The following is a 72089-nucleotide window of genomic DNA, read 5'->3' on the forward strand; positions in this document are numbered from 1 at the left end:
GTTTGATTTTCCGGGATAAAAAGTTGCTTATGTCAATTACAAGGACGCAAGCTACCTCAGTACCAAATTTTATACAAATCGGTTAAGCGGATGGGTATTTGGGAATCCCGTGGAAGCTCTTTGATTTTCCGGGATAAAAAATTGTCCGTCCGCCGTGCGTATATAAGCTAACCCTGTAGCAATTTTCGTCAGAATCGGTTAAACTGTTGGGCCGTGAAAAGGTAGCAGACAGACAGACAGACACACTTTCGCATTTATAACATTAGTATGGATTTCTACATTTCTCACTGACGGACTTATCAACGCCCAGCACTGAGTGATTCGTTTTGAATTGAACGCAGAGGTTCTCTTTAAAAAATAAGGCCAGATTTTTGAAATACGGAGGTATTCTCTTTCAATTAATTTTTACTTCCGTTACAAAACAAACCTAGTTACTGTCAAAATTTCGAGCTTCTAACAATCAGGACAATTCTTTTTATTTGTATATAGAGAATTTTCACCCGCGTTACTTTTTGTGTGTAAGATTTGTTCGTAAGATGGATGTTTGCGGCGAGCAGCGCTGCACCAGTATAGGCTTAGTGTAAGAATTTACGTTGATAGAATTCGAGCGTCGAATCACTTCAGCGCAAACTTGACTTTAAATACCTTGTATTAGTGCTCAAGTTTGCCATACGTAGGTATTATAAGGGCCACTCAGAAAAGCAGGTATTATTTGAGTAATTTTAACGAATTATTGGAATGTCCTCCCAAAACCTACGCGAAGAACACAGCTCCAATCATCAGATAATATTTTGTATTATTTTTGACAATTTAAATCAATTTTTAACCCCCGACCCAAAAAGAGGGGTGTTATAAGTTTGACGTGTGTATCTGTGTATCTGTGTATCTGTGTGTCTGTGTATCTGTGTATCTGTGTATCTGTGTATCTGTGTATCTGTCTGTGGCATCGTAGCGCCTAAACGAATGAACCGATTTTAATTTACTTTTTTTTGTTTGAAAGGTGGCTTGATCGAGAGTGTTCTTAGCTATAATCCAAAAAAATTTGTGCAGCCGTTTAAGAGTTATCAGCTCTTTTCTAGTTTTCTTGTAGAAAAGAAGGTTACATAACCGTTAGGTTCATAAAATTTGTCAAGCTGTCAAGATGGACGTTGCCTTGATACATAATTATTTATTTGAAAATGATGTTTTGGAAAACTCAGATACTTTGTCGGGGGTGTTATAAATTTTTAATTTACACTTGTTAAAAATAACCTTACAGTATCTACAGCCAGCGCGCAGCGCTCCGCGGAAATGTTGTACACTTTTGGTTTTAAATCGAGCATCCTTAGGACTATTTTACTTTGATGTTATTTTTTTCGAGTCTCGAACTGTATGAGCGTTGGCGATGTAATCTCATGCTAAGCGCTCGGGGCGCATCCCGGGCAGCGTTATAAATGGAGCAGCTCCCGCGGCGACGGGGATGGATCGCAGCAGCGCCGCGGAGCCCCGCCCGGTGCGGTGCGGTGCGGTGCGGCGGTGCGGTGGTGCGGTGCGGCGGTTTGCGGGAAATACTACTTTTTGCTTTACATATTTATATGCTGTGGATTCCGGTACTTTCAAATGTTTTGGTCAGCGATGTAAATGTAAATCCATGTCTTTGGTTTTGGTTATTTCGTCAAGAAAATGTGAAAAAAAAATATCTAAGTACAGCCTTGTACTTAATCTAAAAGTAAAGTGTGTGTATAATTGTACTCGTACACCTGGTTCTTTTTAACCCCCGACCCAAAAAGAGGGGTGTTATAAGTTTGATGTGTGTGTCTGTGTATCTGTGTATCTGTCTGTGGCATCGTAGCTCCTAAACTAATGAACCGATTTTAATTTAGGTTTTTTTGTTTGAAAGGTGGCTTGATCGAGAGTGTTCTTAGCTATAATCCAAGAAAATCGGTTCAGCCGTTTGAAAGTTATCAGCTCTTTTCTAGTGACTGTAACCTTCACTTGTCAGGGGTGTTATAAATTTTTAATTTACACTTGTTTACAATATCATCAATGTACCAGAGCCCAGAATACAATTTTACGAGTACCTGTACATGTACGTCGGTGGGCGGCGAGCCGGGCGGGCGGCGAGCCGGGCGGGCGATATTTTAAATTTACAATATCCTACCTTGTACTGTACATGTGTATGTTGCACACGTAGCTAGTATAAAATTCTCTCTCCTCTAAAACCAAAGAAACTCTAGTTTCACAATGTCGTTCTAGTAGCTACATGCTCGCTACACACACAGTTGCACACAGTACGTTGAGAGCGTGCTTGAGATAATTCTTTCTTTATAGCATTCATAGTACCTATTTATAGTCCACTCGGTCAGATTCGGTAGCGGTGGTTATGGTATTTAATTTATTATTTTGAAAATGTAAGTAGTTCAGTGGTTTGCCCGGAAAAGCTCCAAGGTCGAGTACGGTACCAGTTTTGTGCGTCTTCAATGGTCCACAAGCTATGTAATTCAGTGACAGCATCTGACAAGACAATTGTAACGTTTTTAAACCCCGACCCAAAAAGAGGGGTGTTACAAGTTTGACGTGTGTATCTGTGTATCTGTCTGTGGCATCGTAGCTCCTAAACTAATGAACCGATTTTAATTTAGTTTTTTTTGTTTGAAAGGTGGCTTGATCGAGAGTGTTCTTAGCTATAATCCAAGAAAATCGGTTCAGCCGTTTGAAAGTTATCAGCTCTTTTCTAGTTATTACTGTAACCTTCACTTGTCGGGGGTGTTATAAATTTTTAATTTACACTTGTATTTACTTAAAACGCACATAATTCCGACAGAAATGACCGGAATTGAGTCCGCGACCTCCTGAATATGCCAACATCTCCACTACAACGTCATCCCTGCCTGTATTCATACTTTGTAACATTTTACAGTTCGAAGCTACGTTAGTCGTTATGGCTCCACTGACACAGATTACGCACCGGATATCGTTACATTATGCAGCGCGTATCCGCTAATCCCGTTACTCGTCTAAGCCGGCTCCAAATGCCGACAATCAATACAGCCTGCGTACCGCGCTGTGCGTTGCTAAGCCACAGTGTACGCAGAGACGCAGTAGTCCCACGCCTTTGATCTCGTGGCAAATGACGCCCACGACGCCTCTGTCATATAATAATATGTACACGTACAGGGTGTAAACAGAACGCTAGCAAAAACTTACACAATCCATTGCCAATAACCATTTGCCTTTTCTTGTAGTTTTAGTGATTTTATATTTCTCAAACCCGCATCGTATATGTCGGCGGTACCGACTTTTAGCTGTCAATACTTTGCTCACTGAGCATTACGTCATCTCCCCACTGTCGTCGTTGGACTATAAAATCAGACACGCTGTGCGTAGCGGGGCATTATTCGTCCGGTTGTTGCCGAGGACACTTCTCAGTAGGAATGGTCAGTCGCACTGTAGGTTTTAGAGTAGTGTTTACCTAAATTGGTACTGTTGGTTAGACGAGTTGTTATTGTGGTGGTTAGGTTAGATGGTTGGTTTGGGACCGGTGTAAGGGGTGGAGGAGCCGGTCTAGGTAGGTTAGGTTAGGTTTACCTAGTTACGCTGGTAGTTGTGACATGCAGTAAACGGAAGTATTGTTCTTAACACGTCTGAAGATCGCCTAGTGATCGAAGCAGACCCTAAGGATCTTCGCCCGCCTTCATCTATTCTTAAACGATCCTCGGCTCGATCCGACATCAGAAGCGGGATGAACCGTGGAGCCTCTTCAGCTCCACCTAACCACATCGAAGAAAATAGCTGGCTTGTTGCAAGGTCGAGCCAAAACTCTTGGAGATACGTGAATCAATTACCAAAGCTTGGAATATCTGGAAACGAGTGGTTAATGGTGACAAAGACAAGGACATCTGATTCAAGTCCAGGAGGTGAAAGCTACAGGTAATCTGCACTTTTTCAAAATCTTAATATTGCCGCTTTGTGTGTGTGACGTAAGTTGAGGACAGGGGCCTCCTTACTTCTGTGTTTTGTAAGTTGAGGACAGGGGCCTCCTTACTTCTGTGTTTTGTAAGTTGAGGACAGGGGCCTCCTTACTTCTGTGTTTTGTGACGTTTGTGTGTGTGACGTAAGTTGAGGACAGGGGCCTCCTTACTTCTGTGTTTTGTGACGTTTGTGTGTGTGACGTAAGTTGAGGACAGGGGCCTCCTTACTTCTGTGTTTTGTAAGTTGAGGACAGGGGCCTCCTTACTTCTGTGTTTTGTGTCGTAAGTTGAGGACAGGGGCCTCCTTACTTCTGTGTTTTGTGTCGTAAGTTGAGGACAGGGGCCTCCTTACTTTTGTGTTTTGTGACGTAAGTTGAGGACAGGGGCCTCCTTACTTTTGTGTTTTGTGACGTAAGTTGAGGACAGGGGCCTCCTTACTTTCACTATTAGTCGTGTCCAACGAGGATGAGGGCTTCCGTGCGTAATCTGTTTCGTACAACGGTACTGTGTTCTTTTTTTTTCTTTGGCAGGTCGAGGGCGACCTGTGGTCAGAATGGCCATGTCGGCGCTGATTAACGAAGGCGAGCACGAACAATATCGGACAATCCATGAATCAGGGACGGTAGGGATGGTCCGGTCGCCAGCATTATAAAACAGTGCGTTGCGAAGCCACGCGCACTATTGTCGAGGCGCTCGTTCCGACAACACCTCTTGATTGTGACACGGTTCACGCCTGACTGGTGGAAAAGGTCAAAATCTGAGTAAGTTTTATTGTAAGTTCGCGCCAGGCGTAGAAGTACGGAGTTTTGGGCTTAGTTTGTATTGGATTTCGGTACGCAAAGTAGCTGAGGTTTACGAGGCCTAAAGGAGCGAGCGTTGAGTGAGAAAGCTGACAGCAGGCTAGGACAGTCAATTTGTCCAGTCAAAATAGCTTGTAGCAACATCATGTCACTTTGGTTTCTTCTAAGTTCCAGTGAGTCAATTTTGTAATGCGAACAGGCTTCTTTATAACTGCTAAATTTTTGAATTCTTTAAACGTATTGATTCTAATCTTTGAGTAGGTATAATGTAATACGGTGACCAAATGTTGCACCCATATTCGAGAATACTACGAGCATATGCAAAATACAGGGTTTTTATACATTCAATATTACTGAAAGTACGTGTAACGCGTTTAATGAAACCTAGTTGTTTGTAAGCTCTATCCGCTACGACTTCGACATGCTCATTCATCGATAGTTTAGCGTCAATTTCAATACCCAGGTCTCGGACGGTTTTGACTTTAGCTATGTTTACATCGTTTATATGATAGTCGAAGGATATAGAGCTAGTTTTACGAGAAAGAGTTATGTGGTGACATTTTTTAACGTTAACGATAATTCTATTCCTGACATAATAATCACTCAGGGCGTTTAAGTCTTCTTGTAGCCGATAACAATCCTCAAGGGAACGTATTTTAAGGAAAATTTTCTTATCGTCAGCAAACATTAAATATTGTCCATGGCTAAAACAGCTACCAATATCATGTAGATAGGCATTATATAGGAGGGGACCTAGGATAGACCCCTGATGGAATGGTTATAAAGTTACTTCTAGCGCCTGCCTACAGCCTGCATACGGGTTTTTATATATGAAGTTAGCCATCGGAGTAAGTTGCCATTTATTCCTAGAATGCTTAGCTTGTGAAGCAGAATCACGTGATCCACACGGTCGAAAGCTTTTTCGAAATCCGTATAGATCACATCCACCTGGTGTCTCTCATCCATACTCCGCAAGACATAGTCCGTGAAGACCGCTAAGTTGGTGACAGTGGAACGGTTTTTCATAAAATCCATGCTGCTCGTAGGGGATAGATCTCGAAATGATTGGAGATATGTAAGAGTAAATAACTGACTCGAACAACTTGCTCATTACGTTGAGGATAGAGATAGGTCGGTAATTCTCTATTTGAGTTTTAGATCCGCTTTTGTGGATGGGGTCTATCAGCGCTTCTTTCCAGATGTCTGGGAAACTACCGTAGACGTTTATGGAGTGGTTAAAGAGTATCGTGAGAGGTTTCGCCAGATTTGAAGCACACTTGCTCAGGAAAATAAGTGGAAGACCATCACTACCGGCTCCCTTGTTAGTTTTCAGAGTTTTGAGAAGCTTGGGTACATTATTCTCGTCAATGGTGATTTTGCAGATTGACTCGTTATAGCTCAAGTTAGAGTCACTCATCGCGTCGTAAGAGTTTGCTGGTTTGGCAAAGACACTCTTAAAGTATTTACTGAAACCGTTACAATCACACTATATCACTTGATAGTCCAAGAATATCGTTAGTACGCCCACGAAGGCTCGGTTAATCTAAAGGTTGCTATCCTGACGTATCCGCTTAGTTATTATCCAGGTTTACTAGTGGTTAGATCATGCTTCAATCTTAATAATCATTAGAAGCGGCGAAATCAGAAGTGGATTACCCACATTAGATTATTTTTACGATTATTTGGTTACGTGTGTCGTGACGCTGCACATTAAGTCAGGGCAACTCTCTGATAATGTGTTGTGGTTTAGATTATGTGTAATAGTGCGTATTGTACGTACGTGGCTAGGGCTACTCTCTGGCAGTGCTGTGGCACGCATTGTTACACATACTGGCGGGACATATCGTGTGCTTGGATGGGGTTATCCTTCGATAGCACTGGATAAATGGAACCAATAATCGGATTTTCTGGTACCTACCCACATTAAACCCATGTGCGAATACCTTGTTTCTTTTTGTCTTCGACTGCGGTGTACAGCATTGGTTAGGGATTGTTTGTGCTTGATCCGTACTAGCTCCCGAGGACGGTCGCGCGTCAGAATGGCCGTGACGCGACGATGTTAAACGAGTTTTACTGTCATAGACACCGCACAGTTACAGTTAACCACATATCCTTAACAACAACAAAAAAAAAAAAAAAAAAATTGTTTTTAAGTTCAGTTAGATGCCAAGTCTTGTGATTAGTTCTTTTGTTTTCTGGTTCTCTTTTGTGATAATCGTCATGACGTTATAAACCAGTTTTGGAATCAAGTAATCCGTTTAGTAAAGAATCATTGATGACTCTTGTGCAGAGTTAAAATAAATTGGGACAATGAGTTTCCCCATGAAATCGAATAGCTTGCATTCGGAAACCGGGCAGTTACTGGCGATTCCTTGATTGGGATACGCGGTGGTGTGGCGATTGCATACTTTTATGGATAGTGTTCAAGGCGCCGTAGCGCACGATACTATGGCTTTTAGTATTGTAATTCGCAAAGAGTGGAGAAGGTGAGCTATTGCGACATTTGAAGTAAAGAGAAGTCAATAATGTGAGAAGTCAATTAGATGTGAGTATCAATGCAATGATTCTTTAAGGAGATCTTTTCTCGTGAAGATGAAATTAACGACTCAGTTAGACGCCACCGAGTTTCTTGCTGGTTCTTCTCGCTAGGTTGTGGCATTCCGAACCAGTGGTAAATTAGTTTTGAATAATGTTTAAATCATGATTGATTAAGAGTTGCAATAGCAATTGCGCTCTAATCATATGAACTGTAGTTTAGAATCGTTTCAACTAAATTTCGCGTCGCGACATGTCAGTAGATAGGTTCTTGTAATTAGGTTTTGGTTCTTCTCGCAGTGTTAGCCTATTTTTTAGACAGATGATCAGTTGAAAGTGATTTCTTAACCTAGGTTGGTTGTGTCAACTTCCACGTCAAGTGTTGAGATGTGATGAATTAGTCAAGCCAAAGAGCCCTAGAAAAAGCCGTGATGGTCAGAATCATAACCAATAGCATTGTACGTTAATTATTGTAATGTTTCTGGTTTACAGAGGTTTACTGACTGAGGGGACGCTGATGTCCGGTCCACTAGTGTTGAGTGGTTGAGGGGACATTGATGTCCAGGTTTAGAGTGAGAAAGATGTTCATTGACTGTTAACTGCTAGTCAGGATAGACGAGCGGTATAGTGATTTTGTGGTTATGGTTTTGTCCTCACATGCTTTGTGACATTTAGCGTACGAGGACGTACGCAGGTCAGAATGGCCGTGTCGGCGGTACCGACTTTTAGCTGTCAATACTTTGCTCACTGAGCATTACGTCATCTCCCCACTGTCGTCGTTGGACTATAAAATCAGACACGCTGTGCGTAGCGGGGCATTATTCGTCCGGTTGTTGCCGAGGACACTTCTCAGTAGGAATGGTCAGTCGCACTGTAGGTTTTAGAGTAGTGTTTACCTAAATTGGTACTGTTGGTTAGACGAGTTGTTATTGTGGTGGTTAGGTTAGATGGTTGGTTTGGGACCGGTGTAAGGGGTGGAGGAGCCGGTCTAGGTAGGTTAGGTTAGGTTTACCTAATTACGCTGGTAGTTGTGACATGCAGTAAACGGAAGTATTGTTCTTAACACGTCTGAAGATCGCCTAGTGATCGAAGCAGACCCTAAGGATCTTCGCCCGCCTTCATCTATTCTTAAACGATCCTCGGCTCGATCCGACATATAGCGTAAACTCGGGTCAATGCCCTCCCTACGACGACGCTGCATTGACTTCGAGTGACCTATTTACAGAAAGTTGACCTCTAGCGTCAGTCAGATGTTTTATTTGCAATGTATTGTAAACTTTTAAAAATACAGAATTTTTAAATTGTTTTTTCGTAGTTTTTTCATGGCACCTTGTCAGTAATTATCTACCTGTCTTCGTTTTTGCTAGCTTTCTGTATCTTGTAGGTCCCGGAATGACTGGGGCCGTCTCACGTCGCTCCCTTACCGCACGATTACTTGACTAGATGGCTTCTTCGAACCTCTGGTAGGCAGTAGCTAATGACATACTAGGATTCTTACTCTGTTGCTATGCTGTGACGCGGCCGGTCTGAGAGAGCAGGTCTGTGCGCTTTGATTTGGTGGAGGTTGGACGCGGGCCTCATTTGGGCGGCAAATTCACTTTACACTTTGTATTCTGTTAGGCGTTTGAAACTGGATTGTTGTTGGTCTTTGCAATTACTCGCGTTACTGTTTTACCCGATTGTATCAGAAGGAGGATTATACATTTAGAGAGTATGTAAGTATGAGAAACAGAGGTGATAGCTACTAGGCAATTAGGCTAAGAAGTCGGGGGCCACGGGTTCGATTCCGGCACGCATCTCTTACTTTTCGGATTCAATATGTGCGTTTTAAGCAACTAAATATCACTTTCTTTAACGGTGAAGACAAACATTATGAAGAAACCTGCACGCCTGAGTGTTCTCCAAAGGTGTGTGAAGTCTGGCGATCCGCACTGAGCCAGCGTGGTGGACTGTGGTCAAACTCTTCTCATTTTGAGAGGAAACTCATTCTCAGTAGTGAGCCGGCGATGGGTCCACCATGATGAGGTTGTGAAAATATTACACAGCATTTCACATGCCTTGAGTTAGAATTTGCGCCTTTAAAGACAAATAGTTAACCTTTTAGCACTACTTCTTGCGAGAAAATGGAGCCTTGTACAATATTCACGAGACAAGAGCTACTGTCCCGACTCCTGAGCTGCGGCCTTCACCTTCAGCGCGTCAATAATGCAGCGAGCGTAGGCTCCCCGGCCGGTCACTTACCTTCCTGAGCCGCGTACATACTGCATGATACAGCCTCGTCCACACTGGAGGCAGCGACGAGCGTTACAAGTGAGTTCGATACCCGGTAGGGGCAATTTGGAGTTTATAATTTCTATATTGCCGCTGGTTTATATAACTACTAGCTGATGCCCGCAGCTTCGCCCGCGTGGATTGGTCAGATCCCCTGCAGCATCAGGATTGAGGAGTTGGAATCCAAATTTTTTATGAAACAATGTCGCAAAGTTCCTCTATCGATTAAAAAAAAAATTACGCAAATCGGTTCAGAAATCTCAGAGATTTCGGTGTACATAGGTAGAAAAACACAACTCCCTTTTTGAAAGTCGGTTAAAAAAGTAGCCTATGTTACACCCTGGTCAATCCTCTACTTGTCTGTGAAAATCCCGTCAAAATCGGTTCAGCCGTTCCAAAGATTAGCCTTTTCAAACAGACAGACAGACAGACAGACAGACAGACAGACAGACAAACAAAAATTTGTTTTTGGGGGGGGGGGGACCAAGGATTATTATTAAGTATATTTAACACAGAAAATGAAAGAGTTCCCACGGGAATTTTGAGTACTTACCTAAATCCACGCGGACGAAGTCGCGGACGTCAACTAGTCGTGATATTTGTATTTATTATCCCCCGACCCAAAAAGAGGGATGTTATAAATTTGACGTGTGCATCTCTATATCGGTGGCATCGTAGCTCCCAAACTAATGAACCGATTTTAATTTAGTTTTTCTTGTTTGAAAGGTGGCTTGATCGAAAGTGTTCTTAACTATAATCCAAGAAAATCGGTTCAGCCGTTTGAAAGTTATCAGCTCTTTTATAGTTACTGTAACCTTCACTTGTCGGGGGTGTAATGTTATTGTGTGACAAGTCGTACGAACGGATCCATGAGACTTGCGAGGGTTTCCATTTCCTTTGTGACAACTTTTATGACAATTGAGAGCAAACGGAATAATAACACAATTTCCTCTTATCAAATATTCCATTTATATTTTTTTGAGGGGCACGTGGCCTAGTTGTGAAAACGTGTATTAGTTACGCTGGTTAAGCAACGTTGACCAAAGTCGAATTGGATGGGTGACCGACTTTGATGATATTCTTGCCCTTTTGCCGCTCCGTGCCTCGGGGAGCACCCGGGTGTCATACCTAGCTTCTGATACACTGTCACAGCCGAGTCGTATCTCATGCTGCAGGATTTGGGAATTATAATCTCAACACTTTTACTATTATGTGATTTATGAAAGGGGTTACGACCCTCAGCTAATTAGGAAAAAGGACCGCTTCAAGAAGAGAAATCGCAACGGTGTACCTACGAGCTATGATAAGCTGCACTAAACGCAACAATACGACATTGGCAATGGTTTGTGCCGGGGGAAGAGAGGGAGGGGAAAACACGGGATAAATCTGTTATTGCAAGCTGGAGATAAGAACATATTATATTCTTATTGCGTTCCAAGTTCTTACAACGCGGTGGTGTGGGACGTGGCGCGAACGTAGCCCGAACAACGTGATTGATGGAGCTACAAAATTTTATTGAATTTGATTGGTGAACTAAACTACGTTTGTTTGGAGCGCACTACGAATAAACGCATAAAGTGCGCAAACACAGGTGCACTCTCTGTTCCCTCACTTTCTTAGTCCGGTGGGACAGCAATCCGACACGACTCGAAAGAGATCAGACACAGACTAATTCTGTCCCTCTTCACCTCGCCTCGTGGTAGCCGCGTGTCGTGGCATGGATACAGTAGAACAACGATATTCATAGCAACGGAGCAGGAATATCAATGCGGCGGAGTTGTTTGCTCTGCATTGAGAGGGTACACTCGCTGATTGCAGCTCGCACGTGAACCACGCGTTACATAATATTATGTATATTTACTCTACTCCTACATATATTGATGAGTTGTAGATTCATAGCTAAATATAAAATTATTAATACTCTCATTTCATATTTTAGCTTTTAGAATGTCAATTCTTTTGTATTTACACCTAAATATAAACAAGTGTAAATTAAAAATTTATAACACCCCCGACAAGTGAAGGTTACAGTAACTAGAAAAGACCTGATAACTTTCAAACGGCTGAACCGATTTTCTTGAATTATAGTTAAGAACACCTTCGATCAAGCCACCTTTCAAACTAAAAAAACTAAATTAAAATCGGTTCATTAGTTTAGGAGCTACGATGCCACAGACAGATACACAGATACACCGTCAAACTTTTAACACCCCTCTTTTTGGGTCGAGGGTTAAAAATAACAAAAGCAAAAGTGGTAATATACGACTACAAACAATAGCCCGTTAATAAATACTAAATAGCTTTTCTTACCTACTTACGCAAAACTATTTGAGAGACAAATCAATTTCAAGGGTCTGATTCTAAGTAGACTCCTGACGTAAGCTGACATTATAAATTATTATACATGGTGTTCGCACATCACCACACGCCGCGAGCGCCGCGCGCGCCACCGCAGCGCATGATTCAATCATGAAAATGCGAATGACATAAATAGCATCGACTGTACCTCGGGTTTTGAACAAGTGTGGGTAAAAGTGTGGCATTGGACGATTTTTATTGTTTGTTAATTAATGTTAGCCATCTGACTAATGTTCCCTTTATCCGATAACTAAGCTTTTGCTATAGTCCCATCTCTAAAGACACTTTTACACGGCGTTTCGTGAACAAGATATTTCCTTTGTTATGATTGGTCCTTAGGAGTTAGTAAGACAACAGTCCAACCTAGTTTCAAATTTGGGTCTACGATGTTTTAGATTACGGTCTACCCTCTGTTTGGAAGAACCTGGATGCGGGATTATGTACGTATCTCATGCTCTCGTTGTACCTCGCTTGCGGCGCGTGCGGCGTATGTAATGTGTATCGGTGAGGGTCGGTGTGGGCGGGTGTGAGGAGGGCACACACGGGGCACGCCAGTCCCGGGAAGTCCCCGGGGAGCTCTCGGGACGCGGCGACTCGAACGTAAAGGACCATGTATTTACTCTATCTCGGCGCATTTACCATATTTTTATTGGGGACCGTATTCTAGAGAGGAAATAACTGTACTATTGTGCGACGTTTCAGGTAAAAAAATATTCGAAAAGTTTGTTGGTTGCTATCACAGACCACCTTTTCTATGGTTGCTATTCATAGCGCTGTTCATACAATCGGAATATTGACTAACCAATCAAACTTAGTGAAACGTAGACACTTCAGATATTAAATTCTGCGTGTGATTTGTCAGATTTCTGGCAAACTGTAATACTTATCGGTCTGTAGGTATTTTTCGAGTAAACACGGGTCTAAAGATTTTCAACGTTCAATCTTTGAGCCCATGAGCGTAGCCAGACGTTCCAAATAAGTAGTGCAAATTGAGCACGAGGCTACGCATTGGGCGAACAGATCTCAGCTAGTCTATGACCTGCGCAACTTTGGACTAGGTAGACTTGTTTTGCGATCACTTTAACTTTAGTAGCTCCTAAACTAATGAACCGATTTTAATTTAGTTTTTTTTGTTTGAAAGGTGGCTTGATCGAGAATGTTCTTAACTATAATCCAAGAAAATCGGTTCAGCCGTTTGAAAGTTATCAGCTCTTTTCTAGTTACTGTAATCTTCACTAGTCGGGGGTGTTATAAATTTTCAATTTACACTTGTTATACGAATAGGTATAAAGAGAACATTATAATAGTTATTCGTAGAAGTGTTAGATGGCTGAAATGGCAATGATTTGGTCTCTAGCCGTCGTAGGTAGGTATATCCGCACAACCGCCGGATATTTAATGAAAAGGCAGTATAAAAGTAATAAAATCGCTCACGCCGGCGATAAAGGCGGCTTTTATTTGATCTTCCGCGCGAGTGGACAAGACAACGACGTCCATCAGCGGCTAGTTTTAGGGTTCCGTATCTGAAGGATGCCTTCGCTAACCCTCCGTGCGTTCATCTGGATGTCTATCAGTGGGCTATATCTTGTGAACCGTAATAGCTAGAGAGTTGAAATTTTCACAGAATGTATATCTATTGCCACCCAAAAATGTTTTTTTTTTTGTAAGATGAACCCTTCGTACGCGACTCTGACTCGCACTTGACCGATTTTGGATGAGAGAGGTGCCTACATTATATTGTGTTCAAGGCATTGTAGCTCGTATTGTCAAAGCCTTATGAATAAAACCGTGTGCGTGCGCGCCTGATGTTATTTATGACGAAGAAGTATTATAAGTAGTCATTTATACATTTGAACCTAATTTCTTTGGCCATTGTGTACCTACAAAATAGGCCAATGCGTTGGGCCAACTAAATAGGAGTAGAAATGGATACAGACCGATTTTTGGTGATTTATTTATTACTGGTTGATGGACCACACACTGTTTTATACCCCTTCAGGGATTGAATTTTCAAGAGTCAGTTTTTCTTTTTTTATGTATATATGTACACAGATGTAAGATATACGATATGTGTCGTGTTTAGTGGCGGGCATTGTTTGCTGGAGCACGCGAGTAGATCCCGCGAGAGGCGCACAGCCTCTCCACTCCTCTCGCTGTCACTCACGCAGCTCGTGACGTCACCCAATTAACGCGAACTCTGCAGTCTCAAACATTGCGTTTTTGTTTTGTGGCGGCGGCGCTGTTGTCGGACCAGATTCTACGTGTCATAACTTCTTTACCTACTGACTCACGCGTAACAAGTGTAAATTAAAAATTTATAACACCCCCGACAAGTGAAGGTTACAGTAACTAGAAAAGACCGAAAAGATCTGATAACTTTCAAACGGCTGAACTGATTTTATTGGACTATTCCGCGCCTACGATCTAAAGTATCTGATTTTTCCAAAACATCATTTTCAAATAAATAATTATGTATTTAGGCAACGTCCATCTTGACAGCTTGACATTTGTCAATTGACATAATATTATGAACCTAACGGTTATCTAACCTTCTTTTCTACAAGAACACTAGAAAGGAGCTGATAACTCTTAAACGGCTGAACCAATTTTTTGGATTATAGCTAAGAACACTCTCGATCAAGCCACCTTTCAAACAAAAAAAAAAAAAATTAAAATCGGCTCATTCGTTTAGGAGCTACGATGCTACAGACAAATACACAGATACACACGTCAAACTTATAACACCCCTCTTTTTGGGTCGAGGGTTAATGAAAGAAAAGTGTTGACTGAAGTTTCACCGACTTCTCAAACCGCTAAGTATAGAAACTTGACATTTAGAAATGTAGGTTTACACCCCAACTTGAAATTGGTACAATATTACAATGTATTATGAAAGAAACTCTCTGGCCGTCTGTCTGTGTGTGTCCCGGAGGAAATTACCGCGATCTCGCGATCCCCAACTAGGAGTAATTAGTCAGTTAGTGATTGTTGCCGGGACTAATCCGGTTTACTTTGAAACAGTTACATAACTGTCGGAGATTTGTCTCGTTCCTAAACCTTTTTTTGTTCGGCTCATGAAATCACGTGAGTTAGGCATAGCAGCAGCGTGCGACAAAAAACCGGTCAAGTGCGAGTCGCACTCGCACACGAAGGGTTCCGTACCAGCGTACAAGAAATAACACTGTTTTTTTTTTAATTTTCATGGCGGCCATTTTGAAATTTTTATTACTTGTTGTTATAGCGACCGGCAATAGAAATAAATACACATTCTGTGAAAATTTCAACTCTTTACGGAACCCTAAAACTGTCCTCTATGCTTCTATGGGCGCTCCTCACATATACAGTTTTTTATAACTTTTTAGGTAGGTTTTGTTTGGGTTCACCGAGTAGACTCAGAGGCTCAGCAAATCACAACCGCAGCGCGAAGGTAGCTGTGGCACGTACAGACGTAGACATTCGTTAAGGAGGGATTTCTGGAAATTCAACCCCTAAAGGGGTAAAATAGGGGTTTGAAATACAAAAAATTTTCAAAAGAAAAATAAAACCGACTTCAAAAACCAAAAACACTAAAAAGTAGAAAATAATTTTTGTTTAGCTACACATGTAATGTACCTAGGTATGAAGTCGAGCGAGCATATTAAAACAAAATTAGAAATCCAAGAGTGAAGCTCGCCCGACTTCATACCTAGGTACATTACATGTGTAGCTAAACAAAAATTATTTTCTACTTTTTAGTGTTTTTGGTTTTTGAAGTCGGTTTTATTTTTCTTTTGAAATTTTTTTATTTCACAATTTTTAGTGGCCCCACTGTACTATAATATGCTGTGCCCAGTTAAAACCCTACTGTTTACTAAGCTATTACAGTGATCGCGAGCAATTTGCTCTTATCCATTGAGGAGTTCTGTTCTCCATCTCCGAAGATATTCATCAGATCTTCACCAAATTTATATGGGACCACCTGCACAGTATACCCTTTCAAACAAAAAAAAAAATTCCAAATCAGTCCAGAGGTCTTTGAGTAATCGGGGAACATACATAAAAAATAAAAAAAAAAATAAAAAAAAAAGATCCCGACGAATTGAGAACCTCCTCCTTTTTTGGAAGTCGGTTAAAAAATAGAAATGAATTCTGTTACTGTTCTCAAAATTAGAGCAGCAGAGATCGTATTTAGTGTAACGTGCTTACATGTGTAAGGTTATTTTTAAAAATTGATTTGAGTTGTCAAAAATAAAATAAAATTATTAATTTATCTGATGTAGGTAGATTGATAAAATCGATATTTGGCTCATTCGATGTCATACAATCTGTTGCTAGGAGGCCAACAAGATTGAACTTGCATAAATACGGGTGTTTTGAAGGTTTTAGTTCAGTCTCCTTCCGAGATTCGGGGCGATATCGCATATTTTCGGTATTTGGATGGTGAACTGAATAATTAGATGTTGTGATAGCAATCACGCTCTAATTAAATTATTTATTTTGGCATTAGTTTGTTTAGATTAAAACTCTCGGATAACCTTACACATTAAACTTGTGTTTCTTTGTGTTGGTTTTGGAGAGGACATTCCAATAATTCGATAAAAATATTTAAATAATACCTGTTTTTCTGAGTGACGCCAATAATTCAGAAGCGGGACGTGTCTCACGTTGTCTTAATTTCACTTTGGTATCTTTTTGTAAACAACCCACATTTGATTAAAAATTTTATTGAGTTTGATTTGGTGATTAAAATTTTTAGTTTTTTTTTTAAGAATTTAGTCTTTTGTGAAGTGGAAAGTAATTTGCAATAAGTGGTTCAGATTTTGTATACATCGAATGAGAAGTTAGTCGTTTGGATTTATTGTTGACTTGATATTAAAACTGAGAGTTCGGCAGTTCAAGGGTAGGTTTTAATGATTTGACGGAGGGCAGGATAGCCCATGATTTGGATTTGACTTAGGGCAAGGAAGCCCGCGACTGACATGACAAGATTATTTAGAAACACGAGGGCGTGTTAAATTCAGGACGGCCGAACTGTAAGGTTATTTTTAAAAATTGATTTGAGTTGTCAAAAATAAAATAAAATTATTAATTTATCTGATGTAGGTAGATTGATAAAATCGATATTTGGCTCATTCGATGTCATACAATCTGTTGCTAGGAGGCCAACAAGATTGAACTTGCATAAATACGGGTGTTTTGAAGGTTTTAGTTCAGTCTCCTTCCGAGATTCGGGGCGATATCGCATATTTTCGGTATTTGGATGGTGAACTGAATAATTAGATGTTGTGATAGCAATCACGCTCTAATTAAATTATTTATTTTGGCATTAGTTTGTTTAGATTAAAACTCTCGGATAACCTTACACATTAAACTTGTGTTTCTTTGTGTTGGTTTTGGAGAGGACATTCCAATAATTCGATAAAAATATTTAAATAATACCTGTTTTTCTGAGTGACGCCAATACATGTAAGAAGGTAGGTACCTGCCTGTTGTGTGCGCTCGATGCTTCCAACGAAGCACATTAAAATATTAAGACCCGAAAACGGGGCGAAAATATCAGCATCATAATATTCGATGTAAGAACGTTGAATTAATTCTTGGAATCGCTTTAAATATCATTATCATTATCAATGAGCACAAGAAAAGTCAATATCAATGAGCCATAAGAACCATAGAATAGAACCATAAACAAGTGTAAATTAAAAATTTATAACACCCCCGACGATCCAAAGTATCCGAGTTTTCCAAAACATCATTTTCAAATAAATAATTATGTATTTAGGCAACGTCCATCTTGACAGCTTGACATTTGTCTATTGACATAATATTATGAACCTAACGGTTATCTAACCTTCTTTTCTACAAGAAAACTAGAAAAGAGCTGATAACTCTTAAACGGCTGAACCAATTTTTTTAGATTATAGCTAAGAACACTCTCGATCAAGCCACCTTTCAAACAAAAAAAACTAAATTAAAATCGGTTCATTCGTTTAGGCGCTACGATGCCACAGACAGATACACAGATACACAGATACACAGATACACAGACACACAGATACACAGATACACAGACACACAGATACACAGATACACAGATACACACGTCAAACTTATAACACCCCTCTTTTTGGGTCGGGGGTTAAAAAGGCCTATGTCCAGTTGTGGACGTCCGCTCCGCAGTAATGATAACGTTCAAATAGACCCCAGCAGGAATCAAACCCTGCACCTATCATTTGCACCAGGGAGCTCGACTAAAGTCCGTTGTAAAATCTAAACTTTTAATCACTTCCTTTTAGAGAGGTGTACCTGTTCCGTTCGGCTCCCATTTGCATGAGAGGCACGGATACCATCCACAGTGTCATTCCCCGCTGCCGGAGTGAGCGGGGTGTAATGATGATCGCATACTACACCACACGTCGCTAGTTACACATGTTTCAGTAATAAATTAATCAATCTTACCTACAAGTACCTACATTACATTCAGATATTAGAGACGAATAACGCCGCAAGAGCTGAGTTTGTCAATTTCGGTTCGTTCTGCAGCCTGCAGGGCGTGCGGTGTATGCAAAGACAGAAAAAGCGTTTATTTTTTGAATATTGTATCACACATCACCAAGTCATAGGTGAGGGTTTGCCCCACGCCGCTAACACTTGAGCATTGAACAGCAACATGCGACAGCGCGCAGGTGTCGAGGTCAGCAGAACTCCGCGTCAGTTACCCAACTCGTGCGACAACTAATGTCATTAAAACTACGCGCCGCCGGGACGTGTTACCGTGTGTTTAACATATGTATTACTTCTGTGTAGATCTACTGAAATAATAGAATCATGTGCTAACATGTAGGTATGGAATCTCTAGTTTTATGCAAGTTCAAATACGAGTGAATAGGTATCCTCTAGGCAAGCGTGCTCTGGGCGCTCTGAGCCAAGCGCTAGTAAAAAATAATTGGCTGATGGGATGTACTCGTACTTACCTATTTTCTGAAAATTATTTTTCTATGTTGAAACCTGAGAATTTGCATATAGGTTTGCTCCATAGCAAACTTACATGCAAATTCTCATATGTTAGTCAGTTTTTCATTCTACAGATGACGTATAGGTTTAAAATGTTTGCCTCTGTGTGTATGCGTGTATCTCTTAAAAACTACTACCACAAGAAAAACGTCCTTCCTAAATTATCAAAATTAGTGCGCTTAGAATGAAACATAGATGTCGAGAAATCCAAGGACAAGCTAAATAGTTTATTCAGAAAGTTTACCTGCCTACTTCACTGCCAGACATATCAAAATCTTATTAATATTAAGGAATAAGAGTTATTTACCGAGAAAATAGACAAATAATACGAATGGAATTCCGCATCGCTTGCGACGGAGCAACGGTATATATGAGGATTGTGAGCATTCCCGCGTTGTCTGTTTATCTCACATTCCCGCTAACAACAATATATAACAGAATTCTTTATGGAGGTACTCCAGGCGACTATACGTATGGAGACTCGGCGGCTTAAAGGATTACTGGCACGCTCGCTTTAACGGCAAAAGAAAACATCTGACGAAACCTACACGCCGCGCCGGGGAGTTCTTCATAATGCTGCTGATCCGCACTTGGCCATAATGATAGGCTATAGCTAAACCCTTCTCCTTCTGAGTGGAGACTCGTGCTCAGTAGTGGGCCAACGATGAGTTAAGATGATGATCATATCCAACTGATTGTAAGTTCCAATTAGACTGTTGTCATATCAAATCGCAGGCTTCGAGCTAGTTGCAAACGTAAAGGGAATATTAATCAGGATTAACAGTGCAATACCATAAAGATTAGAGTACGTGAACTGTAATGTGTTCGCCTTTGTTCGGAAACCGAGCGTTCAGCTTCAAGTTTTCTAAACGTTTCAGCAATCAGAAAACCGTTAAAGTTTTTTTTTTATAATAAGTAGAAAAAATGACGCTGTAGAGATAATGTGATAAGTTGGAGATCCTGGGTTCAAGTTCCAGTAGAAGTTTGTGAATTTATAATTAATTTTAAATTGTCTCGTATTAGGTCTGGTTGAAGGCTTCGGCCGTGGTTAGTTGGTTACCTACCAACAATTTATTTGTTCTGCAGCCTCTACCTTGTGCGGAAAAGAAACCCAGCTAGTAAGTAGACCACTTACAATTTATCGTTTCGGTACGATGTCGCATAGAAACTGACTAATAAGAGTTTAATAAAACTATCCTACACGTTCTAAGTTAGTCCGCTTGAATATTAAAACAATTTTTTTAATACAGTTGCTACAAAAGTGGCGTATTGCAGGGACGTATAGCGTTCGGGATGTGGGCTATTACATACTCGTGCTTTTTCTTTACCTTTCCCGCACTCGTGCTTTTTCTTTCCCAACTGTCAGAATATTAAAAAGAAAAACCAACCATGAAGTTTTTACTAAAAAAATTCATAGAAGTTTTTATGATTCATGCAAATACGTATTTCTAATAAGAAGCTACTAATTTGTTTCAATATCAGATTTAATGATTTGATTGAATGAGTTTGGTTAGGTTTCATTTCATTTCATCTCATTAAACTTCATTTTCATTTCATATCAATAAAAAACTTCTACTGAAGACTTGGCTGTATGGGCATAGTTCCCTTTGCCTACCAGAATGGGTGAAGAAAAAAAAAACTCTGCTTATATTCTACGGTTGGCGCCATTTTTCAGAAATTTTCATTGCGAGTTTAGTTGTTGGTCGCCTAAAATGAGTAATTTCGACCCTAGTTTTTTATATCTATTAACAATAAAGTTGTTTTAAATTAAATTAAATTAAGTTAGTTGAGTTTATTGTGTTTTTATTATTTTATTAAATTGCTTCATTTTTTCGCAACTGTATTAAAAATAGTCGTTCAGTACACGTGCGGAACCGTCATTGCAACTCGTTCCGACTGTCAACCCTCGCCTTCAGCTACGCCTCGGCTCGGGTAGACATTTGTCGGAACTCTTTGCAATGACAGCCTTTCCGCACTTGTAATGAAATATACTATTTTTTCTGATGTAAGTACTTAACCAAAAATTCACGGTTTTCGAAATTTTTCCTTTATTTGTGCTATATGACCTACGTATTCTGCTTCATGATTCTAGGTCAACGGGAAGTACCCTAAGGTTTTCTTGACAGACACGACAGTCGGACAGACAGACAGACAACAAATGGGTAAAATTTTTCCTTTTGAGCTACGGAACCCTAAAAAAGAAGTACCAATATAAGTTTCTTAAATATTATTTAGATAAACAAAAGCATTCCCTTAGGCAAGCTTTCATTTATCCTCGACCGCCTCGATGAGTCTCGGCTAAATGTAACAAAAACCTCTCACAATAGTAACATGTACGTATAACGGTAGGAGAGGCTGTTGAGGTCAACGGTATGATTTGTTTGCGGAAGTGTGCCGCGCGGGGCATTGTGTAGCGTCGAAGATGTTGGTGTGGCGACCCACTTCGCGTTGGGATGAGAGGCCTCGCGTCTCCAATTTCGTGTATTTCTGCGAGCGGGAGGAACCGGGGATCTTTTGTCACGGTGCATTTAAATCAACTTTGAACGAAATTGTTGAATTCATCAGAAAATACTAGCCTCTGGAAATGCTAAAAGAAACATTTCAGCATTTTGGAGCTGCTGTCGAAAAACTTGATCTTCTTTTTAGGGTTCCCTACCTCAAAAGGAAAAACGGAACCCTTATAGGATCACTTTGTTGTCTGTCTGTCTGTCTGTCCGTGCGTCGATCCGTCGTGTCTGTCAAGAAAACTATAGGGTACTTCCCGTTGATCTAAAATCATGAAATTTGGTAGGTAGGTAGGTCTTATAGCACAAATACAGGAATAAATCTGAAAACCGCGAATTTGTGTTCACATACATTATTTTAAAAAAATATGTTTCAATTTTCAAAGTAAGATAACTATACCAAGTGGGGTATCATAATATGAAAGGGCTTTACCTGTACATTCTAAAATAGATATTCATTTATTAACCCCCGACCCAAAAAGAGGGGTGTTATAAGTTTGACGTGTGTATCTGTGTGTCTGTGTATCTGTGTATCTGTGTATCTGTCTGTGGCATCGTAGCGCCTAAACGAATGAACCGATTTTAATGTACTCTTTTTTGTTTGAAAGGTGGCTTGATCGAGAGTGTTCTTAGCTATAATCCAAAAAAATTGGTTCAGCCGTTTAAGAGTTATCAGCTCTTTTCTAGTTTTCTTGTAGAAAAGAAGGTTAGATAACTGTTAGGTTCATAATATTATGTCAATTGACAAATGTCAAGCTGTCAAGATGGACGTTGCCTAGATACATAATTATTTATTTGAAAATGATGTTTTGGAAAACTCAGATACTTTGTCGGGGGTGTTATAAATTTTTAATTTACACTTGTATTATTTTTATGTAAAATAGTTTGTGATTTATCTATACTAATATTATAAAGAGGAAACCTTTGTATTTTTGTATGTTTGTATTGAATAGGCTCATAAACTACTGGACCGATTTCAAAATTTCTTTTACCATTACTTAGCCTATACGGATTCTTCCGAATCCGTATAGGCTATATTTTAACCCGGAAAATAGATAGGATTTTTCGTGGTAGTGAAAATTGTGGAGTAAGGCTTCGAAAAAACTGCCGTACGTTAACGATTCTCGCGAACGCTGCCTAAATGGTTAGAGATGTATGGTTGACTTCTATAGAAAAGTTGTAGAACTCAATAATGCCTACAAAAAAGTCCGCGATAGTATAAACCAAACATTTATATTTTAGCCATTATAACCACTTTTCCATTAGTTTTACGATAAATTATAATTTTGACTTGCACCCGTGCGAAGCCGGGGCGGGCCGCTAGTTGTGCATAAATTGAAAAAAATACCCGAGTACGGAACCCTCAGTGCGCGAGTCTGACTCGCCCTTGGCCGATTTTTTGGAGCTATGACTGGTCGCTAAAGGTGTCAGGTGCTCAAGTAACAGCAATGTCATCGGACAAAACTTCAAAAGCGAAGCTCATCATGCGAGGGAGGTGCACGCAATATTTGTCTGTGGTTTCAGCGCCACACTGATTCGTGTCGATTCGTTTCTGATTTCGATTCCGAAACATCTGTTTAGAACTTTCGCTGCAAAATCATTAAATGAACTTTTAAGATTACGATAAAAGAATAATTAGTCGAAATTGGTTGTTTAAACACTGGAGTTGGAGTCGGGCGGGAGATAGAAAGAAAACTTTGTATAATTAATCACCGATCGCCCCCGACTCGATAGTAAATGTGAAAACTTGGTAATGAATTGGCCCAATGAGACGAGTGATGGAGGGCGAGAGGGGAGGGGAGGGAGGGAGGCTGAGACGAGAGGGCTCGAGGGGCGACCTTCAGTTGATTTAGTTGAATACGAGTGAGCAATTAATTAAGAATTCAAAGCGAATGCTCCGAGCTCCCGGTTTCAATGCATTTTTTTCGTAAAGTTTCCTCTTTCAATGATGTAAGCTCGTGTTTATTCTACGGAACCATCGCTAAATTAACTCATCGTTCAGCCGAAACAACATTTTGAGGGCCATATTTCACTTGAGAGTAGAATATTACTTCACTCATTTACAACCTTTTAAAACATGAAATGAAAGTTGCAAATTATTATGTAAATAATTTACGCATTCAATGTTATTCATGAAATAGAGAATATAAAGTTTACCATTTTATAACCTTTTAGTTGAACCGATTTTAGTGCAAATAAAAATTACAGTTTCTACGGATTTTCTCAAAAACCGAAATCCGCGTGGAGGAAGGCGCGGGCATCATTTTGTAAAAAAAAAGTAAAATACAGAATCTAGAATAATGTTGAATGTTATGTAGAGCAATGTTGATGTACTTACAGGGTTTTAACTAATAGAATATTTAGGTAATAAAAGTGATTCTATTCTTCCACTTAACTAAATAAAGAGCGTGTGAGAACTATGTAGTTAAAAAGATTTGAATCTTTTAAATTTCGTACCCTTAGCTAACTAGTGACCTATAGGGGCTTTAGCTTGATAACAAAAGGTATATCTAAGTGAGTTGCATCACTTTTTAACCTCCGGCCCAAAAAGAGCGGTGTTATAAGTTTGACGTGTGTATCTGTGTATCTGTCTGTGACATCGTAGCTCCTAAACTAATAAACCGATTTTAATTTTGTTTTTTTTTTGTTTGAAAGGGAGCTTGATCGGGAGTGTTCGTAGCTATAATCCAAGAAAATCGGTTCAGCCGTTTGAAATTTATCAGCTCTTTTCTAGTTACTGTAACCTTCACTTGTCGGGGGTGTTATAAATTTTTAATTTACACTTGTACAACATTTATTCAGAGCATAGGTCCGTGTAGTACCTAGTTGTCAGACGCAATATTGATGTTGCGCGTGTGTGGATACGCAAGCAAACATACTAGTCGTCGACGAGCGTCGATAGATGCTCCCGGACGACGCGCTGGACACGCGCCAGCACCACCCCCCCCCCCCCCCCCCCCCCTACCCTCCCCCCTCGGCCTTTTGTACATCCCCCCGTCACGTGACTCCTCGCATCCCTGCCCTCCTGGTGTCAAGTTGCGCGCACCGAGGGTCGTCCTTGAACAACAACTATCACCAATGTTATTACTTGTAAAACACATTTGTGTGAAACTAGTAACTCTCCCCTGCTTCGGTTGGATAGAATTTAGTGTGTCTATACACTGTAAAGCGAACCGACATGCAAATACATCATTGATGTCAATAAGTACTATATAATAAAGTAAGACTGATTTTATCTAAAGAGTAAAGACCCACTCCGGTCTTTGCACGGGTAGCTTATTACAATTTATGTAGGGATCTAAATTTAAAAAAAAATAATGTAGCCTATGTTACTCAGGCGTAATGTAGCTTTCAACTGGGGAAAGAATTTTCACATTCGGTTCAGTAGTTCCAGGGATCACCCCCTACAAATAAACTTACAAATTTTACCTCTTTATAATATTAGTATCGATTATTATTCCATAGCAAAATAACTCAAAATTTAAAAACCCCCGACACAAAAACTTCTATAAGAAAACTACAAAAGAGCTGATAACTTTCGAACGGCTGAACCGATTTTCTTCGATTATAGCTCACAACACTCTCGATCAAGCCAACTTTCAAACAAAAAAACTAAATTAAAATCGGTTCATTCGGAGCTACGATGCCACAGACAGATACACACGTCAAACATATAACACCCCTCTTTTTGGGGTTAAAAAGAACCTCTTGTTTTGCGTGACTCTCAAGTATTTCGGATTATTACATTTTTATATAGATGAAATTCTTCATTTTTAACCCCCGACCCAAAAAGAGGGGTGTTATAAGTTTGACGTGTGTATCTGTGTGTCTGTGTATCTGTGTATTTGTCTGTGGCATCGTAGCGCCTAAACGAATGAACCGATTTTAATTTAGTTTTTTTTGTTTGAAAGGTGGCTTGATCGAGAGTGTTCTTAGCTATAATCTAAAAAAATTGGTTCAGCCGTTTAAGAGTTATCAGCTCTTTTCTAGTTTTCTTGTAGAAAAGAAGGTTAGATAACCGTTAGGTTCATAATATTATGTCAATTGACAAATGTCAAGCTGTCAAGATGGACGTTGCCTAAATACATAATTATTTATTTGAAAATGATGTTTTGGAAAACTCAAATACTTTGGATCGTCGGGGGTGTTATAAATTTTTAATTTACACTTGTTCTACAACTAACCGTAAAGCCAAAGTTCAACAAACAAACTCTTGGAATCAGAACCGGTTGCCTTTAGGATTTATTCCTTGACGCGCTTCAGTGTGGAGGCGCCTTTACAGCCAAATTGTATACAGAAAGCGATTCAAATCGTCGCTCTTGAGCGCCGGAGGAGTCGTGATTGTATATTTGCAGCAAAAAGCCGACATGAAAGCTAACAATGGCTCTCATCAACGCACTTGACGCTTTGTCACAGCTCCAGATCCATAATTCATAAGATCTGACGCGGCGAGGGGCGCCTGATGAGCCCTTACACCAACTTCCACAATCGGGAGATGGACACAATGTCACCTAAATACATATCTACTTTGTGACATCATTTTATTTGCTTCTAAAAGTACTACTTAGGTATCCCGCTCCGGTCGTGCTTGGATGAGATTCTAATAAGTGAAGACAGAAAACCTACTTACATGCAAAATTTCAAGTGTGTAGACTCAGGCGGTTTGCATACTTACATTGTTGCAATACGTTGATGTATTTAGTGAGGTAATTTCCATCATAGACAAGTGCAAATTAAAAATTTATAACATCCCCGAGAAGTGAAGGTCTGTAGTAGGAAGTGACAGTAACTAGAAAAGAGCTGATAACTTTCAAACGGCTGAACCAATTTTCTTGGATTATAGCTAAGAACACTCTCGATCAAGCCACCTTTCAAACGAAAAAAAACTAAATTAAAATCGGTTCATTAGTTTAGGAGCTACGATGCCACAGACAGATACACACGTCAAACTTATGACAACCGCTTTTAGGGTCGGGGGTAAAAAAATAAGGGTTAAACTTTCTTTTTACACTTTAAAATGAAGCACTACTTAACTGAATTTTAAAAAATCACTTTATCATCCTGTAACAATTATTTTACGTAGGTAATCCTTTGAGTCGTTTAGATTAAGCTCCAAGCTAGTTCATATATAAGGTGGCAGCGGCCGCGTACGTGCTGCGGCGGGCGTGGTTCCGTACACAGAGTAGATGCGGGCGTGGACTCGGAGCCACACAGTGAATAGTACCACATACCTACAGAGGGTCCACGAAGCCCTCTACACTCGAGACAGAGCAATCGTGCTGTAACTGTGACCTAAAAGGACAAAGGAGCGACCCAAGCTTGTCTGGTTTTTTAGGATGCCAACGGGACCCTATTACTGGAACTTCGCAGTCCGTCTGTCCATGCTTCCGTTCGTCAGTTTGTCAGTGGGCTGCATCTCATGAACCGTAATAGGTAGAGAGTTGAAATTTTCACAGAATATTTATTTCCATTGTCGCTATAACAACAAATAATAAGCATTCGGGTGGGGAAATTACTCTCCAGCGCGCATGGAGACAACTCTGGGAATAGAATCCTTCCACGAAACGAGATTATGCCAATGCACCCAGAGCGACTCGTATATGGAATTAGGAGTGTCAGAGTCTTGTCTGCAAACTGGCAGGGTGTACCGCGTGGCTTTGATCATTAAAGTGGAATTTGGATCACCAACACCCCAAGAAGTGTTTCTACATAGGGTCGTCCAACCGTCATTCGTCTCGGGATCAAAGGTGTCGGACTACTGTATGTCTTTACACTGCGCTCTGTACACAGAGCACTCCACATAACTTGCAGAGCTCTCGCAGGCTCTTTGGCTCTTAATGCTATTCACACACACTGGAACCGCCTTTTGAATAACTTGTAAGGGAATTCGCATCCGAATTTCCAACATGGCGCATTGATAAATTCGTCGTGGTCGTCTGTACAAATGTTCGGACGCGATAATTTGTAGGAATCAGAGTTTTCCACCGAGAATTACCTTCATTTCACTCGCAGTTGAGCAGTCATCCAAACGGAGAGAAAGGGAAACAACCCCTTTGTGTCACATCATCTAAATAAGTTCCACCCGAATGAACGAGTAATTAAATAAATCCAGTGATTTCTTCAAAATCAAGTTCACTCCTGTGGTACACACTAATGTGGTTTTGTCTACAAATGTGAATAAAAAAACCAGCCAAGTGGGACTCAAACTCGCGCACCGAGGGTTCCGTACTCGGGTATTTTTCCGACATTTTGCACGATAAATCAAGAAAAATAAATACTGCTCGATCAGGCCACCTTTCAAACAAAAAAAAAATTCATTAGTTTAGGAGCTACGATGCCACAGACAGAACACAGATATTGTAAACCCAAGCCTCTCGAGGGAGCTGACTTGGCTCATTCGTACAGCGTTAGCACAGGCTCGCGTCAAAAGTTGTCACCTGAAGGCATATCGCAGTCGAGGCTCTACGCTATCCTCCCCCCCCCCCCCGCGCCGCCTCCCCCCTCGGGAGGGATAAATCCTGCGCTGACCCTTTTTGTGTCCCTCAGTCCTCACATAATCACTCTTGATTGTTTTATGAATTTTAAAGTCGTCCGAAACTAGTGGCCAGCAGTGGGTAGCGTGACCTGGTTTTAACGACATCAAAAATTCCGTGTACTCAGGTAAAACTTTGCCTAGGTACGTAGCTACTAATAATTATGCTTCTTGGCAGAGCGATCCAAACTGCTCTTTGCACTTGTAGTTGAACGAGTGGCTTCGAACACCGGCACACTACTGAGCACGGGTTTCCTCTCAGAATGCGAAGGATCTGGTTTTAGTCTACTGTGCTGTCAAAGTGCGAATCGGCAGATTTTACACACCTTTGAGAACATTATGGAGAACTCTCAGGCATGTATTTTCCTCACAAATCGTAATGTTTTCCTTCACCGTCAAAGCAACGCACATAAAAGTTAAAGATGCATGCCCGGGATCGAACCCCCGACCTCCCGAACAGGAGGCGGACGTCTTAACCACTAGGCTATCACACTCTTAGATCAATATCGTACAAGTTTTACTTAGCAAGCGTGTGTAGTTCAAGTCTTTGCCAAACCACTCCATGGTGTATCAATAAGTGCTCCTGTATCCTGAGAGTGTGCGAGGGGGTGATGGGGGTGATGGAGGGGGTGATGGGGGTGATGGAGGGGGTGGTGGGGGGTGGTACGAAGGTAAAAGAAGCGGCTGGGTTACTCCGGGTCAGCGCGCTGTAATGCGCTCATTAATTAGTCTGCATCAGTGAAGCTGCTCTTCGCTACATCGCCAGCTTCATGCGACACTGTTCTATTATGCGCTACCCAATGCTCTGATAATGGTAGTATGGATACGCTGTCGTTTTCTGCATTAGAAGATTAGTTTAAAGAAGACACACATTATAAAGTAATATTAAATTCTACAATCACTTTATCAGATTACATTACACGGAAAGAATAGCTGGTAGCTCTATTTTCATAGTTCTGATATCTAGTCTTCCAGAAAATGAGGAATAACCACAGCTGTCATAGGTAGGTTTGATACGTCTAGGTTTTTAACCCCCGACCCAAAAAGAGGGGTGTTATAAGTTTGACGTGTGTATCTGTGTATCTGTGTATCTGTGTATCTGTGTGTCTGTGTATCTGTGTATCTGTGTATCTGTGTATCTGTGTATCTGTGTATCTGTCTGTGGCCTCGTAGCGCCTAAACGAATGAACCGATTTTAATTTAGTTTTTTTTGTTTGAAAGGTGGCTTGATCGAGAGTGTTCTTAGCTATAATCCAAAAAAATTGGTTCAGCCGTTTGGAAGTTATCAGCTCTTTTCTGGTTTTCTTATTACTTTTATCCCAGGACCACCAGAGGTTACGTATTTTCTGACACAGGAAATATGTACGATTGAGTAGTGTTAGTAAGTACTAAGAAAGCATGCCTAGCCTACGTGCTAGCTTGCTTAGACGCCAATGCCAGATGCCAATTTTCAGGTATCTGATAATCAAGGTACATAAAAACATTACTTACCTCACGTAAATTCGCCAAACTGATTTTTACGTATATTTTAAGCAATATCCTTAAAAATATGTCGCCAATACTCCCAGACACTTCCCGCGTCGGCCGTATTGCTTTGCAGACGCTTCAAAGCTCCCAAAATAAGTAATTACTTAACTGCACGTAAATTCTGATGCTCCATTTTTATATATGTCCACCAGACAACTATTTAAAAACCTTTTACAAGAAGACAGACCGATCCAGAGGGCCAATCATCCCCTAAATTCAATTTTAATGCCTCTGTGGGTTTGAGCGCGAGGGCATCATTATCTACGCGCATGAGACTGAGTAAGACATGTATTAGGATATATTGACTTCTCTCTCACTCTCTTATAGTTTACTTATGTCAATTAATTATTAATATTAAAAAAAAACCTGCTAAAAATTAAAAAAATTGGAGAATTTACGTGAGGTAAGTAATGTTTTTATGTACCTTGATTACCTGATACCTGAAAATTGGCCGTCTAAGCAAGCTAGCAGGTCTGTAGGCATGCGTTCTTAGTACATAGTAACACTACTCAATCGTCCACATTTCGTTCGTCAGAAAATACGTGACGGCTGGTGGCCCTGGGATCTTTCACTATTGTAACAGAGGTTCATAATATTATGTCAATTGGCAAATGTCAATTTGTCAAGATGGACGTTGCCTAGATACATAATTATTTATTTGAAAATATTGTTTTGGAAAACTCCGATACTTTGGATCGTAGGCGCGGAGTTTCTAATTTATAAAATATTATAATCACAGTTAAACGAGAAAACATCAATTCAATTATAATATCCAACAGTCAACCAAAGGCCACGAACAATCAACCCAAACCCAAACCATAGTCAAACTATTTTTAGGGTTCAGTAGGTATCTGTAGAAAAAAAAAGATGTTGTAGGTAGCCTCGACTGTTGTAGTCGCGTAGGTGTGCATGGCACCATTAAATATCGTAGGAGGCGATGACCCTCCGCGCGGCTGAGGTTCCCGCATCGTAGTCGCTTTGTCGCGCAGGTTTGGATGATGCATTAGGCGCACCTTCTTTTTATTTTATCTGCTTGAACTCAGCTTATTTACTTTGACAAAATACGTTTAAAATTCATCATCATCAGGATCAACCCATCGCCGGCTCACTACTGAGCACAAGTCTCCTCTCAGAATGAGAAACTACCACACTGGCGAAGCACGTATTGGCACACCTCACGCACCTTTGAGGGAGCATTATGGCCAACTCTCAAGCATGCAGGTTTCCTGAAGGAAAACTCCTTCACCACTTCGTTGTCTGTTTGTGTGTCCGTCTGTCGCATCTTTCAAGAGAATCAAAACTTATAAATTGGGTACTTCCCGTTTACGTAGAATCATGAAAGGCAGGTAGCAATATCTTATAGCCCAAGCACTCTACTCCTGTGGCCCAAGTAAAGAGAAAAATCCGACAACTGAATTGTCATTACATAAAAAAAAACTTGTACGGAACTCTTCATGTGTGAGGCAGACTCGCACTTGACCGATTTTTGAAAGTTATGTCAAATAAAAATTTGACATGCAATAACAAACAAAATGAAATACAAGCCACTTTATTCCTTATTTCATCGGGTGAAAGTCGATTTCAATTTAATCGTAGGTATATCTTGAAAAGCGAACTATTATACGACTACGTAAAATGGGTACATTTTTAAAGCAACGACATGTTAGAAACAGATACTTCGTTTTGGTCGTGTTAAACTATGTGAGTCATTCAGATAATTCTTGATTTAGTGATGTTCGGTCAAAAATATTTCATGGAACGTATAATTAACATAACATTGATGTTACTTTTGAAGAGATATTAGCTGCCTTATTGGATTTATATTATTATAGAAATTGGGTTTTAGAATGGCACAAATAAACGGTAATTTTATGAATAAAGTTTAAAAAGCGTGAAATAAAAATTAAATTAAAAATTTAAAAAAACCCCCGACACATAAACCTCTAAAAAGTAAAAAAATAATAGGTAAATATGTATGGGCCCTTTAAGAATAGTATAAATAGTAAAGTTTTTATCCAAGCGTTCGTTGCGTCGGGGGACCGCTAAAGACTATTCTTTCTACAACAGATGACTTTCATGGTTTATCATAGGTAGCGGTCCCCTGGCGCAACGAGCGCTTGGATAAAAACTTTACTATTTATACTATTCTTAAAGGGCCCATACATATTTACCTATTATTTTTTTACTTTTTAGAGGTTTATGTGTCGGGGGTTTTTTTAAATTTTTAATTTAATTTTTTATGTTAACCAATAATAAATCAAACTCAATCAGTACCGCAATAAAACCCTTTCATAAGGAATTTTATACAATGAATTAGTATTATCGTTAAAGCAACGTTTACGTTTTTTAACCCCCGACCCAAAAAGAGGGGTGTTATAAGTTTGACGTGTGTATCTGTGTATCTGTGTGTCTGTGTATCTGTGTATCTGTGTATCTGTCTGTGGCATCGTAGCGCCTAAACGAATGAACTGATTTTAATTTAGTTTTTTTTGTTTGAAAGGTGGCTTGATCGAGAGTGTTCTTAGCTATAATCTAAAAAAATTGGTTCAGCCGTTTAAGAGTTATCAGCTCTTTTCTAGTTTTCTTGTAGAATAGAAGGTTAGATAACCGTTAGGTTCATAATATTATGTCAATTGACAAATGTCAAGCTGTCAAGATGGACGTTGCCTAAATACATAATTATTTATTTGAAAATGATGTTTTGGCAAACTCAAATACTTTGGATCGTCGGGGGTGTTATAAATTTTTAATTTACACTTGTTATAAACGGTTTAACAGCAGTCCGCATTTCCCGGTTGAATCTTAAGTTGTGCAATCAATCAACTATTCTGTTCCGCTAAGCTTTTTAAACGGAAAGTTTTCTCCCCGGGCGGCGCGGTGGGTCGAGATCGAATTAATTGAACAACTGGTGTTGTGCCGTTTTAGTGCAGCTCACCGAATCCAGGTGACGTCAGAGCGACGACGGTGATGCAGAGGAGAACTTTTAACGATCTATTACACGAAACTTGTTGATACCGGGAGATTTGCAGCCGAAGATTCCAGGAAATATTATGATTACACTAAAAATACCTAGATATGAATATTTCTGAATATTTCACATGTCATTCCACATATATTCAGATACTAATGTTATGGAAACCTCCAAGTTATCCCGCTTCCATCTTAGATTGTATCACTTACCATCGGGTGAGATTGCAGTCAATGGCTAAATTGTGTCAGAATAAATAAATAAATAAACTATAAAGCTGCTACGCTGTGAGGAGATCAAAGCATCTACGAAACTATGTGTCCATTTTTACTAATGCTAAGCGTTTTGCTAAAAATAAAGGTTCCTTTTTAGGGTTCCGTAGCCAAATGGCAAAAAACGGAACCCTTATAGATTCGTCAAGTCTGTCTGTCTGTCCGTCCGTATGTCACAGCCACTTTTTTCCGAAACTATAAGACCTATACTGTTGAAACTTAGTAAATAGATGTATTCTGTGAACCGCATTAAGACTTTCACACAAAATTAGAAAAAAAAAACAAAAAATTTTGGGGGTCCCCATACTTAGAACTGAAACTCAAAATATTTTTTTCATCAAACCCATACGTGTGGGGTATCAATGAATAGATCTTCAAAATTGATATTGAGGTTTTTAATATCATTTTTTCATCAAGAGATTGATAAAACTAAAAAAAAAAATGATGTACATAACCATACAAACTTCCATCGAAAATTGGTTTGAACGTAGATCTAGTCAGTAGTTTGATTTATCGTGCAAAAGCAAAATGTTGGAAAAAATACCCGAGTACGGAACCCTCAGTGCGCAAAGTCTGACTCGCACTTGGCCGGTTTTTCTTTTTGAGGCACGGAACCCTTGAATGGTGGGTCAACCTTTATATTATTACTCTATCCTACGACGTTTCCTTTCTCTCCTTGAAGATACTTCGCGCAGTTGTAGGAATAGGAAGCTGTATTGAGTGAGGTCTATAATTGGAGAGAAGGAATTGCTGTTAGTTGTTAATTAATTAAATGACTGCAGCAAACAGCATTATGTTCAGAAAGTCAAATACAAATCTTTTCTACGAACAACTTTTCCCGATTTGAAAGAGCTTTTAAAACTCTACTTTTGAATGGAGAGCATTTTTATTTTCTGTATTTTATATTTCCGCGGATCCGACCAATTCAGTTCATTTGAGTGGCGGGAAGTGGGGCGGAACCCGACCTTGGCGCGGCGTTGTTTCTAGGTTAGCGTTCGTACGAATTTATTAGGGTTCTTTACCCGAAGGATGCCAACGGGACCCTATCACTAAACATCCACTGTTCGTTCGTCCGTTTGTGTGTCAGCGGGCTGTATCTCGTGAACCGTAATAGGTAATGAATTGAAATTTTCCCAGAATGCCGCCGTAACAACAATTGATAACAAGTGTAAATTAAAAATTTATAACACCCCCGACAAGTGAAGGTTACAGTAACTAGAAAAAAGCTGATAGCTTTCAAACGGCTGAACCGATTTTTTTGGATTATAGCTAAGAACACTCTCGATCAAGCCACCTTTCAAACAAAAAAAAACTAAATTAAAATCGGTTCATTCGTTTAGGCGCTACGGTGCCACAGACAGATACACAGATACACAGATACACAGACACACAGATACACACGTCAAACTTATAACACCCCTCTTTTTGGGTCGGGGGTTAAAAAATTCAGAATGCTAATTCAAATAATTTTTTTTTTTACGATGGTACAGAAACCATACGGCCGATTTTTATTATTTCAGCCAATTATAAACTATTAGTTCCGAAGGTTTTAACTACAGGCTAATTTCAGGCCACAAGTAGGTCAAATAATAATCAAATTGATTCACTAGCTTTTACCCTCGAATCGATTTTCATAATCTTCGTATGTATAGACAGGGATACAAACGAACTCCAGTTACGTAACAGCTGAACTGGCTCCAACATTAGGTAGCCGCATACAGCGTGACCTACTGCCCCACAGCGCGTGTAGGTCCCGGGAGCCGGCGGCCGGCGGGTGAATAATTCAGCGACGGCGGCCGCGCGGCTGCTCCCCGGACCTCGCCAGTGACGCGGGTACCTCGCTTGTTGCCTAAAACATTGATATACTAGCTGATGCCCGCGACTTCATTCCCGTGGATATAGGTTTTTAAAGATCCCGTGGGACTTCACTGATTTTCCGGAAAAAAGTAGCCTATGTGTCAATCCAGGGTATAATCTATCTCCATTCCATATTTTTAACCGACTTCCAAAAAAGGAGGAGGTTCTCAATTCGTCGGGATCTTTTTTTTTTTTTTATGTATGTTCCCCGATTACTCAAAGACCCCTGGTCCGATTTGGAAATTTTTTTTTTGTTTGAAAGGGTATACTGTGCAGGTGGTCCCATATAAATTTGGTGAAGATCTGATGAATATCTTCGGAGATGGAGAACAGAACTCCTCAATGGATAAGAGCAAATTGCTCGCGATCACTGTAATAGCTTAGTAAACAGTAGGGTTTTAACTGGGCATAGCATATTATAGTACAGTGGGGCCACTAAAAATTGTGAAATAAAAAATTTTCAAAAGAAAAATAAAACCGACTTCAAAAACCAAAAACACTAAAAAGTAGAAAATAATTTTTGTTTAGCTACACATGTAATGTACCTAGGTATGAAGTCGGGCGAGCTTCACTCTTGGATTTCTAATTTTGTTTTAATATGCTCGCTCGACTTCATACCTAGGTACATTACATGTGTAGCTAAACAAAAATTATTTTCTACTTTTTAGTGTTTTTGGTTTTTGAAGTCGGTTTTATTTTTCTTTTGAAAATTTTTTAGCTAAATCCGTCGAGTAGTTTTTGCGTGAAAGAGTAACAAGCATCCATATATCCATCCATACATACAAACTTTCGAATTTATAATAGAATTGTATAGAATACAATAGATTTTTATTCAAGTAAACTTTTACAGTGTTAAAATAAAATCGTCAAATAATTTACCACTGGTCGGAATGCCGTTTCTGCCGAGAAGAACCAGCAAGAAACTCTTTTTAACCAACTTCCAAAAAAGGAGGAGGTTCTCAATTCGTCGGGATCTTTTTTTTTTTTTTTTTATGTATGTTCCCCGATTACTCAAAGACCCCTGGACCGATTTGGAAAATTTTTTTTTTGTTTGAAAGGGTATACTGTGCAGGTGGTCCCATATAAATTTGGTGAAGATCTGATGAATATCTTCGGAGATGAAGAACAGAACTCCTCAATGGATAGGAGCAAATTGCTCGCGATCAGTGTAATAGCTTAGTAAACAGTAGGGTTTTAACTGGGCACAGCATATTATAGTACAGTGGGGCCACTAAAAATTGTGAAATAAAAAATTTTCAAAAGAAAAATAAAACCGACTTCAAAAACGACAAACACTAAAAAGTAAAAAATAACTTTTGTTTAGCTACACGTGTAATGCACCTAGGTATGAAGTCGGGCGAGCTTCACTCTTGGATTTCTAATTTTGTTTTAATATGCTCGCTCGACTTCATACCTAGGTGCATTACACGTGTAGCTAAACAAAAGTTATTTTTTACTTTTTAGTGTTTGTCGTTTTTGAAGTCGGTTTTATTTTTTAACCCCCGACCCAAAAAGAGGGGTGTTATAAGTTTGACGTGTGTATCTGTGTATCTGTGTGTCTGTGTATCTGTGTATCTGTGTATCTGTCTGTGGCATCGTAGCGCCTAAACGAATGAACCGATTTTAGTTTAGTTTTTTTTGTTTGAAAGGTGGCTTGATCGAGAGTGTTCTTAGCTATAATCTAAAAAAATTGGTTCAGCCGTTTAAGAGTTATCAGCTCTTTTCTAGTTTTCTTGTAGAAAAGAAGGTTAGATAACCGTTAGGTTTTTAATATTATGTCAACAGACAAATGTCAAGCTGTCAAGATGGACGTTGCCTAAATACATAATTATTTATTTGAAAATGATGTTTTGGAAAACTCAAATACTTTGGATCATCGGGGGTGTTATAAATTTTTAATTTACACTTGTTCAATTGTACAATTACATTATATTCAATATTAGTAGGATAATTACTAAGATAATTACTAACACGAAGGCAATGTATCATTCCTCAAAAGACGTAATACAGCTTACGTCGTAGCTACAGCTACAGAAACACGTACCACATTTTGTCTGCCAAGGTGTATGACCTTTGGGTCTAAAACTTTTATGCGTCGTATAGAAGCAGGCGTTACTTTGTGTAAGTCCGTGATATATAAGGTCCACATTTCCTTCTTCAAAAAACACAATCGTCTTACCGTAAATTGTATTAGCCGCTAACATCTCGTTCCTCGTTCACATCACGCGAGAGCTCAGCTGCCACCCGACGACGCAGCATCCCATCTACACAGCGAGATGAATGCCTGGCCACGGAACCAGGGCGCGGAGCAATCTATCGGAAGGGAAAATACACACGTGTGGAAACTAGGACGAGTTATTTTGACGTGCCATCTATTGTGCGTTTGATAGAAAATGTGAATGATGGAAATTAAATTCAATATTACCACATTATTGTCTTTCCATGTGAGCAATAATAAATAATATGTAAAGTAACCTTGGAAAAACTGAAATGAAATATTATGAATGAACAACTTGCTTAAGTAATTCGCTAAAATAGACAATAGTGCAAAGTTCAAACTTTGCAATTGTGCATTGTACAGTCCTTTTTTAACCCCCGACCCAAAAAGAGGGGCGTTATAAGTTTGACGTGTGTATCTGTGTATCTGTTTGTGGCATCGTAGCTCCTAAAGTAATGAACCGATTTTAATTTAGTTTTTTTTTTTGTTTGAAAGGTGGCTTGATCGAGAGTGTTCTTAGCTATAATCCAAGAAAATCGGTTCAGCCGTTTGAAAGTTATCAGCTCTTTTCTAGCTACCTGTAACCTTCACTTGTCGGGGGTGTTATGAATTTTTAATTTACACTTGTGCATGACACAGACAGTTTTCGAGATTAATCTAAAGAAATGCACGATAAGGGCGTTTCGCTTTTCAGTCAGTGAATCCGAAAAAACGTTTCGTGAAAGTTGATGAAAAGTAAACAAGTTGGGGAGCCAATATTGAACGTTAACGATAAGAGGTCTCACGACGCGAGGGAAGGTAACCGGTTTTCTGGCACGATCACCTCTTTGTAATCAGCCCATTAACTTGGAATCATGTTTTTCTTTATATAATGAACTGCTTCACAAATATAACTTAAGTACATGCTTTAACGGTGAAAGAAAACATTGTAAGAAACCTGAATACCTGAGAGTTTTCTATAATATTGTCAGAAGGGTGAAAACTGTGAAGTATGTAAATACGCATTTGGGAAAATCCATGTCATTGTGAGCGAAATCCCGTACTCAGTAGTGGGCTGGCGACGGGTTGAGATGATGAAACATTTATTTAGATTGCATAATTCAGATTTTGAATTTTGATCCAATGCGCTGTCGTATAAATATCAGTATAATGACAGATTTAATTGAAACAGAGCCTGTCAAGTGGCCACCAGTGGGCCCTCGCATATTTATACAAGGTGATAGCTAATGTCGGTAACATCAGGGCAAGCTGAGATGAATTAATTTTTTTTTCAAACAAAAACTTTAAATTAAAATCGGTTCATTCGTTTAGGAGCTACGATGCCACAGACAGATACACAAACACACAGATACACACGTCAAACTTATAACACCCCTCTTTTTGGGTCGGGGGTTAATGAAATACAAGTATAGATGTTGTTTTCGACTTTAAGCTAATACAGAAAGATTTTTCCCCGTCGCTGCATTGCTCCAATTAACACGATACATTTTTCTATACCGATAAAAATATCCATATTTTTTTAATTCAGAGCTCAAAAATGTTTCCTCACGGAATATATTATGACGTCAGAACATATTCAATTCAACGAAATACTACACGAGCAACGCATGAAAAAGGAAAAATATTGATACATAAAAATGTTTGCGAGGAAAAAAAGCGCGCAAGTCATCCCAAGGTAGGGTCACCACTCGCCAGGTCTAAATGTAAAATATGCTGTCCTCTGGTTATACAGAAAATAACTTGAAATCGTGAAGATTTAAACATCAAGTACTATTTTAAGTATGACGTGTGTATCTATGTATCTGTCTGTGACATGGTAGCTCCTAAACTAATTAACAAATTTTAATTTAGTTTTTTTGTTTAAAAGGTGGCTTAATCGAGAGTGTTCTTAGCTATTATCCAAGAAAATCGGTTCAGCCGTTTGAAAGTTATCAGCTCTTTTCTAGTTACTGTAAGCTTCACTTGTTCTTTTCAATTTCACTGTAATTTTTAACCCCCGACCCAAAAAGAGGGGTGTTATAAGTTTGACGTGTGTATCTGTGTATCTGTGTGTCTGTGTATCTGTGTGTCTGTGTATCTGTGTATCTGTGTATCTGTGTATCTGTGTATCTGTCTGTGGCATCGTAGCGCCTAAACGAATGAACCGATTTTAATTTAGTTTTTTTTGTTTGAAAGGTGGCTTGATCGAGAGTGTTCTTAGCTATAATCCAAAAAAATTGGTTCAGCCGTTTAAGAGTTATCAGCTCTTTTCTAGTTTTCTTGTAGAAAAGAAGGTTACATAACCGTTAGGTTCATAATATTATGTCAATTGACAAATGTCAAGCTGTCAAGATGGACGTTGCCTAGATATACATAATTATTTATTTGAAAATGATTTGTCGGGGGTGTTGAAAATTTTTAATTTACACTTGTGTTTAATTTCATTGTAATTTTGTATGTAATTTTATTAATCACGTAGAGAAACTCCAAGCACAGATCTCTCTATTACACCTATCCCATAGGTATATCCGTACCATGGCACGAATCCACGTTGTCATTACTACACGCACTGTTCGAAGGCTTCGGTGTTCAAGCACTGAGGAATTTCGGACGAGAAGAGATCTCGAATCTCGAGGAAAGCTGCAGTGTGGTAACAGTGCGTGCCATACATCACGACACACACCTCGGAATACTTTGTATCAGCGCATAAAGTCCAGCTTCCGGGACTCGAGGACGTTTCCTCTCAGTCAGATACGACGCAATATATACTTATCTCAACAATGTAGCTAAACACACATACGATTCCTCGGGTTCTATTTATGTTCTCTGTTGTTTTTAACCCCCGACCCGAAAAGAGGGGTGTTATAAGTTTGATGTGTGTATCGATGTATCTGTCTGTGGCATCGTAGCTACTAAACTAATGAACCGATTTTAATTTAGTTTTTTTTTTGTTTAAAAGGTGGCTTGATCGAGAGTGTTCATCGGTTCAGCCGTTTGAAAGTTATCAACTCTTTTCTAGTTACTGTAACCTTCACTTGTCGGGGGTGTTATAAATTTTTAATTTACACTTGTCTAAGATGTGACCTGAATTTATATTTTTCTTTTCTGAAATATATGCGTTGTAAGCATGTTGTTAGCAATTGATTAATATCACCGGAGTGAAGGAAAACGTGATTGAACCTGCATCCATGAGAGTTCTCCATAATGTTCTCAAAGGTGTGTGAAGTCTGCCAATTCGCCCTGGGCCAGGGTGGAACCTTAAGTATAGCCTTTTAACCCTTCTCATACTAAGAGAACTGTACTCAGTAATGGACCGGTTGGTCATAATGATTATGGCCTAATAATAAACATTTTCATGTACGTTTCGGTCTAAGGTTGGTCTACCAAAACCGACAAGATAAAGCTTTATGTCGCCTTCCCGTGATGCGCCAGAAACACTTGTGCAAAAGTCGTGTCGTGCAAAGGCTGTAACTCGCTAACCGACCTCGCTGGCAGTGCTCCACGTGTGCAGGTATACAGGTATACTCCACACGTGCATGCATATGAAATGAACTCGCCTACATTTGTATTTTATTTTGCGAAAGTTCCCGGCGCAAGTAGTTCCGCTTTAAAAGCTCGCTGGGGTTTAGTTCAACTGGGTGAGAATAACTGCATTTTTAATAACTACCAGCTAACGAGCTTAAGCTCGTGACCCTGCACCCCTGCACCCCTGCACCCCTAGACCCCTGACCTCTGCAACTACCTAGTTTTTGAAACGTTTCGAAAGTTGTCTTTGTACTTTGCAGTCAATAAAATGTTATCTGAACGCAAATAAAGGTTTGTGCTTTGACTGGAGACTGTCTATTGTATTCTCGGTCATTACTTTGCTGACATTATTTAAAATGAAAGAAATAAAAATAATAAGATACAATTTTTGAAGAACCTTTTATTATATTTTTAACCCCCGACCCAAAAAGAGGGGTGTTATTTGTACCTACCGTGAAAAACGGTGCAAATTATGTCGCTTTCGGCAGTAAAATGAAATAATTATGTACTGAGTAGGTACATATTTAAAAAATTCTGTGAAATATGACATTCTTTGAAAGAAATTATTGTTCTTATAGATATTAACAATACCAGTGCCACTCGGGATTATACAATGATTTTTAACCCCCGACCCAAAAATAGGGGTGTTATAAGTTTGACGTGTGTATCTGTATATCTGTCTGTGGCATCGTAGCGCCTAAACGAATGAAACGATTTTAATTTACTTTTTTTTGTTTGAAAGGTGGCTTGATCGAGAGTGTTCTTAGCTATAATCCAAAAAAATTGGTTCAGCCGTTTAAGAGTTATCAGCTCTTTTCTAGTTTTCTTGTAGAAAAGAAGGTTAGATAACCGTTAGGTTCATAATATTATGTCAATTGACAAATGTCAAGCTGTCAAGATGGACGTTGCCTTGATACATAATTATTTATTTGAAAATGATGTTTTGGAAAACTCAGATACTTTGGATCGTAGGCGCGGAATAGTCCAAGAAAATCGGTTCAGGCGTTTGAAAGTTATCAGGTCTTTTCTAGTTACTTTAACCTTCACTTGTCGGGGGTGTTATAAATTTTTAATTTACACTTGTAACTTAGGTAGTTCCAAATCTGTACATCTATTTAAAAATTATGGCGAAATTCTACGTACACACATATTATTATTATGAACCCTGAAACCCTATACCTACTTTTTTTTGTGGGGAAATTAATGCGGTAATTATTTACAGGTCTGTAAAGGTTTGACGCAAGGCCGAGACATCCCTGAAGAAGCGCGTCAATAAACCTGATCGATGATCGGCTTTCCTTACCACGTCCCCCCCTCCCCCCCTCTTCCTATACCTGCCCCCAGCAGAGCACCGGAGTCGCTGGAGACCGGAGAGCCGACGTGACCGTAATAACTTGCTAACTTTGAGGCATCTCACCGGGTACCTACCTACTACCCCATACCTCCTCGATACCGCGAGAGCAGGGAACATAAATACAGATAGATGAAACCTGTGTGAGCCTCCTTGGTAGAAACTACACTATTTTGTGTAAAAATAACATTTATTTATAACAAATTTTAATAAAAAAAAATTAAAACAAAAAAGTATTTAGAAAATGGCGCCACACGTAACAAAGACTTCGACATAATATAGAAGCAGGCGTTACTTTGCAGAAGTCCATGGTATACAAGGAATTACAGATTAATATCGCACGCTGCACCTTGTACCATACAGAATAATTGAACTAAGTTTTGGTTCCTTGTTGATAACATTGTGTCAGTCAGTTAGTATAGTACATCGACGAAATGTTCCAAAAGCCCAAGATAATAATGTCGCACTGATTGTGCTCGGCCAACTGAACAATATCTACGACGAAATGTGCTGAGTGGTACCTGACAGAGCTAATATTTTGTCTACCTCAGGGAAACCCCTCAGCGCGTACATTAGAGTTACTAAAATGATATGCTCTACATATCTGCTTACATATGGGCAAAGCTTAACTAACTACGGCCATTGTCAGCAATCGTAAGTATATCGAAAGAGACAAGTTTACGGGTATTTTCCAGGCGGTATGCTATGGGTATATTGTTAAGAGTTATGATTGATGAGGAAGCGAAAGCAGGATACATGACGTGATGATTCTATCGCTAAAGTGCCGTATCATTTTATTACGTTATCATATAATCCACGAGTCAGGGTAAGTATATAATATAAACATACAAAAATAACGGACGAGCGAACGTGGGGCTTAGTTGCAATCGATTGTGCTGAATAAGTAACGCTGGCCCAAGTCAGTAACTGGATGGACCGATTTAGCAGATTGGCTTCCTCGTTTCCGCCGTGCCTCGGAGAGCACGACGCTAAAGCTAAAGATTCGCGTCCCGTACTACGTAACAGTACTGTGCTGAGTTTTTTGCCAGCTCTTCTCAGTAGAATAATATGTTTTCCGAATTGGTGGTAGAACTTAAGACTTGTTCTCAAAAATCACAAGTTAGTCTATTGCAAAATTTGAATCTACGATAATAATAATAATTGATAACAATGCCAAGACACGGGGCAAGTGATATCCCGCATGCTTACCCACCCACCCTGTTGCCAGTGGGATCCATTTTATCATATTTTTATTCAATGTTTTTTTTTCCGTTACTTTAGTTTTTTGTTGTTTATGTTATTTTATTTCTCTTTTGTTTCTGTTATTTATTGATTTTGTTGTTGATGTTATTTTATTTTTTGTTGTTTCTGTTATTTTTTCTGTGTTTCTGTTATTTTTTCTGTTGTTTCTGTTATTTTTTCTGTGTTTCTGTTATTTTTTCTGTTGTTTCTGTTATTTTTTCTGTGTTTCTGTTATTTTTTCTATTGTTTTTGTTATTTTATTATTTGTTGTTTAAAAATAGGATAAAATGGGAAAAATAAATAAATGAGAGTTAAAAAAAAATTGATAAGTAATAGGTTTCCATTCCGAGAGCTCAGCTGGTTGCAAAGTTGAAGTGGCAGGGCACATAGTCCGAAGAGCGATTAGCCGTTGGGGTCCCAAGGTACTGGAATGGCGACCTCGCATCGCAAAGCGCAGCGTTGAAAGACCCCCTAGGAGCTAGGTGGACGGACGACATCAAATGATCAAATCAATCATAGGGAGCCGTTGCATTCAGGTGTTGCGTCTTGCAACGAGGCGTGTCGGAGTCTCTACAAGAGATCTATGCCCAGCTGTGGACTATCAGTTAAGAGGGCTCTCTCCGTCACTCGTTTCCACTCGTTTCATACAATCGTAGTTCCAATTTCATTTGAATATTAAACAACCAAAGTCCATGAAATTTTGCAGACATATTCTAGAAACTAATATCTATGTCTGTGGTTTTCCAGATTTCTGTTAAAATATTCGGTTTCAAAGTTACGCGGTCTTAAAATTTTCATACAAATCTTGGAGCCCCTGTAATTTTAAAACTACATATTTTTACAAAAATCTAAAACACCACAGACACAGATATTAGTTTCTAGAATATGTCTGCAAAATTTCATGGACTTTGGTTGCTTAATATTCAAATGAAATTGGAAGTACGATTGTATGAAACGAGTGGAAACGAGTGACGGAGAGAGCCCTGTTAACGATGGTGATAAGGTTTCCATTCACAAATATTTGTTACTTTTACAAGATTCCTACGAAATTCAAAAATATTCCATGAGATTTAAAACTGAAACCAACTTAAATTCCAAAAGAAACGATAGGTAGACACAGAATGAGAATAGGAATAATCGCGACGTGATCGCATAACTCCCGCCGCCGTGCGACGCCACCGATGCGACTGACTACTGCGCTACGCAGATCTTTCAGCTTGACTTACCCATTACTGGACCAACTGGTGAACTATAACCAACCCTAACATCATGACATAGAGTCGCTTTTCATTTAATTTATGGTACAAATGCAGACGAGTTATTTTGAACTGTAAGTCAATGAGTTAGAGTTGTTTTTTTATTTGGCTTTCAGTAAGAATGCATGCCAAAAACCTGCATTACGCTGGAGCGCCGAATTTCGATAGCAATCTGTGTAAAATTGTAGTTTGCATGACGTGATAATAAATTGCTAGTTTAAACGGTAAAATATTAAAATTTTGCTCCGAAAACTGAGTATTTTAATGTAGCTGCGTATCGCATACGATGCTGGGGACATTTTTATTAGAGTTCCGTACCCGAAGTGTGCCAACACGCGGGACTCTATTACCAAGCCTCCGCTGTCCGTCTGTCTGTCAGCGGGCTTTATCTCGTGAACCGTAATAGAGAGTTGAAATTTACAGAATTTGTAGAATGTAGATATTCTATTGCCGCTACAACAAGAAGTAAAAAATTCAAGATGGCCGTCATGATAATTTAAAAAGTTTGAAGTGTTGTTTCTTGTACGATGGCTCCATAGTCCATACCCGTTGACCGATTTCTCTTAATTATCTTGCGTTTCGGTAGCCACTTATTTGATTAGGTATAATATAAAGTAACCGATAAGTACAACTATACCTCTACCGACGTTTATTAATTTGCCTTAGAGTAGTCAGTAGACCCATTTACTCAGGGTCTATAGATCATGGACTGTACTCGAGACCACAATACATGTAGGATTGAATATCAACAGATGAACAAACTTCGCATTATTGGCGTTCACGCCTGACTCTACCTGCTAATGAGACAGGCTAAGCCTCTGTTGAATATTGTAAAGAATCAACAGCGGGGGAGCGGGGGTCGGGGGGTCGTTAATATTTAAAGGCCCGGTGACCTTTACTCGAGGGCTGAAGGTGGCGCTATTTCTGGCGCTGGATTGTGTTTTGACATTTTAATAGGATTATTTATTTTTGGTAAATCTAGAGTAAGTTAAGGTTGTCTCAGATTAAAACAATCTCAAGCATCCCGACCGGAAACCAGAGACAAGAGTCACCAGTTGGCCTACATGATATAGTTTTTTTTTAACAACTATCCACCACCATCGTCCATAACCACCTCGTTAGTCTAGTGGCAGGTTTTTTAGGGTTACGTATCTCAAAAGGAAAAACGGAACCCTTAGAGGATCACTTTGTTGTCTGTCTGTCCGTCCTGTCTGTCAAGAAACTTATAGGGTACTTCCCGTTAACCTAGAATTATGAAATTTGGTAGGTAGGTAGGTCTTATAGTACAAGTACAGAAATAAATCTGAAACTGCCGAATTAGGGGCATCATTTCAAAAAAAATTGAAATATGTTTTAATTTTCAAAGTAAGATACCAAGTGGGATATCATGTATGAAAGGGCTTTACCTGTACATTATAAAACAGATTTTTATTTATTTTTATGTATAATAATAGTTTTTGATTTATCGTGCAAAATGTCGGAAAAATACCCAAGGACGGAACCCTCAGTGCGTGAGTCTGACTCACACTTGGCCGGCTTCTTCTGCAGATCATGAGTTACCGGATTCGATTCCGAGACGGGCCAAAAAGTGATTGAGTTCTTCTGTCAAAAAATCCTCCGTAAATATGTACATAGCAGCCCTGAGTTACCCCCGTGCCCAAGTGAGCACGTAAAACCATTGATCGTGCCTCTGACCTGTCTCCGGTTATCGCTGCCGGCTTCTCGGACTAGGATAGTGCGAGAATAGAGAGTTGCATCTACTCGTAGTGGGCGTATGTGATGATCTCCTACATAGACGGCCCCGGTAAGTTCATCGGTAGCCAAAATTCGGTCGAAAGGACATTAATATTAATTCTTTACAGTATTTCCGATAGTACATGTACAGTGTAGTGATAGTGCCTACTTACATACGTGGTAGATGTACAGCAATATCAATATAATATGAAATATCGATGAAGAGTAATGCACATCGAGAAAACATCAATATAGGTATTTGATCGTAGCGTAACAATAATTCAGTATGGTTTTGCTGAGCCCTGCCGTCTTCCTCGACACTACTTTGGTCGGATTTAGATATCCTTCCTTTCTGCATGAGTGTACAGAGCGATGTGTTTCGTCACGTTTAACAGGGCTCTCTCCGGCACTCGTTTCATACAATCGTAGTTCCAATTTCATTTGAATATTAAGCAATCAAAGTCCATGAAATTTTGCAGACATATTTTAGAAACTAATATCTGTGTCTGTGGTGTTTTAGATTCTTCTAAAAATATGTAGTTTTAAAATTACAGGGGCTCAAAGATTTGTATGAACATTTTTAAGACCGCGTAACTTTGAAACCGAATATTTTAAAAGAAATCTGGAAAACCACAGACATAGATATTAGTTCCTAGAATATGTCTGCAAAATTTCATGGACTTTGGTTGCTTAATCTATAATATAAAAATGAATCGCAAAATGTGTTGGTAAGCGCATAACTCAACAACGCCTGGACCAATTTGGCCAAATTTTTTTTTTAAATGTTCGTTGAAGTTCAAGGATGGTTTTTACGGCGAGAAAAATTAGAATTATTGCTGGAAAAACCCTAAAAATAGCCCTTTTCTTTTTCCCATACAAATGATTTCTAACTAAAACGTAGTCAATTTGAGCTTTATTGCTATGGTATAAAGTTCATATTAAATTACAAGCACTCACTGTTGTCTAAGCAATGTAGGTGTGTTCCTAACGTCAACGGTTCTGTTCAGGAGAATTTTTTAAAATACGTAGGCACAAAAACTGCCACATTACAAATCTTTTTGACAGGACGAAGTCTGTCGGGTCAGCTAGTATTCAAATGAAATTGGAACTACGATTGTATGAAACGAGTGACGGAGAGAGCCCTCTTGATGTAGGTTTTGCGTAGAGGTTGGCACCTGTAACGAAAAGAAGTCCATGAGTTAATTAAGCATATAATTTTTACATTTAGTTAATTATTATTATGGTTTGATTTCTATCTATAGTCATAAAAGTACTTCAACAAAGATGATCTAAGTTTATATTCTTAATCTACTTTTAGTAACATTTCAAGTTAATGTTAATTTCTGTGAGTAAATTTGCCAAAATTGTATATTGAAGCGGTGTTCTTTCCTTTCCCGTCCACATTGAATGACAGGTTAACTTAAATTAAAAATTTATAACACCCCCGATAAGTAAAGGTTACAGTAACTAGAAAAAAGCTGATAACTTTCAAACGGCTGAACCGATTTTCTTGGATGATAGCTAAGAACACTCTCGATCAAGCTACCTTTCAAACAAAAAAAAAACTAAATTAAAATCGGTTCATTCGTTTAGGCGCTACGATGCCACAGACAGATACACAGATGCACACGTCAAACTTATAACACCCCTCTTTTTTAACTCCTTGGAGGTTAAAAATGTACACTAGTGGCATCTGGTAAATCTTTTTACACGAGTTTTCAAGTTTTTCGTCACAAATTAAGTCGGCGCTTTGTTAGATTTAACATATTAAATTAATATGCAAATACTGAATTCCTTAAAATTAGCGAGGTGTGGCGGATATTTGAGATATTCCAACTCAAAGTGTTCAAACGTGTCTTGACGCGAGTCTTTACTCAATTAATTATGGCGCCGGGTTTATTGTTGCGAGTGTGTTATTCGAAGAATTGTTATACAAATGCTTCAAGACTTACGCAACACCTTTGTTACGTTATGGATGAGGTAGATTCAATATAGTATCAGTATTTAAACAATGATATTTTTGATGATAGCCTAGTGCTAGCCGTCTCCTCGGGAGGTCTGGGTTAGACCGCTGAATTTTTGGGATGTGTGCAGCAGTATATTACTTGCTTTAACGGTGAAGGAAGACATCGCGAGGAAACCTGCATGCTTGAAAGTTCTCCATGATGTTCTCAAAGGTCCGCACTTGGCTAGCGTGGCGGTCTATGGAGAAAATTATTCTCATTCAGTGAGGATATTGTCATTCTCAGTAGTGGGCCGGTGATGAGTTGATCATGATGGCTATGATTTATCTTGAAACTTTTAACGTTACATTTATATTAAATCGGAACGCCCACCTCTACAATGCTCTACGCCAGTTCATTATACAACTGTACGATTTCTAAACTGCGGTTTTATTTGAAAACTCCACTTTTCCGCATCGTTGTATTTATCAAACTCAAGCGCTCGCGTTTCCATTTCTATCATTTTTCTCATTTTTAGCGCCAAAGGGAGCGGCTTCAAATTGGATTACACTGACGCAGTCAAAGTAGCTTTATGCTCGTTTTTGTTAGGGTTCCGTACCCGGTGGTTGCCAAAGGGTCTCTATCACTAAGCCTCCGCGGTCAGTCCGTCCGTCTGTCAGTGGGCCGCATCTCGTGAACCGTAATAGTTAGAGAGCTGAAATTTTCATAGAAAGTGTATTATAACACAATGCAAATGTGCGGCCGTTATAACAACAAATAATGAAATTTCAAAATGGCCGCCATGAAAAAAAAAATATTAAAAGTGTTATTTCACGTACGATGGTACGGAACCCTTCGTGTGCGAGTCTGACTCACACTTGACCGATTTTTCCTATGTGTTATAACTTATATGCCGCCCGGGCGCTGGTGGCGGCAATGGTGTTTGTTATGGCTCCCGAGCCGCTAAAGGGGACATAATTTCCGCAATATATGACGTCACACCAGGAAAAGAAGCTCACGTCTTCCTCTTCGCCTCGGTTTTTAACCCCCGACCCAAAAAGAGGGGTGTTATAAGTTTGACGTGTGTATCTGTGTATCTATCTGTGGCATCGTAGCGCCTAAACGAATGAACCGATTTTAATTTACTTTTTTTTGTTTGAAAGGTGGCTCGATCGAGAGTGTTCTTAGCTATAATCCAAAAAAATTGGTTCAGCCGTTTAAGAGTTATCAGCTCTTTTCTAGTTTTCTTGTAGAAAAGAAGGTTAGATAACCGTTAGGTTCTTAATGTTATGTCAATTGACAAATTTATGTCAAGCTGTCAAGATGCCTTCACTTGTCGGGGGTGTTATAAATTTTTAATTTACACTTGTATTAAATGATGCTTGCGACTTCGTACACGTAAGTTTCGGTTATTTTTAATCTGATGGAAACACTTAGATTTTTTTGGATAAAAAGTAGCCTACATTCATCTCTGGGATGCAGGCTATCAAATAGATGACGCCCGCGACATCTTCGCGATGTAGATTAGGTCTTTAAAATTTCCCGTGGGTATTTTTTGACTTTTTGGGACCAAAAGTAGCCTAACTAGGTTGCACGCTGTCTCTGTAGTTTTTTGTTCTAAATCGGTTAAAAAAATGTGGCATGAAATGCTGGCAGACAGACAGGCAGACGCACTTTGCCATTTATAATACTAGCTGACGCGAGCGACTTCATCCGCGTGGATTTAGGTTTTTTGAAATCCCGTAGGAACTCTTTGATTTTCCGGGATAAAAAGTAGCCCATATGCTAATCCAAGATATTATCTATCTTCATTCTGAATTTCAGCCAAATCCGTCCAGTGGTTTTTGCGTGAAGGAGTAACAAACACACACACACACACACACACACACACACACACACATACAAACTTTCGCCTTTATGATATTAGTGTGATTAGTACGACTAGATATTACATGTGAATTGCGAATTCGTTCACGTGTATTTCAGTAATTAATAAACCTGAAAAATCAATTTTCGGGATGAAAAGTAGCCTATGTACGTCTCCCGGATGCAAGCTACGGTACCAAACTTTAATTGTCGACGGACGGGATGATTCCATACAAAGACACGGGTTCCTTGTTGGTTGGTTGGTGGGTATGGAACCCTAAAAGCGCTCATCCAAATAATAAAAACCGGCCAAGTGCGAGTCAGACTCGCGCACTGAGGGTTCCGTACTCGGGTATTTTTCCGACATTTTGCACGATAAATCAAAAACTATTATACATCAAAATGAATAAAAATCTGTTTTAGAATCTACAGGTAAAACCCTTTCATATGATAACCCCCCATTGGTGTTTAGTTATCTTATTAACCCCCGACCCAAAAAGAGGGGTGTTATAAGTTTGACGTGTGTATCTGTGTATCTGTGTGTCTGTGTATCTGTGTATCTCTGTATCTGTGTATCTGTCTGTGGCATCGTAGCGCCTAAACGAATGAATCGATTTTAATTTACTTTTTTTTGTTTGAAAGGTGGCTTGATCGAGAGTGTTCTTAGCTATAATCCAAAAAAATTGGTTCAGCCGTTTAAAAGTTATCAGCTCTTTTCTAGTTTTCTTGTAGAAAAGAAGGTTAGATAACCCTTAGGTTCATAATATTCAAGTGTCAATTGACAAATATCAAGCTGTCAAGATGGACGTTGCCTAGATATACATAATTATTTATTTGAAAATGATTTGTCGGGGGTGTTGAAATTTTTTAATTTACACTTGTTTTCAAAATTGAAACACATTTAAATTTGTTTTAAATGATGTAACCACAAATTTACGGTTTTCAGATTTATTCCTGTATTTGTGCTATATAAGACCTACCTACCTGCCAAATTTCGTGATTCTAGGTCAACGGGAAGTACCCTATAGTGTTTTGACAGACACGACGGACAGACAGACAGACGACGAAGTGATCCTATAAGGGTTCCGTTTTTCCTTTTGAGGTACGGATCCCTAAAAAGCGCCTACACTACAATGTTTTTATGTTTCCGCGTTGTCAGAGTGTCGTTTGTGAATAAAGCGTGAAATGTACAGCGTCCCGCGCAGATGTCGCCGCCAGGCGCGACCGCAACGCCGCCGCAGCGTCGCGGCGGCGACACGTAATTGGTTTACTGTTTTAATTGCTAAACGGCATTATTCCTGCTTATTTTCCCGTTTTTAATTATAAAACTTAATTGGCAATATAATTCTGTTGATAATGTAGCACGGTGAGTGGTCATTATTTGAGTTTCGAGAGCTCTACGCGTCTACGAAAGGTGAGGTAATGGCTAGGATATGCTAGGAATACAGCGTAGGTATATTTTAGGAATTTAGGGTAGTATTTCCTTAAATTTTTCTCGAAGTGAACCACGTGGTTTATAAATTGCGCGTATTGCCTTTTTTTGTAATACAAAAATTCTCCCAATATCTGCCGCTCTACCCCATATTAAGATTCCATAAGACATAAATATATTATAGTATATTTTGCTTGTTTTCATACTATGAAAATAAGCAAAATATACTATCTTTGCGGTCTCCACGTCAGTTATAATTGTCGATCTTTCTAACCGCGTAAGCAGCAGAGCTTAGTTTGCCAGCAAGAGTTGATATATGGGTGCCCCATTGGAGCTTCGCATCTAAGGTTATACCCAAAAATGTAGTATTGAACTGAAATTAGTGTTTTACAGGATATAATATTTTTTTATTAGAAAAACATACAGCTAAATATATTACATAAATATCAGTGTTGTCATAAATTTCGATGTTGTCCTCTCTTCACCTTTTCGCCACCATGCCATAACGCTACGCGAATTCGTCGTCACGCTCATCACTCCTAATTACGCATCGTTAGATTTGTAATACAAGTCGACTGCGATCGTACCTGGTGGTAAGTGATGATGCAGTCTAAGGTGGTAGTGGGCTAACTTGGAAGAGGTATAGCAGTTTTAACCTATACCCCATATTGACAGAAACTGCCCCGGCCGGCAATCGAACCCGGGACCTAGGGAAATCGTCAAGAGTGAAGGTGCCTATACCTTCAAGGATGACGTATCATCTTAGGCTACGTTATCACTTCCCATCAGGTGTGATCGTAATCAAACGTGTACATATAATAGATTTAAAGAGCACAGAATAGTAACGTATAAGGATGTGGTTGGGCCGTGGTTAGTTAAAATATGAAAATCAAATCAAATCATTTATTCAAAGTAGGTTCTATTGTGCTCCTTTTGATGGTCAGAATTGTTGGATTTGTGAGATGATAATTAATTACGTGAACTTAAAACTGAAGCTACGAGGGTTCCAAACGCGCCCAGGTCTGAGAACAGCCCACAACATTCCATGACCTCAATGCGAGCACTGAACTATGCAGTGCTATTGATTATGCAATGGTTCCTTTTTCTTTGGTTTCTCAGAACATTTTTCCATCTGATTCAACTGAATAGAATTACAATTTGCATTTTTCACGTACCCTACTACTTGCCTTTTGTTCCGTCAGAATTTTTGCCAAGAATAAAGAGTAAAGCGTATTTTCTTTTCTACCGCGTAAAAACAAAGAAACTGACTGACTGACCAACGTACCTAAATATCATTACTAGTTGACGCCCGCGTCTTCGTCCATGTGGATTTAATTTTGTTAACAATCCCAATTTGGAACTTTGTCCAAAGTAGTCTAAGTATTTCCCTAGGAACTATCAAACGTCAAAAACAGGTAAACAGATGGACCGTGAAAAACTAGCAGACATATATAATGTCGCATTTATAATATGGATTATCAAGTACAGCTCAGACTTGAGATTTTCCATATAAGGTAAGTTTTTTCTACAACATTAACTCTACTAGACGTAGAAATTCATCGCAAGCGAAGCCGAGCGTGTCAGCTAGTTAACAGTATAGCGTTGACTAGTACTTATTTGTGGCATAATTAATTTTCCAGCCTCCAGGAAGCCTCCAGGCTGGAAAGGGGCGAGATGGACCATTTTACAGGTAGCATGGGAGAAGGCTTTTCATATGTAACAGTTGCTACCTTACTTAAAATAGCCTGTGAAAAAACAGAAAGCAAAATCTAACAAAGTTTGAAAATTAATTTAATTCTACTTTATTGCTTTGTTCGCGCGACCTCAGCCATCAAATGCGTGAGCGAGAGCTAATGTAACAAGAAAAGAAAAAATATCTAGTAAAATTATCGTAACAAGTAATAGTTTGCTACTTTTGGAAAATTCGTTTTCTATGAAAGGCCAACTGTAAAAATATAAAATACTAACTGATGCCCGCGACGTCGTTCGCGTGGATGTAGTTTTTTAAAAATCAAGTGGGAACTCTTTGATTTTGCGGGATAAAAAGTAGCCTATGTGCTAATCCAGGGTATAATCGATCTCCATTCTAAATTTCAGCCCAATCCGTCCAGTAGTTTTTGCGTGAAAGAGTAACAAACATACACACACACACACACACACACACACACACACACACACATACAAACTTTTGGCTTTATAATACTAGTGTGTAGTAGTATAAACGCTTTTGAATTTGATCATAATTTCTAGTGAAATTAATGTAGCAAACATGACAATTGAAAGAAGTTGAAAGGGTGAAAATTGAGAAATCATTTTCCGTGAAAATCGTTGGTGATGAAAATTTATATTCTCACCAAATGAAAATGATTTAAAAGCAGCAATGATGCCCATCTCTGGAGAGGGGTGGGAAAGCAAGGGGAGCAGGCCTCGTGCGTTTGACGTGCGCCAGGCGAATTGACGCGTGGCGGTGCGGTGCGGTTTTGTGAGCGCCGCAACACATAACCATTTTAAGAGCTTTAAATTATATTTTATTTAACAGTAATGATGGTGTTGTGAAATCAGACCTTTTTAACCGACTTCCAAAAAAGGAGGAGGTTCTTCTCTTTTTTTTTTTTTTTTTTTTTTATATTTTTTATGTATGTTCCCCGATTACTCAAAGACCCCTGGACCGATTTGGAAAATTTTTTTTTTGTTTGAAAGGATATACTGTGCAGGTGGTCCCATATAAATTTGGTGAAGATCTGATGAATATCTTCGGAGATGAAGAACAGAACTCCTCAATGGATAGGAGCAAATTGCTCGCGATCAGTGTAATAGCTTAGTAAACAGTAGGGTTTTAACTGGGCATAGCATATTATAGTACAGTGGGGCCACTAAAAATTGTGAAATAAAAAATTTTCAAAAGAAAAATAAAACCGACTTCAAAAACGACAAACACTAAAAAGTAAAAAATAACTTTTGTTTAGCTACACGTGTAATGCACCTAGGTATGAAGTCGGGCGAGCTTCACTCTTGGATTTCTAATTTTGTTTTAATATGCTCGCTCGACTTCATACCTAGGTGCATTACACGTGTAGCTAAACAAAAGTTATTTTTTACTTTTTAGTGTTTGTCGTTTTTGAAGTCGGTTTTATTTTTTTATGACTATGTATATGTATACCTACCTAAGTATGACTGTAATGTGTAAGGTATTTTGAGCATATTCAATGTACATTTAAACTATTTAGTGTAGTTTACATTGAATATGTAAAATATTTGCACGCCATTACATGGCAAGTGTAGTGACACTAAAATAAATTGTAAAATCTATGCTAACCTACATTTGAGCAAATAAATGATGATTTGATTTGATTTTCATTTGAACACCACAAAGCCTCCCCTACGCTTTAACGAATGCACGTACTGAAATAGGCCAACCCTTTTGAAAAGAGTCACTGCTGACTTTCTTGCTGACTCTTCTCAGTAGAATTCACTTTCAATGTTATAGTTTGAAGTATCACGATGAGTTATAAAGCTACAGTACAAAGCAAAGAAAAAGCCGCATAGTAAACAAACATCTATGACGCCCGTTAGTGTTCCCTAGAATGACATTTTCATCGTAGAAAATGTGTTTCTATTCAACTTTTGTGTAAGAAACCACGTTTCATAACCTCTCTCTCGCATTCAAATCAATAGCAGTTCAACTTTCCGTCGGCTATAAAACGGTTATTCCGATTTGCAAATCAACTTTACTCTTCGATCTCTACAGACCCCCGCCTTACGTTCAAACGAAAATACTTCTTCTATCTGTATGCTTACCATTGCGTAACTACTATGGCTTAGAGCTCACTAGTGTAATACTAAAAAGGCAATGTACTAGCAACAAATTTAACTTTTCTATTTACACAGTGCATAGTCACGGGCGAGGTAGGTCTAAGCGCTTGTTTTATGTTCTTGGGCGGCGTAGCTCGTAGCGAAGGCTCTAAGGAGGCCATACACCAGTACACACAGTACACAGTAAACACCGAGTGCAGTTAATCTTGGTTTTCTTGTTGAGTGTACACTGCGGGTTAGGATGTTTTTAACCCTCGACCTAAAAAGAGGGGTGTTATAAGTTTGACGTGTGTATCTGTGTGTCTGTGTATCTGTGTATCTGTGTATCTGTCTGTGGCATCGTAGCGCCTAAACGAATGAACCGATTTTAATTTACTTTTTTTTGTTTGAAAGGTGGCTTGATCGAGAGTGTTCTTAGCTATAATCCAAAAAAATTGGTTCAGCCGTTTAAAAGTTATCAGCTATTTTCTAGTTTTCTTGTAGAAAAGAAGGTTAGATAACCCTTAGGTTCATAATATTCAAGTGTCAATTGACAAATGTCAAGCTGTCAAGATGGACGTTGCCTAGATATACAAAATTATTTATTTGAAAATGATTTGTCGGGGGTGTTGAAAATTTTTAATTTACACTTGTTCATTTGAAACACTGATCACAACTGAACACATTTTAATTTATTTTTTGTAGTTTTCGGATTTTTTCCTTTTCCTGTGCTATAAGCGCTACCAACCTGCCAAATTTCATGATTATAGGACGGAAAGTAGCTTATAGGTTTTCTTGACAGACACGACAGACGGATAGATGGACAGACAGATAGGTAGACAGGCAGACTTATAGGGGTTCCGTATTTTCTTTTGAGGTACGGAACTCTAAAAATGATCGAGCAAGTACGAATCGGACTCGTACACACAGGGTTCCTAGTTATCCGTGCCGTCGTACAAAATCCACTATGGACCTTAATTTTTTTTTCAAATCACATGGCAACCATTTTGAAATTTTTAATATTTGTTATTACAGCAACAACAGAAATACACACTCTGTGAAATTTTCAACTCGCCACGTAACGGTTCATGAAATAAACAGGGCAGATACAATAAATTCAAAGGGCAATTCTGCTGGCACGGAGTCAATTTATTATTTAAATCTTCCTCCATTGTTAACAATGTACTCATTTCTCGACAACAAACTGCTATAATATTACATTTAGAGGAAAGCCATCCTAACTTTCAAAGGCTTTATTTGCATCAGATATTTGTAAGTTATTCTGTGAATAATGCTTGGTCACCATTTAAGTTGATTAGTGGGAAAGTCTACTAACTAGGTGGTGGTCATAAAAAAGGTAATTTGGTTAAAACCAGGCATTTTAACAAAAATGTAGGCTAATTTCACTGCAATTTCTGCATTTCTGTATTAAAAGTCTGAATGAATGTTTTATGCGGTATAAAGGCTCTTTTGAAGGCTTCCTGAAAGCACCCAGCGCATACATATACATTCACAGGCATACGTAGTACGGAGCCTCGCAAAGCTGTGTGTGCACAAAATTCTACAGTAATTATACAGACCTCGGTCTGTCCAAAACTAGAGTGAGGGAACTCTCGGTTTGATCCTGAATGTCCATAATATGTCAAATATTAGGCTATGGTGATGTGAAATGATAGACAAGTGTAAATTAACAATTTATAACACCCACGACAAGTGAAGATTACAGTAACTAGAAAAGAGCTGATAAATAACAATAGGTAGGTATAGCGTCGCATATAACTATGTATTCTATTATCTAGTGTCATAACAATTAGGCCTTTTCCACTACAGAAAATACTACGGATCATAATATTATACACAGCATTGAAATTCAACAATAGTTAAAAGTCCTTGTGAATACAATAGACTGCGACTTTGACCTTGCAAGGGGACCTCATTATATTATGTAGTTTACAATGGCTGAACCGATTTTCTTGGATTATAGCTGAGAACACTCTCGATCAAGCCACCTTTCAAACGAAAAAATTAAATTGAAATAGGTACATTCGTTTAGGAGCTACGATGCCACAGACAGATACACACGTCAAACTTATAACACCCCTCTTTTTGGGTCGGGGGTTAAAAAATAGGGCTACTTTAGGGCTATCGGCGTCAAATGAACTAACATTTGACGCTCGCCAGTGACGTCGAAGCCTCGTTTTGTTAGAACTTCCCTAGCTGTCGTGAACTAGTGTAGTGGCCAAAATGCCACTTGGGACATGTTATCATGTCCCGGCGACTTTCCGCCATTTTGAGAACCGGAGGTAGATTCTAAGTACCTGCCCATGAAACAAAAGTATTTTAGGGTTCCGTACCCGAGTGCAACGGGACCCTGTTAGCAAGCCTCCGTTGTCCATCCGTCCTGTCTGTCTGTCTGTGTCTCGCGTACCGTAATAGGTAGAGAGTTGCACGGAATGTGTACTCCTAATGCCGCTATAACAACAAATTTAAATTGACCGCCATGAAAATTTAAGACAATTAAAAAGTGTTGTTTCTTGTACGATGGAAATCAAAACCCATTTGCAATGCGTAACAATGTCTCATAGCACAAGTTAAGGAAAACTCCGAAAACCTTGAATTTAACCACTTCACAAAAAAAATGTTATTTCTTGATGTACTGAACCCTCGGTATGCGAATCCCACTCACACTTGACCGATTTTTGTGTACAGCTCCGCTTGAGATCGATGGAGCAGCAATCGAGCTTCGACATTACGCTAAATGACACAGCATCGAGCACTCTGGCGAAACATTGTAAGCCTTATTGCTAGTGCAATAGAGTCCATTATCCTCTCGGCACGAGTGTGTAGAGTGGCGCAGAGGGTGGTAAATTAAATATTATGATTGTTTGTAGAGCGAGCTCGCGTGTGGAGTGCGGACTGGATATCGTGTGGTTCGATCATAATTGCTGCTATGTAGTATCACAGTATGGAGCGGTGATGGCCGAGTGGTTAGGACGTCGGTCTTATTCTTGGGAGGTCGGAGGTTCGATCCCGCTTCTATATTATCACTTGTTTCAAATATATCACTTGTTTTTGAAGTCGGTCATTCCGCACGTGGCAGAATTCCAATTTCAAACATTGTAAGAGGAGACCCGTGATCAGTAGTGGACCGGCGATGAGTTGATCGTGATGATGATGAAGGGTAGGTATGTGTTAATGTGGAAGTTAACAGAGATAACTACTGGTACAAGTTACCAGTAAAGGTAGAGTACGTCATTCTATACCCGTGACAGCTTAGTGGTTACGCTTAATTAGGGATGCTTTTTGCTAGACCGTGCCGGGCCTGAGCCGTGTCTCGTCCGAGTCACTAGATTGTTTGAATGAGGTCACATTAAACCGTGCCGTGTCCGAGTCTTCCGAGCCTCGTCCGTGTTACGTTTCTTCATATTAAATTGCAATCCGAGGCACGGCGCGGGACCGGTACGGTCTAGCATAAATCATCCCTTAGACGTCCATCCCGTTTGGCAGCCTTCGGGTACGGAACCCTAGACAACGATCATACTTCAGTTTTTTTATTCAATGGGGAAGTATAAACGTACTCACAGGAACAATAAGCACCGAGTCATCAGTGCGATAGCAGGAAGCGGCGGAAATACGTCCCCCCGCCCCGCACCCCCAACACCCCCAACACCCCGCAGCGAGACCTCGTCACAGTGACACAAAGCCCGCAACAACAAGAATTGAACGGGCGGGTAACGGTGACCGGTGTATTTCGCGAGGAAAGCGATTTTATTGTGTTGTGTGTACGTCTTTCATAAAAAATCGGTGATTGCGACTCGGACTCGCACATTAAGGGTTCTGTACAGTCGTTCAAGAAATAACACTTTTTAATTTTCATGGCAGCCATTTTGAAATTTTTATTATTTGTTGTTTCAGCGGCAATAGAAATTCTCTACCTATGAATTGTGTGAAAATTCTCTACCTATTACAAGTCACGAGATATAAGCCCGCTGACAGACGGACAGATGGACGGACAGACGAACGGACGGAAAGCGGAGGCTTAGGCGGAGGGTCGAGTTCACACGCTTCGGGTACGAGACCCCTAAAAAGCTCAGAGTCATTCAACAGATCATAGAAAGAGCTATGCATGAAGTTTCTCTTCGTGAACAAATCAGAAATGAGGAAAACCAGAGTAACTGACATAGCTCAACGGGTTGCGAAGCTGAAATGGCCATGGGCGGGGCACACAGTTCAAAAACTGAACCCTAAAAATTAACAAATTGAAAAACATGTTGAAGCTGAAGACAGGAATCTGTCGGGAAGAGGCAACAAGCGCGTAATGAGCTCCGCGTAATTAGGCACGCGGATCTGCTCCCGACTCGATAACAAGCGATGCGAGGGAACACGAACACATACCTACATACTTCGCTAACTACACTACGTGGAGTACTAAGTACAAGCAAACTAATTACTAATAGGTAACCATCTGTTAAAACCGAAACGCCGGCGTTTCGTGATTAGTCTAAACTAGGCAATCCCGAGGAATACCGAGAGGGTTTAGAACTAGGGTCAAATTGACAGGTCAGGGTTCTATCCTAGGCTATATCCGGCTAGGTTATATCCTCTAACTTTTAGTTATATGTATTTTTAACCCCCGACCAAAAAAAAGGGGTGTTATAAGTTTGACGTGTGTATCTGTGTATCTGTCTGTGGAATCGTAGCGCCTAAACGAATGAAACGATTTTAATTTACTTTTTTTTGTTTGAAAGGTGGCTTGATCGAGAATGTTCTTAGCTATAATCCAAAAAAATTGGTTCAGCCGTTTAAGAGTTATCAGCTCTTTTCTAGTTTTCTTGTAGAAAAGAAGGTTAGATAACCGTTAGGTTCATAATATTATGTCAATTGACAAATGTCAAGCTGTCAAGATGGACGTTGCCTAAATACATAATTATTTATTTGAAAATGATGTTTTGGAAAACTCAGATACTTTAGATCGTAGGCGCGGAATAGTCCAAGAAAATCAGTTCAGCCGTTTGAAAGTTATCAGCTCTTTTCTAGTTACTGTAACCTTCACTGGTCGGGGGTGTTATAAATTTTTAATTTACACTTGTTAGTAATTAAATATGAGGGAAAATATCGTGAGGAAACCTGCATGCTTGAGAGGAGGACACCCGCGCTAACCCGGTGCGGGACAGCGCGGGTGACATGCGGGTGTGCGGACCTTTCCCCCGCCCCGTACCCCGATAGCCATCTCGCCCTGTCGCACACTATACCTATCTAAACAGCTTTCGTTGACTGTGCTAGAATATAGATCGATTACTTTATCTCACGTGTATCACTTGTAAGAATTTGCATTCTGCTCTTAAGCGTGCACTTAATGAGTTTAAAGTATGCGCATAACTTCCGGCTGACGGGCTTATGAGGTCAAAAACGTACGACCTGAATACGCGAACGAAAACTATATTATGTTATATTCAAACTATTAATTTAATCTGAATCACAGCGACTCAAATGCTTTAAAGTTCACTCTTGTCATTATAGCGAAACATTAACAGGGCTCTCTCCGTCACTCGTTTCATACAATCGTAGTTCCAATTTCATTTGAATATTAAGCAACCAAAGTCCATGAAATTTTGCAGACAAATTCAAGAAACTAATATCTGTGTCTGTGGTGTTTTAGATTTTTCTAAAAATATGTAGTTTTAAAATTACAGGGGCTCAAAGATTTGTATGGAAATTTTTAAGACAGCGTAACTTTGAAACCGAATATTTTAACACAAATCTGGAAAACCACAGACATAGATATTAGTTTCTAGAATATGTCTGCAAAAATGGACTTCGGTTGCTTAATATTCAAATGAAATTGGAACTACGATTGTATGAAACGAGTGACGGAGAGAGCCCTCTTAAAAAGTAAAAAAAAATTGGTTGTCTGTAAAGTCGGTTTACTGACGATAGTTGAACGTGACAACAAAGGCTGATTGTGCTTCTTTGTCGCTCGTTCCGCGCTCTCGCTTGCACTTCCAGCCTTACATGGAACGCCTCAGAGCGAGGTAACGCCACATGAGTCATGTTTTTTCGTGCGTGCAGCCGGCTCTATCGAATTATAAGACGTTGTCACGTCAAAAAAAGTAAAATTATTTAACATTAAAAAGTAATATCTGTTCAAATAAGAATCCATTCGTTATTTCACCGTGAAATATTTAGGTTATTTATTTATTTCATGGTGGCATCAATCGATCTCACGCCATGACGGGTATTCTGATACCTTTGACTAACCACTGAGCACGGGTCTCCTCTCGAAATGAGAAGGATTATAGTCTACCACGCTGGCCCAGTGCGGATTAGCAGACTTAACACACCGTTGAGATAGAACTCTCAGGCATGCAGGTTTTCTGGCGATGTTTTCCTTCACCGTAAAGCAAGTGATATTTGATGCGGTATTTTGTATTTGTGTCAAAAATAAATTATTTATAGGGAATTTTTAAATAAAGGGTCTTCCAAATTATAGCAAATGCACGTCCTTCGTTTGTTTTAAGTGCACTAACCATTTTAAATTATCGATTAAACTAAAAAAAAGGACTTCAAATCATTGTGACGTCACATGCCATATTTCATAGAAGCTCACATACTAAGCGCGTGTTTTAAAATTTGATAAAAAGATACTGATTTTACTAGTTATCACTGGGTTGCCTAGAACACACATGGCGTGCGTGGCATCGAACCCCGCACACCCTGAATAGGCCTATATGCTAACCACTAAGCTATTACAGCCTTTATGATATCTCACGATCTCTATTATTTTACTCCAATGAATCTATACTTCTATACTAATCTATACTACTAATAAATAAAATTGGAGTGTCTGTCTGTAATTTCGAAATAACTACCGTTTACCTTATACCTACGTTTTTATAATTTTTGTCTGTCTGTCTGTTTCAAAAGGCTAATCTTGGGAACGGCTGAACCGATTTTGACGGGATTTTCACAGACAAGTAGAGAATTGACCGGGGAGTAACATAGGCTACTTTTATAACCGACTTTCAAAAAGGGAGTTGTGTTTTTCTACCTATGTACACCGAAATCTCCGAGATTTCTGAACCGATTTGCGTCATTTCTTTTTTAATCGATAGAGGAACTTTGCGACATTGTTTCATAAAAAATTTGGAGTCCAACTCCTCAATCCTGATGCTGCAGAGGATCTGACCAATCCACGCGGGCGAAGCTGCGGGCATCAGCTAGTAATGAATAATTATGGCCTAGTTAAGGACACTTGTCCTTGCTATGAGGTCACCGTATTGACGTAATGCGTTATTTTAATCGCGACCTTCCCCCTCCGCTCCCCGCCCGCACCCCCGCGCCGCCCGCCCCCGGCCAGCGATATTTACTTGGTATTAGTTTCTCGCCACACACGGCTAATATTAACTGACCTGTTTCTATATTTACTGATCGTGGAACAAACAGAACTCTGTAGCCTGTGTACTTGTCAGAATTGTACAGCATCACTTACCAATAAATAAGGTGATAGCTTAGTGTTTAAAAGACGTTCGGGTTATCCAAAGTTCGATCTTGGGCACGCAATGTGTGTTCTAGGCAATCCGGTCATAACTAGTAAAATCAGTATCTTTTTATCACATACTTAAGAGTTGAGTTTCTATGAAATACTGGCATGTGACGTCATAATGATTTGATGCGCTTTTTTAGTTTAATCGATAATTTAAAGTGGTAAGTACACTTAAAACCAACGGAGTCACGTGCATTTTAAAGCAATTAAATATCACTTTCGGTGAAGGAAATCATCGCGAGGAAACACCTGCATGCCTGAGGGTTCTCCATAATGTTCTCAAAGGTGTGTAAAATCTGCCGATTCTAACTTAGCAAGCGTGGTAGATTAAGCCTTTCTGATCCTGAAAAAAAAACCAATAATCCTTTGCAAGAACCATTGAAATTACGTATTTTCAAATCTTCAAATAACTAGAGTCCTATTTATTTTAGATTTAGTACGCTGAATTTGCACAAGCCTAATCGCGTATTCCCAAACCCCAGTGTTATTCAAATTAGCCTTTTGTGGAGTTTGAATTGGAATTGAACTATGTAGTTACTACGTAGTTAGCGCGCCGGAAGCGGAAATTGATTCTATTTCAATCAAAAACAAATTATGGAGGAGAGCAAATACAAGTTATGTTTTAAACCAAAATAAATGTAATCGTTTTAGTGAATTTATATTTGAAGTGGAATCGAACACATTTTATCACAGAATAATAAAATATTTCTACTACAACTTAAATACAGGATATCTTTAAAACAAGAGTGAATAGGCACCTTCTAGAAACGCGTCCCATCTTAGACCACATCATCACTTTCCATAAGGTGTGATTGTGGTCAAGCGGTTGCCTATAGTGAATAAAAAGATATATATATTTCTCCGGAAAAAACCCGGTCAAGTGCGAGTCGAGCTCACACACGGATTGTCTACGAGGCTACGCCGTAGACTCTGCTCTCTACGGCGAACATTAGCGTAGCGTCTCTACGATGTATTTGTAGTGGAGAGAGGCGTATTTAAGTCTTATAAGTGGGAGGTCCCGGGTTTGATTCCCGGCACGGACAATTTTCATATTTTCTAAAGTTTCTCACCCTTCGGATACCTTTGGGCACCGAGCCCTGTTTGAACTTACATACTATTGGCGTCACTCAGAAAAGCAGTTATTATTTAAATATTTTTATCGAATTATTGGGATGTCCTCTCCAAAACCAACACAAAAAACACAAGTTCAATGTGTAAGGTTATCCGAGAGTTTTAATCTAAACAAACTAATGCCAAAATAAGTAATTTAATTAGAGCGTGATTGCTATCACAACATCTAATTATTCAGTTCACAATCCAAATACCGAAAATATGCGATATCGCTCCGAATCTCAGAAGGAGACTAAACTACAACCTTCAAAACACCCGTATTTATGCAAGTTCAATCTTGTTGGCCTCCTAGCAACAGATTGTATGACATCGAATGAGCCAAATATCGATTTTATCAAACTACCTGCATTAGATAAATTAATAATTTTATATTATTGTTGACAATTCAAATCAATTTTTAAAAGTAACCATACAATACATAGCTTCGTCGGACGAAGTCGCGGGTATCAGTTAGTTTACAGTCGTACAATAACTCACTGCACGTCCGCCACACACAACGGCGTGTACAATCACAGTAAAGTGATTACTCCGCGATACACTAATTGCGATCATAAACTCATAATTGCGCAACATTTTAATTACTCCGGCGGCGTGCAAACAGCCTGTTTTGCGATTAATCCGTTATTTATTGTTATTGCGATTAATGGATAGTGGAAATCCAAATTAGCTTAGATTAACTGTTGAGCTGTACAGTGTTTCCCCTGACTTTGCCCGCGTGGAATTGCAGCTCGCCCAAGGTTCTTGAGGACAAAATATTTTCATCGTAGTCAACCACTGCTGAACATTGAAGGACTCCACACGCTACGGTGTTGCGTCTCCTGAATCCAGCGGCTACCTGCGGCTCGTTTCATATGTCGTCTGCCACCCGGTGGGAGGTCACCATACTAGCAGCTCGGAACAGCAAAGGGAAGGGGGGTGACGGTAACACTTGACTGCGATCTCACGTGATGGTAAGTGATGTAGCCTAAGATGGAAGCGGGCGGATATTAGAATGGGTATGACAGTTTCATCAAAAAGCCATAAATACCCTTACTTAATCAATTTCTACACGGCATTGTACCGAAAGCTAAATCGCTTAGCGGCACGGTAACCGTTAAGATGGTAACTAGCAACCGCCGACGCCTCCCACCAGACCAGACCATAGACAATTTTTAACCGACTTCCAAAAAAGGAGGAGGTTCTCAATTCGTCGGGATCTTTTTTTTTTATTTTTTATTTTATTTTTTATGTATGTTCCCCGATTACTCAAAGACCCCTGGACCGATTTGAAAAATTTTTTTTTTTGTTTGAAAGGGTATACTGTGCAGGTGGTCCCATATAAATTTGGTGAAGATCTGATGAATATCTTGGGAGATGGAGAACAGAACTCCTCAATGGATAGGAGCAAATTGCTCGCGATCAGTGTAATAGCTTAGTAAACAGTAGGGTTTTAACTGGGCACAGCATATTATAGTACAGTAGGGCCACTAAAAATTGTGAAATAAAAAATTTTCAAAAGAAAAATAAAACCGACTTCAAAAACGACAAACACTAAAAAGTAAAAAATAACTTTTGTTTAGCTACACGTGTAATGCACCTAGGTATGAAGTCGGGCGAGCTTTACTCTTGGATTTCTAATTTTGTTTTAATATGCTCGCTCGACTTCATACCTAGGTGCATTACACGTGTAGCTAAACAAAAGTTATTTTTTACTTTTTAGTGTTTGTCGTTTTTGAAGTCGGTTTTATTTTTCTTTTGTAAAAAAAACCCGAATTTCCCATGCCAAGAATCAAACATGGAGCCGGTCGTCAAAAGCCGCTGCATTGCGCCACCCCCCTGACAATGGCGCTCGTTCAGACGTCAGTTAAATGTAACGGCGCGGCGCCGGAACATGGATTGTATTTTTATGCAAAATGGCGGCCGCGTTCACAATGAAAGCCTTTCATATCGACATTGCTATTGTATTTATTGGGTCAAATAATCCTCTACCTACATGTATCTGCCTGTAGTTACTAAATTGTAATTGTTTTATTTTTATGAAAGAGTATTATTTGTTCAACTTATTTTTTAATAGCTTTGTCATATTCCTCATCTGCTTCGACGAAGCAGCAAGCAGTTATTCAATCAGATACGTTTTATTAACCCCCGACCCAAAAAGAGGGGTGTTATAATTTTGACGTGTGTATCTGTGTGTCTGTGTATCTGTGTATCTGTCTGTAATTTTTAATTTACACTTGTATTCAAATAAGAACGTTCTGATTACAGTTGACTGCCTAAACTGTTGAACTGGTGTTTAATTTACGTCTTGAGGGTTCACAAAGTATGAAAGAAATTTGACTCATTTGGTACCACTCGAAAATGACTGTCGATGGAAATGACGCTACAATTACAATTAATGAAAATTTACAACCAGACGATACTCTTAAAGGCATAAAGATTAAATTTATAGATAGCGTTTAGTAAATCACAAGTGTAAATTAGAAATTTATAACACGCCCGACTAGTGAAGGTTACAGTAACTAGAAAAGAGCTGATAACTTTCAAACGACTGAACCGATTTTCTTGGATTATAGCTAACGGCCCGTTCACACATGGGAGTCCGTTTTACTGGTACGTTTTTAACGGATACGTTATAAATTTATGCTCTGTTCACACATAGGCACCGTATAACGTTCAACGGATCCGTCATTACTGGATGCGACGTGTGAACACAAAACTCGCAGTATACCGCCGCTATACTACAAAGATGGATCTATCCGTTAAAATTCTACGTATCCGTATATTTTTACTGTTCCGTCGTCCAGTATTCGATGACAAAACGGAATGTCATTTTTTTACGGAACGATATTGTTTACTGTATACAGAATACTGTGCCATGTGTGAAGTCGCTCATACAACTACATACGCCATCGACGAAAAAAAAACGTACACGATAAAACGGAACAGTAAAACGGAGACATGTGTGAACCGGCCGTAACAAGTGTAAATTAAAAATTTAGAACACCCCCGACGATCCAAAGTATCTGAGTTTTCCAAAACATCATTTTCAAATAAATAATTATGTATTTAGGCAACGTCCATCTTGACAGCTTGACATTTGTCAATTGACATAATATTATTATGAACCTAACGGTTATCTAACCTTCTTTTCTACAAGAAAACTAGAAAAGAGCTGATAACTCTTAAACGGCTTAACCAATTTTTTTAGATTATAGCTAAGAACACTCTCGATCAAGCCACCTTTCAAACAAAAAAAAACCTAAATTGAAATCGGTTTATTAGTTTAGGAGCTACGGTGCTACAGACAGATACACACGTCAAACTTATAACACCCCTCTTTTTGGGTTGGGGGTTAGAAATCGGTAGCAGCTTGGTTCAGGGGGGCAAAACCTAACACCTAACAATAAGTTTAAATGATTAATTAGATTAATTCATGGAGTAGCAGTAGCGAAGTTAGTTTAGTTTGAAATGAGCAGTGTTTGCGCGCAGGAAACAGTTTGTTAGCACACAGCTAGAACTAGAATTTGTTAGCACAGAGCTGAGTTTGTTAGCACAGAGCTGAGTTTGTTAGCACAGAGCTAGGAACTGGAGTTTGCTCAGCGCGGAGGTGTTAGACATTAGCTAACACACTTTAGAATGCTTCTGATGAACTTGCGGTACTTAGTTGCTCATTCGCAATTCCCGATCGCCTAAATTAAATATTCAGATCTGTAAGTAACCACGCCAAAGACACAGTATTCAATTACATATACGAGGATTGTCAAAAATATCCAATAATAATACATGTCGCAATGTAATAGACATGTCGGATTATAGGGGGTGCCGGATTAGACAAGGGCCGGATTACCGGGGGTCTACTGTAATAATAAGCTTGAGCTATTAGAATAAATCGGTCAAGTGCGAGTGCGAATTATAATGAACATCATATTTTGGGAGTGTGAAATATTTCTTTTCCCAGCTAGAACATCGCAATAAACCGTGAAAGAAAACCTCAAGAAATGTTCGTTTGTTTTGATCCCAACTTATAAACTATTTTTAACCCCCGACCCAAAAAGAGGGGTGTTATAAGTTTGACGTGTGTATCTGTGTATCTGTCTGTGGCATCGTAGCTCCTAAACTAATGAACCGATTTTAATTTAGTTTTTTTTTCGAAAGGTGGCTCGATCGAGAGTGTTCTTAGCTATAATCCAAGAAAATCGGTTCAGCCGTTTGAAAGTTATCAGCTCTTTTCTAGTTACTGTAACCTTCACTTGTCGGGGGTGTTATAAATCTTTAATTTACACTTCTTGAAATCATAATACAGTATAACTAGGGCCTCCCAGATCCTTCCGCGTACAGTTAGCAGTTCAAAATTTACTGAGTGACAGACATATTATAGCAAACCACGCATTGAGGCTAACTTTTCAAGTAGGTTCTATCTAAGTCTTTTGAGTAATTCCGAACAAGATCTTTACAAAATTTAATTCCACGCGGACGAAGTAGCTGGAAACGGCTACTTTCATACAGTCCGACATAATCATAAATTAAAACGGCCGAGGTCTGGAACCTAATCAAGTTAGTGGCGGGAGACAAAAGAAGGAGAAGAACAGTGCATGTCGTAATTCAGTTGCAGGCGCGAGCAGTGCGCCGCCGCTCTAATGAAATAACGCGCTGCGGCGCGGGTAAGTAAATTAGGTAATCCGAGCGCTCTAACAGCCACACACGTGCCAACAAGTCGCCGCCAACATGAAGTGAACCGGAGTGCGGGGAACTCTTGAACATGAATTGACGAGATGTTAAAATAATAGGTGACGTGAAATCGTAGAACAATTGTAAATTAAAATTTATAACACCCCCGACAAGTGAAGGTTACAGTAACTAGGAAAGAGCTGATAACTTTCAAACGGCCGAACCGATTTTCTCAGATTATAGCTAAGAACACTCTCGATCAAGTCACATTTCAAACAAAAAAAAACTAAATTAAAATCGGTTCATTAGTTTAGGAGCTACGATGTCACAGACAGATACACAGATACACACGTCAAACTTATAACACCCCTATTTTTGGGTCGGGGGTTAAAAATGGGGTTACTTTAGGGGTCTAATGAACTAACATTTGACGCCTGTCAGTGACGTTGACGTCTTGACGTCTTGTTAGAACTTCCCTACCGCCGTGAACTATACTGAACGAACATGGACGTCTGGACAGTCAGCAACAAAGCAAGGTTTGCAGCCGCCAGTACAAGCCACTATGGACGGGTCCGAACCTAGCTTTATTGCTGACTGTACAATTTGTTATCCAAGAAACGGTATATTATGGACAGCGTACGGGAAGCTTACGAAATTGATAGACTTTGGGACTAGAAAAGTGACCTCGCACTGGAAAGTGTAGTGCGGGAGTCCCTGCTAGAGACCTATGTCCAGTGCAAGCCTGATGATGCAAACGAAAGTGCAGGTAAAAGTCAGGAACTGGGTTGAGCCAACTTTCCAACTGAAAAGGCGATAAAGTTTGATTTCGAAGTCGGCATGTCTGTAGACGCTATTTTGCAATGTAGAGTGTAGGTGCAGCTAGGAGTTAGAAGTGGACAATACTTACTGTACACCTACCACATCGAACAAGTAATTCTACTCGGTGGTTCGGTATGTCCGTCTGTATGCTCGAGGTCTGCTCCAAACTTTGTGCTCGCCCCTGTTGCATAAACATTAGAATTTCTTTCAAAGTGCTGGCGCTTCAGTGGAACTTTTCAGCGTAAATCTGTCAATTAGGACGAGAGTGGGATCGAAAAAAGTTACGCTCGATATCGGAAAAGCGTGTATCCTCTTAATTAAATTGAAGTGTCTGTTTGTAATTTTGAAACACTACCATTATTTTAAAAAATTGGTAAAATCCTATCTTTTTAGTGTTCCGTACCTCAAAAGGAAAAACGGAACCCTTATAGGATCACTTTGTTGTCTGTCTGTCTGTCAAGAAACCTATAGGGTACTTCCCGTTGACCTAGAATCATGAAATTTGGTAGGTGTACAGGAATAAATCTGAAATTTGTGGTTACATCATTTAAAAAAATCAAATGCGTTTCAATTTCAAAGTAAGATAACTATACCAAGTGAAATATCATATCAAAGGGCTTTCTTTACCTGTACATTCTGAAACAAAATTTTATAATATAATAGTTTTTGATTTATCGTGCAAAATGTCGGAAAAAATACCCGAGTACGGAACCCTCAGTGCGCGAATCTGATTCGCACTTGGCCGGTTTTTTATCCCGGAAAAACAGCGTTTCTATGAGGTTTTTTAAAAATAAATCAACGCGGACGAAGTTGAAAGCAAGAGGCAGGCCCTGGTATTAATTGGCAAGTTGTGTTCATTATAACTTACCGAGTACGAAACGAACGTCTCGAGAATTCGCTTCGCTTCGCTACTTTGCTTCGCTTCGGTGACCCAGATACATCTTTTTAATAGTTTCATCGATTTCTTCATTATGAATAACGTATTTTTGTTCTGAAGAGCGTGAATTTATTTATATCAGCTTTGTTTTCCCATCGTCATTCTTAGGTCTGTACCCGCTCTCACCGGACTTTGTAATTTTTTGACGTGACAACGTCTTATAATTCGATAGAGCCGGCTGCACGCACGAAAAAACATGACTCATGCGGCGTTACCTCGCTCTGAGGCGTTCCATGTAAGGCTTGAAGTGCAAGCGAGAGCGCGGAACGAACGACAAAGAAGCACAATCGGCCTTTGTTGTCACGTTCAACTATTTTTATATTTTATATCTCGATCTCAATGAATTTAAAAGAAAATCTCCAACCATTTGATTTTTTGACTGTATGTGCGTTTTAAGCATCGATGTATATGGATGGGCCCTTCGAAAATAAAAAACGCGCTCAAAAAGTCAAGAGAATTTGCAAAAGTCTCTTGACTTTGTCAATGACGATGACGTAAGATTCAAGCGTATTTTTGCGGACGGAATTGTATGGGAAAGGCTAATCCATATACATCGATGGTTTTAAGCAATTAAATATAGTTTTGTTTGAACGGTGAAACCTGCACGCCAGAAAGTTCTTCATAATGTTCTCAAAGCTGTGTGAAGTCTGCCTCCACAGTCGGCCAGCGTGGTGCACTATGGCCCAAGTGCTCCTCATTCTGAGACGAGACCCGTGCTCAGTAGTGGGCCGGCGATGGGTTGATCATGACGAAAACTGAAACAAGAGACACTAGCTGTTTATGTAGAGCATAAAGAGCAATTTCGGATCATAAGTTCGTAACAAACCAGTGTTTCCTCGCAAATCATCGTCATCGAGCGTCACGGCCGGGGGGTGGCGGCGGGGTGTGGGGGGCACGGAGGTGGCGAGGGGGGGATGAATTATAAATTGAGGTAATCCAGCCGCCGGGAGGGAGAGGTCATGTTAGCACAGTTAATTGTCTGGTTGGCCTCCGAGCGGCACACGCGCCCTCGCGCTGTGTGTACACACTACACAGCTTACACAGACACTACACGGAAATGATGTTTTTGTTCCGGTTGAATCTACTTTTTTTGAAAACACCGTACGAGACACTTTTGGGAGATGTTTTGTTTATCTCTACGGTTGGCTGAAAGAGAACTTTATGATAAGTCCGTCGTCATAGAACTCAGAATTACAAGTGTAAATTAAAAATTTATAACACCCCCGACAAGTGAAGGTTACAGTAACTAGAAAAGACCGAAAAGTCCTGATAACTTTCAAACGGCTGAACCGATTTTCATGGAATATTCGTGGAATACGATCCAAAGTATCTGAGTTTTCCAAAACATCATTTTCAAATAAATAAGTATGTATCTAGGCAACGTCCATCTTGACAGCTTGACATTTGTCAATTGACATAATATTATGAACCTAACGGTTATCTAACCTTCTTTTCTACAAGAAAACTAGAAAAGAGCTGATAACTCTTAAACGGCTGAACCAATTTTTTTGGATTATAGCTAAGAACACTCTCGATCAAGCCACCTGTCAAACAAAAAAAAGTAAATTAAAATCGGACACATCGGAAAAGTAAATTAAACACAGATACACAGATACACAGACACACAGATACACACGTCAAACTTATAACACTCCTCTTTTTGGGTCGGGGGTTAAAAATAGAAATGAAATTGTCGCCGACAAGTTAAAGTAGTCCATCAGTGAATTTTAATGTAAATAAACACATCACTTAAATAATCTATCACACATTACATACGTAAAACGTTACAGTTCAATTTACATTACTTGGGTGATAGAGATAGAGATTTCGAGTTATATTTGTATGAGTGAGTCGCTCAAAATTGACCACACACAGTTCTTATATTAATGGCAACGATACCATTTCTATAATCTTATATTTATTGTTCTGTGGCCGTAATACAATCGTTAATTTTTTTAGAGTGAATCTAGTTTTTTTAGAGTAGATTTACTTTTTAATATTATAATTTCAATTCCACTTGAAATTGAAGCTCAATGCGGTGGTTCCAAACGCTTTCTATCTAAGATGAAACTTACGAGACTATACGAGAATAAAGTAGACTACACAA

The 72089-nt window shown here is 39.4% G+C and overlaps 3 long non-coding RNA genes across 3 annotated transcripts; all 3 read left to right on the top strand.

Moving 5' to 3' along the window:
- The first annotated feature begins 9220 nt into the window (after positions 1 to 9220).
- On the top strand, positions 9221 to 19574 carry LOC123868258. Its single transcript, XR_006796623.1, has 3 exons — positions 9221 to 9236; positions 18982 to 18986; positions 19521 to 19574. It is a non-coding gene; the product is annotated as an uncharacterized LOC123868258 (long non-coding RNA).
- A 4133-nt stretch (positions 19575 to 23707) lies between these two features.
- Positions 23708 to 41980, top strand: LOC123868111. Its single transcript, XR_006796589.1, has 3 exons — positions 23708 to 23720; positions 27025 to 27031; positions 41926 to 41980. It is a non-coding gene; the product is annotated as an uncharacterized LOC123868111 (long non-coding RNA).
- A 6578-nt stretch (positions 41981 to 48558) lies between these two features.
- On the top strand, positions 48559 to 58328 carry LOC123868110. Its single transcript, XR_006796588.1, has 3 exons — positions 48559 to 48571; positions 56449 to 56452; positions 58270 to 58328. It is a non-coding gene; the product is annotated as an uncharacterized LOC123868110 (long non-coding RNA).
- Positions 58329 to 72089: the final 13761 nt, after the last annotated feature.

The sequence above is a fragment of the Maniola jurtina genome, chromosome 9, assembly GCF_905333055.1.
Source record: "Maniola jurtina chromosome 9, ilManJurt1.1, whole genome shotgun sequence".
Classification (NCBI taxonomy): domain Eukaryota; kingdom Metazoa; phylum Arthropoda; class Insecta; order Lepidoptera; family Nymphalidae; genus Maniola; species Maniola jurtina.